Source organism: Amphibalanus amphitrite, unplaced genomic scaffold, assembly GCF_019059575.1.
Source record: "Amphibalanus amphitrite isolate SeventyFive unplaced genomic scaffold, NRLGWU_Aamphi_draft 001260F_arrow, whole genome shotgun sequence".
Classification (NCBI taxonomy): Eukaryota; Metazoa; Arthropoda; class Thecostraca; order Balanomorpha; family Balanidae; genus Amphibalanus; species Amphibalanus amphitrite.
In genome coordinates, this window is record NW_024882753.1 from 1 (window position 1) to 68,707 (window position 68,707).

Here is a 68,707-nt window from a genome sequence, read left to right on the forward strand (position 1 = left end):
ACCGCCGGTGGCCCTTCCCCACATGCACAACTTTCACCCAATCAACAGATTCTACGACGTACATAAAACTGGGAAGCCTTCCTAGAGGTTGTGATATCGGAGTTTCATCCAAACGTGTCTGAAAAGCCACATAGAAAAGTTTGGATCTTGCCAAGTGCCAAAGTACCCAGAAATCCAGCTCCACACGACACTATCTCTATCGGTGCATCAACGATGGTGCTATACCATGAGAGGACAGCTCTTAATCAACGGCACAGCGGCTTTACTGGATCAGGTCGACATGCATCTGTGGATCATATCCGGGGCTTGCCAAAGGTCACTGCAGTAAATGACCGGGCGAGGGATGAGGGCCGTGATATTGCAGTAACGCTTTCGCACTCGCTAGTTATGCACTTGCATGCGTTAGTGAGTTATGATAGAGCTAATATTATTATTTAATTTTTACGTTGCCTACTTAGTATGTAGGCCAATGTGCATTTCAAGAGTTTTGTTTTGTCCTATAGCTACTGACGCTTTGCTAACGCAGACTCGGTTGGTGGGCTCCGTCAGCCTGTTTGCCAGGCAGCCTGCAGGGACAGTGAAGACTGATATCTCCCGCGTGAGATCGGCCCCATGAACTCCCGTGTATTTATACCACTCGTATATACCTACGGCAACAAAAGTTACACGCACCGTCAGGCGTTGGTTGGTCCAATCTTATATCGTAAGCGCTGTACTGTTCTTTTCATGGTATTTGCTAACATCTACAGTGATATCAGTGAACTGGCAAATGCGATCAGTCAGCGAAACGATTCATGAGACCGTCAATATATGTACGGCCCTCCAGGTATTTAGTGGTTGGTTGCCAACATCACAATAAGCGATCTGCATTGATGAATACGTCTAATGGCTGTTGAAAACCATTGCCGAAGTGTGTGCACGAACCCTCCTCTCATTTCTATTGAGTCATTTTACAGGAGCATCTCTGTCATTCAAAGTTATTACACCAAAAACACATAGGCTAACCAACCACTCTTTTGCTGGAGGGCCGTACATACGATGGACTAAAATCCGTAAAAACCATTTTGCATTAAGCAGCTCCGTTTTCTGTAGCTGAACCTTAGCCAGTGCTGCAAATCGATTTTACGGCATTTATAAGATCGGGCCCAGGTGTGGAGCCCTAACGACACTTCTGCTGCAACACTGCCGATCAGGCGAGCCGCAGAATACCAAACAGGGCCCCGGGCTCGAGGGAAGCCGCCTGGCCGTGCCTTCTGTACAGAGAACGGGCTCGGGTCCCCGAGAACTTGGTGCGTTACCTCTTCATTTTAAGCGCGCCGCATATACCACGGCTCGCATATAGACTTACGCAACCCCGGACGTTGGTGCATAATTTATATTGCTGCATACCGTTCGTGATCAAGGCATAAGAGTTCATTGAAGCTTACGTATTTAGCTGTCTTACCTATGAAGATTATTTTAATTACTGATAACTGTGTAGAGCTTTGCGTTTTTTGTGTGTGTAATATTGTTGTTTAATTACAAAAAATACGTTTAGTTTGAACATAGGGGCGAAGGACCGTGCACTTTGTGTCATGTAGTGCCATCTTATGCGCTTTGCAGATAATGTATACAATATCCTTAGCCTTGCCTTTTATCCTTGCACACCAAGCTCACTTCACCGGATTGATTTTAGGAATGCTATACCTATAGTAGGTTAGAGATTGAATGTAAGCATTTAAAACGCAGACGTCTACATTTCAATAAAGAACGTTCGATGGCAATGTAGGGTAGATATTGCAGCATTTTATCTTGGTTTCAGTACAAGCTGCAGTGCATTTGAACTTATTTAGATTTATGTCTATGTTCCAATATCCCATTTCTTGAGGCAGTTTGTAAAATTTTATGGTATGAAACTCCACGAATAGGTCTAAATATTTTTGGCATCCAATGTTAGCATGCCTGTGAACAGGATCCAGTTTCCCTTCTTGTCACTTTTTTAACAACTAGCAGCCTGAAAATATAGGTATTGCATGACATCATTGTTATAGCTGCATTGAATAAATACAGTTTTATTTGCAATATGTGCAGCGTAAGGTATAATTCAAATTGCATATTTCAGCACACATAAAAAGTTTTAATACGGATATTTTCCGAATGGATGAATAAATAGAATAAACAGATGTAATTGTTTAGTTATAAACAATTCGTAGATGCAATCAAAGGTCGATTTTTCATTCTTGACAAATATGGCCTGCGACGTAATGGAGCTAAAACAAACCAAATAGAGCTTTCTGTAGCCGTACCTGAAGTCGCTGAGCTGATACATGTGTTGTGTGCATTTAATCATAGAGATCTTATATAAGATCTCTATGCATTTAATACCGTGTCTGAGGTCGCTGACAGCAGTGCAGCTGAGCCGGTCGCTGACCCCCTGTGCCCGAGGTCGTTGCCGCCCGTCCCGTGCCGGACCCGTCACCCGCTGCCGCCCGTCTCGTGCCGGACGCGTCACCAGATCCTTCCTTCTCTCCGTGGCGTGACTGGTGGTCGGCGTGGGTGAGGTGCCGGCAGCGGCTGCGGCTGACCGGCCACGGAAGGTCAGCCGAGGCCACAGGGCGCGTTGACCGAGGAGCAGCGCCGGGAGGTGGCTGACCTGACGGCAAGGGTGTGTATTCCCGCCACATGTGATCTTAAGACGCTGTTCGTGAACCCTGCGGTTATTTTGTTTTCTGATGGCAATCGAATCTATTGATGCATTGCATACATGATACAAACTGTATCATCGGATATACTTTTACCAATATACCAATATTCCTTTTACCAATACCAATTACCAAGTGCATTTTACGTTTATACCTACTTAAGTATTATCTCAGCATAACACTGGCGACCGGTGCTCTATATAGGTCAATTAAAATCAAGATCTTGCAAAATAATAGAGATTGTGCAGGTATTTATTTTCTTTTGAACAGTGCACTTTATAATCCGTAAACAGCAGAGATGAAGGTAGGTCTCGTTTTAGTCGGGTCACAAGTCTGCGGCAGTCAGCTGGTGTAGCTCCCTCCTGCGGACCCGGGGCAGCAGCCGCAGACCGCTGAGTCGCTCCAGCTCTTCCACAGTGACAGCGCACTCCCGGAGCGCCTCTGCGCCGTTTTCGGGTCCGTTCCGCACCACAAATGCCTCCGAGGTGAGCTGGCCGCCCTTCCCGTGGTACACGAGCAGCTTGAAGAGATGAGTGGGCACCGGCAGCCGGCTGGCGCCCACCAGAGGCACGTGCAGGGCCACGGAGCCGTCCGCCTCCACCCGCGGCACAAACAGTGGACCCGAGGTGACCCACACCGGACCTAAGGCGGCCAGGGCGCGGGCGCGACCTTCCAGGCGCCGCCACACGCCTCCGTTCACCGCCGCCGGCTGCGCCACCACGTTTGACATTAGGAAGCTGAACTGCAGTGAGCGCCGACAGGTGGCGTTGGCCGCCGCCGCCAGGTGGCCACGATTGAAGCCGCTGCCGCGCAGGTCAAACGGTCGGGCGGCTGCCTGCGGGGACAGACGGGGGTCGGCTCGGAACCCGGGCCGGCGGCCGTGGGCTCGGGCAGAGCCGGAACCGTCCTGGACGAGGCGCTCACACACCCAGCGAGCCACCTTCAGCAGCGGGTCGTACCCGAGCACGTGACCCGGTGAGAAGAGCAGGAGAGGGCCGCTGCGAGGGGCGCCCAGACGCAGGATCTCCCTGGTCGAGGAGCGGTAGGATGAGAAGGATGAGCGGCGCGGTAGTCTGACCGTCACGGTCAGCGCAAAGTGACGAAGTCGCGATGATGAAAACATGGAAGTGAACTTAGTCACCGCTTACCAGTGAGATTTAAGATTGAAGCTTGTGCTATTTTTTAACAGTAAAATCACAGTTAGGTACGCATGCAATTATTCGTCGGCGATATCTAAACTTTAATGCACGACTTAAATAAATACATGATAACCTTCTACTGTCTGCCTTTCTAATTACATAATAAGTAGGAAAGTCAGCGCGTTTACCTATATCAAAAGCTTTCGCAACACTTGCTTTGAACAATTCGTGTGTACCTATTTGTGTTAATTTTTCACTCTTTTCATTAAATTCGAATAAAGTCTGTCTTCAATTTTGCACCCCCGTGCACATTTTCTTTTGAGGCCTCTTACAAACAATTACTTGTCTTGACTCCCACTCGACCGATCGAAAAGCGGTGTTCTGCATCAGATACCTACCTCTCCATTCAGCATTCTTTCAATCATTTATTCATGATTCAACTGCTTGTGAATTATTGTGATGTGTAGCTATCGGACATGGGTCATAGGTGAGGGAGACCGCGTCACGTTTCAATTTCCTAATCAGAAGTGCAACAATTAACCTTCGCCTCGCTGGGGGGGGGGGGGGGCAATATGGCCCCCATGTGGTTGTTCCTGAATAGCAAGAAAACGGCGGCGTGCAGCGCTGCCAAATTTTCGGTACCCTCCCGGGAATCAATTTGACACCTTCACACAAAATGTCAAGTCTTAGGTAACCTTTAGGAGTTATTGAGGTCAAACTGAGGTCATGTTCGAGCAAGAATGAGCAAAAAACATTATATCTTGAAACGCTCATAAAAGCTACAATTAACAAGCAATTTCAACGTTCTTTGTGTGGTCGTGTAGAGAAAAGACGGCGCTACAAAACTACTATCCCGAATTTTGAAAATTTAGTTTTTTTGACCCTCAAAAATATTTTTTTTTTAAATAAAAAAACAAAAAAATCCCAAAAGCTTTTCGGATTACGAAAAAACGGAATACCTACATTTTATAGTCTCTGCGCTCTTCTATCTATACATCAAATTTTAGATCGATACTTTTTTTTTGGCCAAATTATAGAAAAAAGTGTTCAAAATTTATGGCTTCAAATTTTCTAACTCATTTTCTAGCGATCCTGGGCCACGTAGCGCAAAACAAAGATCACCATTAGACTCCCCGTGACGAGCTGCATCGAATAAATACCCATTTTATACAAAAATATAAAGTTTCAAATTCGACCTAATTTGACCTGACCTTGACCTAATCTTCACCAGAACACAACCTAAATTGGCCCCAAAGGCTTCCCGACCTACATAATCACATTTGGCATGTAAAATGGACCATAAAACATGCATCACATGATATTTTCATATTATGACCCTCAGTGACCTGACCTCTACATAGAGGTCAGGTCACTGAGGGTCACAATAGAACAGGGCACAGCTGTGCCCTGATCTGGTTTCAGGGACTTCATATAGTAAAATATGTGTTTGCCGAACAATTCCCCATCGAAGCTTTTCAATGGCACGCATTTTACTCGATTTTACAAGTTACAACACATTTCTTGAAATGCCTGTAAACGGTGAAAATTCGACCTTTGACCTGATCTGTGACGTCATGGGTTCGACCGAGGTCAATGAAATCGGGTCATCAGGTATTTACCTGTTGGGGCTATCTAGCATCGTTTGCTGCTTGTCGCTATGTTGCGTGGTTCTCGATATCTTTGGGGGGGGGGGCAAAATGCCCCCCCCAAACGGGGCGCGTAGCTCGGCAGACTCCAACGGGGCGCGGGAAATAGGTAGCTCCGCCAGCAATATGTAATCCCGCATTGACTGATGACTGGGTCGGGATTGCGCGATACTGGTCAATCAGTGGCTGGGCACCCGCTAGCGATGCATGGCCACAGGCCAATGGCCATTGGCCATGCATCATGGACCATGATTTATCACGAAAACGGCTTAGTCGTGCAGGGCTGACTAAAATGTTCTTACTGGCTGAGGTTCTTACTTTCAGTAGCGGTGGAACACCTTCAACGGGGGGGGGGGGCACTGCCGACTTTTGGTCCCATTCTTTCCATGCAACGGCCAACGCCCATAGGGCTAATGTTAAAATGCCAAAATCAAAGGGGGGCACGGTGCCCCGGTGCCCTCCCCGTTCCACCGCCTATGCTTACTTTATCTTAAAAGTAAGGCTAAATACATAAAAAGCAATACAATATCGCTGCCTAGAAAAGTCACGATTCCAACTCAACATTCCTTTACTGCTCCAAATGCCCAGTTTGAGTTCCAAATGCCAGTTGAAGGTTTCCCTTTGATTTGGTAGCACATAATCAAATGACCTTCGAAAGTGTGCTGAATTTGGCTACATAAATTGAACGACCTTGCTGATTCAAATGAAATCAAAAATTATTATTGTTTCAATTTGATTTCAACTCTCAGCTTCGGATCGTGACCGCGGGGTACGAGCGGTCCATTTTGCAGTAAATCCTGATCCTCAAGTCCCTGTAGCTTCAATAGATCTTATTTATCTGGAGAGAGTTAAATTGGCTAAGGTAAGAACCGTAAGAATCTTACGGTTCTTACCTTCTAAATTGGTTCTAAACCAATTTAGTTCTAAACCAAACCAACCGTACCTTCTAATACGGTTCTAAATTGGTCTTATTACATTGTTTTTGGATTGTCATTGACTGTGAGAAAAACGAAATGTCTGACTCTTCTAACCGTAAGAATCATTGAGCATTATTCTAAAAAGATTGAGATGGCAAAATAATTTAAAATTCAATCATCGTGAGAAGAGAATTTTTCAGCTTCATAACATTTCAATTTTCATGAAATTTGGTCATTTAATTTTCCGTGAATTTTGAATTTATCTTGCAGATTGAGATATCTAACAGCATAACTAAAAATTGTCCATCCGTCCGGTGAAAACAGGGCGCCGGAGGGCATATTAGTCACGTGACATTTGGAGCTTCTCCCCCTTTGTGGGCCTTTTACATGCCAAACGTCACGTGTAAATTTCAGGAACCTTGATCAAATCGCCCCAGGCGCCCTGTTTTCACCGTCGTCCCAGATTTTGATATTAACAACAAACACAGCAGGCCCAGAAAGGGACGACGGTGAAAACAGGGCGCCTGGGGTGATTTGATCAAGGTTCGTGAAATTCACACGTGACGTTTAGGATGTATAAGGCCCACAGAGGGGGAGAAGCTCCAAATGTCACGTGACTAATATGCCCTCCGGCGCCCTGTTTTCACTGGCGTCCCCAGAAAGGAGTCATGAATCATTGGGATGAGTGCAGTATACCCAGTGTGAAATGAAAGTGACCTAACATGAACAAGGACCAGGCTTTCATTTTCCAGTCTCCAGACATGTTGCTGTCAGCTGTGTAATTTCACTATCTTAGCTTGAGCTGTTTCTGTCCGTTCATGGTGTTCATAAGAGTTCTCACCAACTTTTCTTTCCCTTCATTTTTTGCAAGTTAGTTGGTAAAGCCATTTTTTAACATTAACAGTAAGCTAGGAGTGTGCTGTTAGCCAACACAAGCTGAGAAGCTGAAGAAGTCAGTGGGTGATCTGGAGCTATGATGGCTTTTAAGATCAAATATCCAGTTGACTGTATTCTCTTTTCAGGATTCACTTCTCTTCTCTGTTCTCCTGCTGGCTGCTTGCTCTCTCCCTCTCTACTATCTCTATTTCTCTCCCGCCCTCTCGTCCCTCTCCCTCCTTATGTCCCTGTCTGTCTTTCCTGTTGCTCTCCCTCTGTTTTCCCCTCCCTCTCTGCCTCCCTCTCCTACCTCTGCTTTCCATCCCTCTCTAATCTCTTTCTCTCACTCTCTGCTCTTCTCCCTCCCACCTTCTGTCCCTGCTCCCTCCCTCCCTCCACCTCTCTCTCTCTCTCTCTCTCTCTCTCTCTCTCTCTCTCTCTCTCTCTCTCTCTCTCTCTCTCTCTCTCTCTCTCTCTCTCTCTCTCTCTCTCTCTCTCTCTCTCTCTCTCCCTCTCCCTCTCTCTCTCTCTCTCTCTCTCTCTCTCTCTCTCTCTCTCTCTCTCTCTCTTTCTTCAATATGGCCCTCATGTCTTTGCCTCTTTGACCCAGCTTTTAGTCTGAGGGTGCAGGCATGGCATAGTAAAGCTGCCCTGAATCACTGGCAAATGCTGACATGTTCTCTCCCCACCTCTTCAGATGGAGGCTAGTAATAACAACAATAACGTGGAGGTGACCCCGGACGCAATGGACGTGGATCAGGCCCCTCGGCCGGAGAAGATGTTCGCGCTGAAGAAGTGGAACGCGGTGGCCATGTGGCGCTGGGACGTCGAGTGCGACACCTGCGCCATCTGCCGAGCTCAAGTGATGGGTGAGTTTCCCGGCTTCGCCGCCAGGTGTTAGAAGTGCCTCGTGCTGCCAGGGTAATTATTGAGTGAAGGGTAGGACGAACTTTGGTAGGAATTTCTAGTATAACTACTAGAAAACCTACTATATGTGGTCGGGACTAGCAAGAAGTTAGTTCTCGTGCTGCAATGCATACGCGTCAGCTCTCTGTAATGCAATGCATGTACCGTTCATTGGCAGAGTCCGTCTTACGGTCTAACCGTCGCATAAATCCGATGTCATTCAGGCAACGTCGTACGGACAATAGTCCTCAAGTTCTGACTCATTTAGCTAAATTATATACCGTGTAGGTCGATGGCAACGCACGAGGCGAGTTTTGACCACATAACTCGGGTCAACACCAGATCAGCTTACCCATAAGACCGATAACAGTGAGCCAATTTTTTCTCCGTTCCGTCGTTTCCATCCTCAGGATACTCAAATCCTTCTCCACACCTCAACCCCCTGTTCCGGGCTGGACGGTCACCTTTGTCCCATGCGGGTGGGTGGCTTCACCCCGGGAGCAGGCCCGTAGCCGGGTGCGGTGACCGTCAGGGGGCTAGGTGGCCTGTCCACATGATGGGCTCAGCCCTGGCGGCGCACCAAGGTGTCCGCTCGGACCAAGGTCTTTCTCTGATTCGTATTATCCTCCCGGGTCTGCAATGATCTCGCTAGACCTAAAGAGTTCAACCCAACAAAACAAACAAGCCAGTTTTACCAGTGGTCTCGTAAAGCCTTTTTTCATATTTCGTCTGCACGGCGCGGTGAATCGTTTCAAATATTATATTCACCCGTCCATTCTGCGAGTTTTGGATAGTTTTGGATAGCTGAAGGATAGCTTACGAGGTATGGCTGATGATAACGGTCAACTGAGACCAGTGGTTACACACCAAGTTGTGAGAACGTTATAATCACTGGACATGCCATTCACTGACTTATTGTTACGTGGTTATAAATGCTCTGAGCCGATATCTCGTAATCGAATTGTTTGGTGCATTTGGAGTAATAGGCAGCCTGAACGCAATGGGCATCAGATGCATTTTAGTCGAAAAATCCAACGAAGGGTAGCAGTGTAGATCATGAATACCTCTTGGTTTCGATTCATTACGGAAATGCACATCTTTTTCTTTTTACTCTCCCATTATGCTATTTTCTATATTTTTTGCTTTATTTAGCGATAAGTGAGTGCTGTGTAGCGATTGTATTTATGATATTGTGAGTCTTTTTTTATAGTTTCCGAATTCCGGGCCATGTCATCGACCGAGCTACGGAAAAGGGTAGATGTGTAAAGCATAAATAACCAACGATAGATTTATTGGCATATAACATTTATGACACTATTTGCAATGTTAACATATTTACATTATTCGTGTCGTCGCTGTATCCATAAATACAATATACAGCATACACATACACAATCGCCACAATACTGGGTCAATATGACATACAGTATACGCGGCGCAGCGGGAGCGATATCGCCGCTTCGGTGACAAACGCGCCACGATTTGTACAATATCGCAAACATTTCGCTTCGTTCGCTCGCTGGACGCGGCAAACAGAGAACACTCGAGCGTCTCTCCTCCATAAAAACATCGCACATCAAGATCATTGGCGGCCGACTCTTAGCATCGGTTGCGCTCGCTCGCGACCTGACTGTAGCGTATCACATGGATCGGAACCAGGGAAGAGGCGGCACCGCGCAGTCGCCGTCGACTCGGACAGTCTACAGCTCAGCCGGTACGGAGGACCGCTTCCGCATGCTGCCCTGCTTGGTGGTGAAGAGGTTCTTCTCGATGTCCTCGAGCGTCTTGCCGCGCGTCTCGGGCATGAATCCTATGGTGAAGAGCAGACCGACTGCCGTACACGCGCCGAACACCCAGAAGGTGCCGTGCGCGCCGATCGAATGGATCATATCGGTGAACGTCTTGGTGACGACGAATGTGCAGGCCCAGTTGAAGGCGGTGGCCACGGAGCCGGCGCTGCCGCGGATGCGGCTGGGCAGGCCCTCGCCGAGGAACAGCCACGGAATGGGCCCCCAGCCGACCGAGAACGCTACCACAAACACCATGAAGGAGACGAGCGGCAGCCAGCCGAGCTCGGCCACCAGCTCCGTCTGGCTCGTCATGTCCTTGAGGTAGAAGAAGCCTCCGAGCACCGCCAGGCTGGCGACCATCAGCGCGCTGCTGATGTAGAGCAGGATCTTCCGACCGAGACGGTCGATCATCACGTTGGCGATGAAGGTGGCGCCGAAGTTGACCAGGCCGACCACCACGCTGCACAGGTTGCCGTCGATGGTGCTGCCGGCGAACTTGAAGATGCTGACCGAGTAGAAGATGACGGCGTTGATGCCCGACATCTGCTGGAAGAACATGAGCGCCAGGGCGATGGCCAGCGCGCGCAGGTAGTGCGGCGAGAGCAGGTCGCGCAGCGAGGTGTGCGTCCTCTGCGCGGTCGTGATGTGCTCGGTGATACTGTTCAGCTCGTCGGTAATGTCCACGTCCTTACCGCGCAGCCAGCGCAGAGACTTGGCCGCCTCCTTCATGTTACCTGCCGCCGAACAAGGAGTGGTCGGTCAACACGAGTCTCAGACATCAACCCATCAACGATACACCCAACACAACACATGTTAAAAACGAGATGAAGAACCCAGAAATACCTACTGCATTATTATTAAAGCGAAGATATCAAACACGTCATTTACAGCACGATTTGATCTTTCAAGCTATCGTTGAGCTGCCATCAAATTCGGACAAAAGTGAACAGCGCGAATAGCTCGGTAGAATTGTCTGCTTTCCCGCACTGTGCCACCGCGCCCCGACCCGTGTCTAGGACTCACCGTGCGTGACGTACCACCGCGGCGTCTCGGGCACGAACCACATCATCACCAGGAACGGCACGGGGATGCAGCCGGCGAACAGCGCCAGGTGGTCCCAGCGCAGGTACGTGCCCACCAGGAAACACACCAAGATACCTGCGGACAGCGAGAACGGAGCGCGTCAGCCAAAAGAACCTTGACCAGACGCCCCACTGCCCACGTCAAAGACGGAGACGGCGCAGAAGGGGCCCGGTGTTTGTGAGATTCTGAGCATGGCTGGTCTGAAGTTTGCTTTCATTACATCATCCTGCGACGTTTTTCACTTGTTATGATGAGTTTGGCAGACATGTGGTCGCAAAGGTCACTGTCCTTAAAAACATGCCTTTTTATATTGGGAATTAAAACCAAGTCAAGGAGTAATCATCGGGACATCGACTGCCGGAGTTGTGATGTCCACTAACCGGTATTTCCGATGGTGGTGGGCAGCAGTCCGAGCGTGCCGCGGATGTCCGGCTGGATGGTCTCGCCCAGGTACACGGGCATCGCCAGCGACAGCGTGCCGATACACAGACCGGCGATCACGCGCGCCACGTAAATCATGTAGACGTCCTGCGCGAAGGCGATGAGCGCGTACGACAGCATGAACGGCAGGCCGGTGCCCATGATGGTGATCTTGCGTCCGAGCTTCTCGATGAGGGTGCCGCTGCCGAGTCCGCCGCAGAGCGCGCTCAGCGGCATCAGACTGCCGATCCACGAGGCCTGCCGGACAGGGGAGACGGTGGGGTCAGAGCCGTGTGAAGTTCGGTCGCTTTTATCATTGTTTAGTTGAGTATTTTGTATTACATCCCTGACATCCGAAGGGACATTTGACTTGGTAGATCGGGACAGGTATCTTTCGACTAATTTGTTACGACACTTCGTTCATGTAATTTGGAGAGCGAAACACATCACTTATACATTGCACAGTTGCGATCGCCAGGCGACAGGTATTTAAAAGCCATGTTTGCTCACCGCTTCTCTAAATAAATTCCCCTTCAGCCTTTAATGGCACAGTGCCGCCCGCTATTTGTTTTCTGAATGATGAATTAGCCAGGGCACTGCACGACCGCTTTAGTGCAAGCCTACGTGTTGGGGTCGATGAGCTCAGCCTAACCTTTTAAACTAACGGTCCTCGAATGCCTTCGATAACAAGCAATTTGTCATCCAGTTGACCCTGGTCCTGCAATTAGAATTGCTGCCATTGGTTAGGGACACTTGGCTCGCCCATTTGTCCTGGCTCCTGCGCTGTCGCCGGACACAAATCTACGCCCAGTCGCCGTGGCCCAATCAAGCCTCGAATTGAATCTGGTGGCGTACTGCGGCGTTTCCTCGTTACCAGCGGCCGGAGGTGCGCCGTGTCGTCAGTTTCCGGACAGCGCGCGGGCCGGTCCGTCGATTCCGACGCGTGTCGGCCGCGTGGCTGGCAGGGCTCCCGGTCCGGGCGCGCACCGACGAACCGGCACCGGATCGAACCGGTTACCAACCGTCGGCCGCCGACCCGACCCGGCCCGGCCCGGATGGGCGCAAAATGACCTTTGCAGTCGACGCGCCCTAAAGCCCCAATAAACAAACAAACAAACCGGCCCGGCCCGGGGTCAATCGATATGCATGGGCGGCGCCGACGCAAAGGGAGAATGGAATTATTTGTTTGGTTTGGTGATCTACTTTCTTTTTGCATCTTTGCGGCTGTAACTGGTGGCGAGTGGCGACTTTGTTGCATTAAAATCCCTCGCCAAATCATAACTGTGGTACAGTTAACAGAACGCCCAAGACTAGTAGCCTTCATGCTCTTACTTTTTAGCTTCTAGACATTGAATTCCTCCCCAGAGTGGGAGTGTGGCTGTGACCAGCAGACTTGTTTTCAAAGTAAACGTAATGTGGCCTCAGTCTCGACAGCGCGCGACGCTGGGCGCGCGTGTGAGAGCGGCGTTTTTATGTCACAGTTAACTGGCCAGTGTCACGCTGTCTGGTCAGAGCTGTCAGAGAAATGGCGGGTCCCGGCAGACGGGTCGGCCCACCCTGTAACGGCGACCCTTGTACACCGCCTGAGATGAAATTGTTTATAGATGAGGTAGCGCAAACGCTGTGGTGTGATGTTTGCGGTTATGTAATTTTCAAGCACACGTGCTTGATTATCACATGACACCCTCTTGGGATGTTTAATCGCGAGATGATTGGACCGAGTGGAACTTGCCGTATTTGGACACCATGAGCGTCCTCATGAGAGAAATGCGTCTGTCATTTTCCATGTGGAATATGGGTTCCGTCCAGACGCTCATGGCATATGGCCAAGGCGGCACCGAGTTATTTGTGCCGAACGCCAGCAGACGTTGGCTGGGCTGAATTGGCATGGGTGTCCTATTTGGCTCCCGAAATGTTGACTCCTGGCGCTGACTCGACCCGCCGGCCGTACCACCCCGTGACCCTGACAGTCACCTAACATTTGGACCCTGAGACCCCGGGCGTCTTATGCAACTGCTCCCTGTTCCTGCTTATGCAATTGGTGTCAATTTTGCGGACTGGCATTGTTCTACCTGGGCTTGGGTTTCGATCTGAACATTCACGTGGTCATTTAGGATGTCGCAAACCGGATGGCCGAGGGTCAGGTAGTGAACATGGTCCATGTCAAAGATCACATTCCGCTTCGTCTCCTGATAGTATCGTATCGTATCGTATCGGCACCTCACCCCGTCACTCTTAACCTTACGTCTCACATCGTAAAGTCGTCTCGTTCTTACCTGTTCGTCTGTGATTTTGAGCCGGCTGTCGGGCAGCTGCATGGACGCCAGCGCCGGAGACGTGTAGGCCGCCGTGAAGCCGACCAGCATCGAGCCGACGGAGACGGCCAGGGCGGCGATCACCTGAGAAGGAAGGTCGCAGACTGTCAGGGAAGTGTCCAAAACACCGGTGGTGAGGCAGACGTTAAAGAGTTGGGCATCGGGTCACAGGCTGGGGTTGAAATGTTGTGGACGTCGACTGTCTGGCTAGAGATTTCAGCGGCAATGAGCGAACATTTTGTGAATCAAAGCGAATAATTTGAGTGTTTGATGTTTGCGGGGGATTGGAATTAAGAAGGCTTCTGTCTGTCCAATGTCCAGCTCCTTTTTTGATCATTGGCTCGTGTTCTCGAGGTTGTTTTGACAATGCTTTTGGAAGCCATGCATTTTTTAGATATTGTGCTAGAATTATCAACTACAACTTTGGCTCTTTTACCGCCTTTCCCATGCCTCTGGGGTCAGACGGTACCGCACCAGTTTGAGTGAAGGTATTGATCGCGCGGTCACCGTGTGACGTCACGGGAGAGATCACGCTCTCGGTGGGTGATCGTCTGGATGGGAGAGACTCCGGATCCGACCTGACCGGGCCCGACCGACAGAGAGGAGCGAGAGGATTATTTGTTCAGCGCTAGATGATGATTGGCTACTCTCGTTATTGTTTCTCACTTTGATGTTTATAGGAGTTGAAATTCAAAATCACACAGTTTTGTGAAATGGAACAGTGATAGGTATACTAAGAAATGTATACTGCCGTGTCTGACATAGTTATTAGTTTAAGGAACCAACGAGTTCGATTGAACTACAGGCAATGCGAAGCAGTTTCACCATCAACAGGAAATGAGTAGTTAAATGCAGGATCATTTGACCAGCTCGACCCAGCGACCTGGCAGTCCTCAAAGTCATCGTGAAACGTTACGATTTGCTACGGTCATGAGCGGCTCTCGGTGCAGGACAAATGTAAATGCATACGGTAGCTGCCAGCCAGTATCTGAGACCATCTATCACGGCCTTGTTATGCATCGCTGCCGTCAGCTGTTCGGCTAGGACGGCGCAGCATAGCGAAGCGGAAACCGTTGTTCACGCTGTTTAGGGGAAAACATTGATGAGATAAAAGAAGCAAATTAAATTAAGCTCTGGATATATTTTTATGAACCCTGAGAGTAATTCGCATTGGTTTGAATGGCAACTGTCCAGTTCATTTTTTCTGTTTTGACTCGAACCCGAATAGCCGGACACGAACACTGAGACCGCTACGACCATTTTGAGTCCCAGCAGCACGAAGACTGTTTGGCGCTGAACTCCAGTTGATCCGACGGGTCTCTCTCTCTCTCTCTCTCTCTCTCTCTCTCTCTCTCTCTCTCTCTCTCTCTCTCTCTCTCTCTCTCCTCTCACCTGTCTGATCGGCAGCTTCCCTCGCCGTCCGCTGACCACCGTCTGTGAGGAGGGGCTCCGTGGAACGCCGGGCGTCTCATCCAGCTTCAGTTCAGAGATGAAGAGCTCGAAGCGCTCCTTGTGCGTTTCGTCGTGCAGCGCTCGCTCGATGTCGGGGTTGGTGGCCACCACGCAGTCGACGACCACGTTCATCTCAGTGTCCTGGCTGGAGTCGGATGGGATGTAGCCGAGCACCGCTGCCGTGGACACCGCCGGTGGCCGAGACGGGAGCGGCGAGGCTTCGGCAGCAGGCCGGCTCATGTCGACTTCCTCCATCGGCGGGCGGTAGTGGTCCTCTTCGCTCGAGCACCGGCCATGCTCCACCTCCGGCTGCACCTCTCCCGGCGGCTGAGTGCGAATCTCGTCCTGCTGACCCATGTCGCTCGGACCTCCCGGCGAGGTGGCTCGTGTGCGCTCCAGGGCAGATCAACCACGCTTCTGACTGTCCGGCCGACGGCGCGCGCCTTAAAGACTCGCCGGGGGCTGCGCGCGCGCGCCGACGCCGCCGGTGATCCGGTTCAAACCGCCCCGGGGGCTGGCGTCTGGCCGCCGACCAGGTCTCGCCGCAGGGAGACTGGACGGCGTGGCCCGCCCGTGTCCAGGGAAGGTGTGACCTCAGCCGGCGAGGAGGGGTGGTGGTCGGAGACAGCGACACGCGTGGGGTGACTGTGGTGACCTGCTGACCGCTCCGTGACAGCCAGGCGCGCTCTTTGTGCTGGAGCACGGCCGGCTGGCTCGGGTGATGGATGGACTCCTTTCGTGGCCTGACCCGAAGTGGCGGTACCGGGGTACATCACGCTACGGTACATCGGGCCAGGGTCCGGTGACGGGACGGGCGCCGAGGTTGGGGATGTTGTAGATCAGTCGCCTGGCTCTACCCTGGAGCCCAAACGCAGAGTGTGGGAGGCAGCCGACGAATTCACGCCAAGTGGAAACTTACATGATCCCTTACGTAAGTGTTGTGTCTGGATGGGTTTGGAACGCTCTTCTTGTTGTATTGATCGGTCGGAACTGGAAGTTTACAATTTTCGCCCGCAGCTTCCTGAGTAGGTACGGATATTAATTTATGATAAGCTGCTCACGCTCACCTCAGTGAAATGTCTCTTGTGTCTTTCGGAGAAGCTACACTTCGTGCTTAAGAATATACTTGCGCTTTTTCCAGAAAACTCAACTTTTCCAACCGATGTGTTTCATGCTCGTAGAAAAAGAAAAAAACGCTGATTTACACACCGAACTAGTTACTTTAGTTGCTTTACGCCTTTTAGCTTTGTTGGGGGCCATATCGCATTGGTGCTCTACTTATTTTGTCCACTACATTTTGTGGAAGTTGAAATGTCCACAATGAGGAATAACTTGCTATGTTTGAAAAGGATCGAACCAATATTCAGTGTTCATGTTTCAGTTGGTTCGTCCAGCTCAATGAAAATTATCTTAAGTGAAGTTTCAACTCTTTAATTAAAAGGTTAAATTGCACCAAACAACCCTGTTTTGCTGGTTGAGATTTGCTGCGATTTCGTTAGCGGTGGTTCTCTGTGCTGAGTGCTCCATGTAGCGTATAATGTTTACCCAAGCGTCTCAACTTCAAACGGATCTTGGTCCATGCTTGTTTTGACAACTTTTATTAAGTTAAAAATTTTCCCCCGCTCTGTGCCTGTAGTAGACATGTCTCGATGTAAACTCGCGTCGAACAAGGCGATGTGGTTTGATGAGAATGCCCATCAATCATATTTGTCTATCTAATGCACTTGACTGTTGAGTGTTGACCAAATAATCATCAGCTCTACGTGGTGGGACGGAGCTTGCGCGCTCAAAACAGCTCTGTTTGCCGGCTCTGAACTTCACATTTATTTAGTCTGGAGCTCTTCTGCAGCACTGAAGCCGGGGTCCGCGAGGAATGTGTTTTTGATTCTGCTGACGATGGTCGATCTTCGTCGATAGGAACATGACCGCCCGACCTGTGCTGCCCCGACCCGACCTCGGCGGGCGCAGAACGAGAGTGGCGGCTGGGGACGCGCTTAGACTGTTCATCGACCGGCCGGATATAGCTCGGTCGTGGGATTGACTGCGTTGCGAGTTTAGCCTGGCAGTCTATCGACCGCCTTTGGGCCTTAGATCGACCGTGTCTCGAGTGTGGAATCGCCCGTTGTTTGGTCATGCTTCGACAGCCTTTTGACTGCGTAACGAATGAATCGATGGTCTTTTCACTGAAGCTCCTATGAATGGGCCGACTTGCTACCATGGCGGGTGCTCTTTTTATGACCACCCAAGTTTCAAAGGATTGTCCGACTTGGAGGCGGAAGGCGCTTCCCTCACGTCTGGTCCGTCTGGTTCGACAGCGTGGCTCCTGCCCCCGGGACTCGGCAGCTGGTTGGCTGACGTCCAATGCTTCCGTCGGCATGCAGTGGCGACGGCTGGGTCGTAGTGCACAGCGCTCCTTGTTTCCTCCGAATGGCGTCTTGCTCGAAGAACTGGCCTAGTTTGGGTTCAAAGTGTGACAGTTGACAGTGTGCTAAGCTCATGATGTTTATCTTTCCTGTGGTTATCGTAAGTTTATGATGTACCTACACTAGCTGCAAGAGTTCGATTCTCACGAATGTTGATGTTATGTTCGTCATTTTTAGTTATCCATCATGACACAATGAAGATAGCTTCATAGTGTGAAGCTTCAACGGGCATTCAACAAGCATTGAACAGTGCATCTATCGAAGAGAGCGGGGCGGCATGGCGAATAAACCAACTAGCATTGCCACGGATCCATGTTTCCATCCAACCCCACGAGCAGCAGTCAGCGACTTATCAACAATATCCCGTGGCTGAACAGAAGGCCTGCACCCTGCAATCCGGGGAGTGCCGCTGGACTATTCGCTGTCTAGCTTCGAGCACCGTAATCCCGCTGGCCAACCTCAGTGGTTTCAGCGAACAATTGTCCGCTGGTTACCGGGGCTCGCAGCTGCCTGGGACTCGCGGCGTATGGCGAAGTACCCGGAACGATCGGACCGCCAAGTGTCGCTCCCCTATTGAGCCGGAGGTTGTCTATTGGAAGGTCAGCTCTATTGGGAAACCGTCTATGAGTTTCGTGGTGACCGGGCGGAGACGTGCCATGGTTTTGAGATCCCATTAACCCGCGCCCCGTTGGGCTCTGCCGAGCAACGCGCCCGGTTGGGGGGGGGGCCATTTTGGCCCCCCCTAAGATCTCGAGAACCACGCAACATAGCGACAAGCGGTAAACGGCGTTGGATAGCCCCAACGGGGAACTACCTTGTGACCCAATTTTATTGACCTAGGTCAAACCGATGACGTCACAGGTCAGGTCAAAGGTCCAATTTTCACCGTTTACAGGCATTTCAAGAAATGCGTTGTACAATCGAGTAAAATGCATTTCATTGAAAATCATCGATGGGGAAATGTTCTTCAAACACATATTTTGCTATTTGAGGTCACTGACACCAGGTCAGGTCACAGAGGTCAGGTCACGGGGGGGTCACAATATGAAAGTGTCGTGTGATACATGTTTTATGGTCCATTTTACATGACAAATGCGATTATGTGGGTCAGGCAGCCTTTGGGGCCAGCTAAGGTCACATTTTGGTCAAGGTCAGGTCAAGGTCAGGTCAAGGTCAGGTCAAATTAGGTCAAATTTCAAAGTTAATATTTTTGCATAAAATGGGTATCGAATCGATGCAGCTCGTCACGGGGAGTTCAATGGTGGTCTTTGTTTTGCCGTACGTGGTCTAGAATCGCTAAAAATTGAGTTCAAAAATTTGACGTCATCATTTTTGAACAGTTTTTTCGCTATAACTTGGCCAAAAAACGAGATATCGATCTGAAATTTGGTATGTATATAGAAGAGCGCCGGGACTATCACATATGTTCCGGTTTTTTCGAAATTCGGAAAAATTTTGGATTTTTTTTAGTTTTTCTAAAAAAATCAGTTTTTTGAATTTTTTTTGGTCAAAAACCAAAAATTTTGAAAATCCGAGATAGCAGTTTTGTAGCGCCGCTTTTTGTCTACTAGACCATATAAAGAACTTTGAAATTGCTTGATAACTGTAGATTTGGTGAGCGATTCAAGATTGCATGTTTTTTGCTCATTTTTGCTCGAACATGACCTCAGTTTGACCTCAATAACTCCTGACCTAAGGTGACCTAAGACTTGAAATTTGGTGTGAAGGTGTCAAATTGATGTCCGGGAAGGTATTGAAAATTTGGCGGCGCTGCGCGCCGCCGTTTTCTTGCTATTCAGGAAAAACCACAGGGGGGGGGGCAAAATGGCCCCCCCCCCCAACGGGGCGAGGGTTAACGGCGTTGATTTATGTTCCGTTACTGGAAATTTCCAGGCATGTCGAGTCTGGATCTTTCTAAAAAGAAACCTAAACCATCTCATACAAGAATCAGGAGCTATATGTAAGTACTTTTCCATGAAGCTTTTCGGAAGCAGAGTGGGGCATATGCAAGGAAAATGAGGAAATAGTTACCATTTCAGGTATATCATATGCCTTTTTATTTTTGTTGAAACGAATTCGTAGGCGCCGGCTGAACGCAATATCGTGTCGCTTAGACTCATTTTTTTCCTGCAACATTGCATATCAGCGCAGCAAATATGTCATTGCATCCCATGCTTGTAATGAGTTCGAAGCCGGGAAATCCATTATCCAGTCTAAATTTATAAAACACCTTGCCTTGGGACTTTTTATACTTGGTATGGAGAATTGACCTGGATGAATGTTTCTTAAAAAAAAGACGAAAAACTTGTCTTTTCACATTCATGATTATTGTAATTGCCCAGAGACAGCGCCTATTTTGAGAACTTGAATGGGTTTCATGCTCATTTCTATTGTGATCGCTCTCCGACAACGTTAATTTGGCTGCGTGGAGCAGCGACATTCGACGCGAAATGGTGTTGAATGCGGATCTGTAGCTTAAGAAAATGTGGGTTGTTGCTATAGTTAGTAGTTGCGTGTGTCCACTGTGATGCCACGAAGGACAATGATTTGTTCATAACTCACTAAGTTTCGGCGTAAAGCTGTAATTCCCTCCATTTTTTTTTGTGCGTTTATGCCTGGTTCCGTCAGCTAACCTGAGTAAAAATAAATCGAGTACTTTATTGGGAATGTAAGGGCACAACCATTGTAATAACCGTTGACCATTAGCTATTACCATCATATAGCCTAACGAATACTAATTTAGTCTACTTCAGCAGTAGCGAACATTGACCTCCGCCCGGGCTCCGCCTAGTCCCTCCTCTTCTTCCGTCTCCTCACCCCGGCCATGCGTTGACGCCGGCGGCACACGCGGTGGCCAGCCGGCGGCCACGCCGTTGCCAGGGGGACGGCCGGCGCCCCGGTGAGTCGGTCACGCGCCCGGGGGCTGTCTCGGCCTGAGCCGCCGGCGGCGCCGACCTGTCTGTGCCGGTGGGGCGCGGCTCGGTCACGCACGGGGTCGTGATTGTTCGTCGGAGCGTCTGCGGTCGGTCGACAGGGGTGTGCCGTGGACGGTGGACGCTGAGTGGACGGTGTGGAAGTGGACACGGCGTCCACGGCGGCCGAGCGTGATCTCCGGGAGGGGTGGCGTGTGCGCGGAGCGCGACATCCGCCTGGAGACGGTCACTGACGTGTTTTATGGTTTTGATGTCATTCTCTCATGCCAGGAGGCATCAAAGTAGATGCTGAAACTTATATCTGTGGCTTGAACATCACGATATATTTAGGTTAAGAATTGTCACCGCTGTACTGCAGTGACGAATCCAAATCAAAGCTAAATTTAAATTAGATGTTGAAATGAGATGTATTTTATTGTGGGACTCCGATGCAAAGTTGCTGTTTTTCATGCAAATCACAGGGATATAAAATATGTCTTTTGGTCAACGAAGTGCTTCTGAAGACAAGCTATGTGGACAGTCGAAGTTGGGAGAATGTGACTGTTGCCAGTTTGCTAATTCAAAATTCTCTGCTGATGAAATAAGGGCTTCTTGAAAGCCATATTCTCACCCATGTTCAATGTTCATTCATCGCCATAAATGTCAATAAAATGGAATGTGTTGCCCTGGAAAAGTCGAACAAATATCCATGAAATCCAAGTCTGATTACAGTAAATCTAACACAAAATTTACGTTGAAATTTTAAACGGTCAATATTGGTTACCTATGCATATTACCTCATTTCTTAATCTTATTTGTAAGGATGAGTAGTGAATGGTAGTGAGCATCTGCGTTTAAACTTTCATTGGCCTGATTTCGTATTATACAGCGGCAATGATTGATTCCCATTCAGCCAGCTAGCGTGGTGGTCCTGCACAAAAACAATAATCCATCGTTTTTTGGCACACCTGTTGCATCTTTCCTGCACATGTTAAAATCTCAGATCCAGTTCGCTCAAGGTCAGGTCACCAGGTCACGTCAACCATGTCACGTTACATCTAATGAAGGAACTCCCCCGCGCGGCTGGCGCGCTTTGTGCGCTATCTGTGGTAAGGTGTGCACCAGATACAATGGTCTGTGGTTCTTGCTATCGTAGGCACAGCGTTGATGTTCTACAGTCACCGGCCTGTCGATAATTTGCAAGTCATCCCGCTATGATTTGGTGATAATGTGTGCGTAGCGGTATATCCAGGCGGTTCCAGACGTGCCATGCCTATGGAAATGTCAGAAGAGCACAACCTCAAAACGACCTTGGTGTTCGATAAACACTATCGGAGCGTTTGCAGGATTGGACATTGGCCGTCGGTATTTGGCCTCAGCCGTCAGCTTCCCCTGGGACTGAATTTCAGTACAGACTTGCGGCAAGCGAATACCACGGGCGGATTTTCAGTTTGTACTTTGTGTTGTGCATTGCAAAACTGCCTCAGTCTGTCTATGACTTTGATTTCGTAATGAGCCGTAGTTGGAAAAGTGAACAAAGCCCGTACGTGACCAAATAGTGTCTTAGAAATTGATATAGCGAGCATTGCGCTATGCATTTGCAAAGAGAGCTGTTCTGCTTCTGGTTTTATTCGATAACGTGCCATTGGAGATGGAAAAGAGGCATTTGTGCGGCTTTAGCATTCTTGAGCTCATTGAGTTATCTGATTTTTTTTCATTCAACTAACAATGAATTCATAGTGTCACATTGTTTTTTTTTAATTACTTCATTTATTTGTGAATGCAAAAACACATTTCTCGTCAACAAGTAAACACTTCTACCTACTACTCATATGTATGTTTCTCATAGCGCCTTGGTTTATTTTTACGTTCGTTGAATTCATTTTATGCATGATGTTCATTTAAATTGTTTATCATCAACTTTACTTGCTGATCGGTCATTGTTCGTGTTTTGCAATCTGTTCAGTCAATAAGTTGCCATAACCGGTTACGACTTCGGAACGACCTTGTGTAGAGTCACTTGGTCACTGGCTCACGACGGCCGCTGAATCGGATGGGACTGCCCGGGGCGTAATTGGGCGGCGAAAGTTAATCATGATCGATTTGGGACGGACCGTTCCGGCTCGAGAGGGTAACGTTACTAGGCTTCGGGATGCGTGTAGCGAAGTCTCCTATTGAAAAGTTGTTTTGAAATTCAAGGATATAAATACTTCTTCAAGTAGCTCACTACGAATATTATACCTATTACCAAATTGTCTTGGCCATCTTATTCAAATAAGAATTTACTTCACTAAACGATAGAGGTATAATGCATGAAAATCAACAGTTTTACTTTTGTGCACATTGATGCGGTGGAATGTATAGCTGGAGAAGCATAGCTTAGATGCATAAAGCTTTCATCACACTAGCCGCTAAGGAAGGATTGTACACCCCGACCAGTCCCAATGTCTGTAATTTTACAGCCTTGAAATGGCTCTGATGGTCATGAGGCCTTTCACAATCGAGGGCTGGACTGGGCGAGCCTCCGGGGCCGAAGTCGCTCATTGGTTGAGCCTCCAATTGGCACCGGTCCAAGATAAGAATGCTGACGAAAGCTGCACCAAAGTGACGTGTGCGCCATGGGCAGACCCCCCGGCCTATTGACATGTTGGTTGGATATTGGTAGCTGAGTAACGAGGAGCTGGAGTTTTGGAAATTGAGACAAGCTGATCAACGCCCGCCTGTTACGGAATGGGCGAGATTGAAGCTAGTTACTTGCTCGTAATGCATTGGTTTGACGTGACTAAACATTTTGCCTTCAACACTGGATTGTCACGGATATTGATTGGTTGATCAACCAATTCATAATCATTGGCATCACTGTCTGAAACGTGTGCGGGGTGAGTTTTTGGTCGCAGTTGCTTCAGGTGCATGCTAGGCCCAATGGTGTGAGACAGTTTATCAGATAAGTACTGGGTATTCGCTCTGGAGAGAACCAATACCGAATTCGATCTTGTTTCAACTTCAGCCTCCCGAAAAACCAAGTCTGCGATATCACTCAACCACCCGACGCGAACTCTTCGAAATGTCCCTGCTCTCTTAAATTATCTATTTCTATCGAACTAATTTTCCTCAGCATATTTTTTTATCATAGATTCAGGAACAAATTGTGGTGAGATGGGTAACTTATCCTTCATTTTTAGGCACAGGGCACAAGACACAAGTAGGTAGACGTGAGTTCAAACCTCTAGGTGCATACTGCCTAGGTGGAACGCTGAACACTGAGGTATCACATGAACAGCATCATTACATCTGACCGCTATGCAGTTTCATGCGCTGGCATACTATCAAATCCGGAAGTGGAGGGAGGGGTGTTCCCAGGCGCCAACCAGCCGTTTCCTTTGACCAGACCTTGGCTAGTACGTCGATTATCGGCAGCCAACTGAGCTGTCGGTCGCGGTACCCCCGGCGGATATTGAATCTAAGCGGGCCGGCGGGCAGTGGGCCGGGGCGGGGTCAGGCGACCTTGGGCGACCGCGCCGACCTCCGCCGGCCCAACCGTATGCCCCGGGGCGGTCTCTGCCGGCCACCGACTCTGGTAGAGGTAATGAATGCCTCAGGGGATGGTGGAAGGTGGGAGATGCTGGACTCAGGGTCGGGCTCATGGTCCGCTGAAGAGAGGGTGGGAGGGAGTCTGGAGCCAGTCGCTCATGGACGCGTTGAGGCTCCATGCCTCCAGGGTCCCTACTGCTAACCCATGGCTGGAATAGCCTTGTGGTATGCACTCGTTTGCCGTTACGTGTTCCTTGCGTGCTTCTATCATCTAATGTATTTTATTTGCCTATTATATTCCAGAAGTTATGCAGGGAGATGGGTGTTGCTAAGCTACATGATTTTTCCTTATATCTTCAATGATAGTCCCGGATATAAAACATTCGAGGACTGATATGAAAGCTACGTTAGGCGCGGCCTCCATGGCCACCTCTCCACCCCTTCCACTCATTGCTGGACTCACCTGCGGTACGAGGGTACTGCGGCGTCTGCGGCTCTTCCTGCGGCCGCGGCTGTGCAGCAGGCTCAGCTGGAAGTCGGGCTGGTCGGGCAGGCCGGCGGCGTGTACCTCTTCGTCATCGGACAGACCGCCGGCCTCGGAGGGGGACGCCGAGAGCGGGCCCAGCGCGCCGAGCGGACCGTCCTCCTCGGAGGAGAGTGACAGGGTGCGGTAGTCGCCGCCGCCCAGACGCCGACGCTCGAGGTCAGCGCGCACCTTGTCCACCATCAGCTGCACGGAGGAGGCACGACGCGAGTCGCGACGGGACGCCGCAGCGGCGGCCTCGTCTCCCAGAGAGTTCTTGGAGTTCTTGGAGGGCGTGAGGGAGAGTCTGGGCGCAGTGGTCGCCGCCATGGCCAGGTTGGAGGCGTAGGTGCTTCGTTCGGGACTTTGCGATCGCGCCGTCTGACTCACCAGCTTTGCCAATCGTGGGTCATCGAAGTAGGGTGGCAGCGGCGCGTCGACGCTTCTCGAGGACTCCCTTGTCGTCTTCGGCGGTGGCAACAGCGTCGGCAGGCTCTGTTCGACGTCGATGAGACTCTCGTCGGAGGTGGTCGACGCTCTGTCGTCGCCGGCGGACGAGGCCAATTTATCGGCTCGGTTCATCTCGACCGCTAATGCGCCGAGGGCGGCGATTGGCTGGACGGCAGCGAGGTGTCTTTTCGCGGCGCTGCAGATGCAGCAAAGCGGGCTCAATGCTGTTGTTCACTGATGAGAGAGGCGCAATGGCGGCTCGGAGAGCGGTGAAAACCGCCGGCACCCACCGGTCTGGTTATATACTCACCTGAGAGATACACCTGCCGGGGCTCTCCACCCGCGCACGCCGCCCATTGGTCCATCTCCAGCGAGCCGCCGTGTGATTGGTGGAGAGGCGGGCTCGGCGGGGGCGCGGCGGCCTTCGCGGAGGGCCGCTGTCTGCTGACACTGCTGCCGTGCGTGCAGCGGGGATTGTCTAATGTCTAGTCACTCCGTTAGCTGTGCCTCGGGGCACGGCGCCGGGGCTGAAGGCTGCGGCCCGACCTCCGGCGCGGCGTCAGGTAATTACCGAGCTGGCCTGGGGCGCGGTAATTTTACCGAGGTCCACCGCGGTCAGCTGACGCGCTGACGAAAGGGGCCTGAATGGGAAAGGATGCTGTTCTGGAGCGTGACGTTCAAGTCCGACATTGCCGACATGCCACATTTTGACGTTGTTCTGAGTTCTGGTGGTTTCACGCATTTCCGTTGGTCCGGCTTCTGACTTGGTATGCAGATTATTCTGGCCTTCAGACCAGCAATGAACCCGTGATGTGTTTTCCACTCTTCATCCGGTAGGTACTGTGTCTTGGTTTAGCCCTGTTTTAGAGTGTTGCTGCCCTCTGCTAAAGAGGAAGTTTCACTGGTCGATTATCATCGTTAATCGAATAGTTAATGTATCCCGTGGTGAGGTTCTGTTTCTTGCGCCTGCTTCGCCTAGTTTTCGGAACGTTGTTTTCCTTTAGTTTTGTTTCGTGGGGAGGATGTAGTCAAGCGTTGCCGATACGTATTACAGCCATGACCAAATGCATCTGTTCATCAAGCTATGTCAGGTGAAATCCTCATTCGGCACTCTGATCACAGTGTTGACGTATTCACTGTTTTTACACGAATCTGTTTTTGCTGTATTGGATCACCATTAACCATTGTCATTATTGTCCCCTCATAACTGTTCTCGCCCGTAACCACCCCTTCCATTCTATCACATCACATGTGAAGGGGATTTGATCAGCGTCCCCTTTTATTAACTCTTTCGTCAGATAAATGATGCAACTCAGTGCCAGTGTGCTGAGTAGTAGCCTCACCTGACTCCCAGAATAGCCAGGTACCGATCGGTCGGTAGTTCCAACATGCGGCCTTCGTTTGTCGTATTTGGATGCCTGTTTGGTGATGCAAAAGGATAATTTTCTTATAGAAATGCTATTCACATTTCCCAATCAATAAATACTCTATGGGTGGTAATTGCGAAGATAATTTTTTAGCCTTCCCCTCGAGGGTAAAGGCCCATGTTTTCTCTCTTCTCTTCGAAGAAAACTGACTGTTTTGTATTCAGCCCACCCTTGGTGCGTTTTTCCTCGTTGCCGGGGCTGGGGACAACCCTGGGAGTCTTGTTCCCTCTCCACCCACGTTGATCGCCCAGCCGGGTGCACACCTGTGGGTGACGTCACGGTGCAATGCTGACGTAATCCCTCTGACAGGCGGTCATTGGCTGCTGAGGTGGGCACGGCCGGCCGGCTGCGCTGGCAGACTGCCAGGAAAGCCTGTCAGTCTCGCCGGATATTGCTGTACTGAGAATGCTCTCTAGACACCTGCCTGCCAGGAGAGGGGTTGTCGGAAGTTTGGTGAATAGAGCACTGGTTTTGCGGCGCTGGTGGCGATTCGGAGGATACAGAGGAAATGCTTGCTGGCTGGTGACTTGTGCTGTAAGACAGGCCCTTTTTGCGATAAATGGGATTTAAAAATTAAAATTATGTGTTAATTTGTATCAAAAGTAAAGATGTTATTATTTTTCGCTAAATTTTCGGTTCGTAATTCGTTTAAGCCAAAATTCTGCCTCTGGCGCTAACAGCATAGAAAGAAAATAAAAGTTAATGTCGGGTGGTGGTTAGACTGATAATCTGCATTTCTCAATTTTCTGCAAATTTCAATTTTCAATTTTTTTGCACTCAATCTGCATTTCTGAGGCGTTGTCTATTATTTCAAATTTGGTTGCTTTTGTTGGTTGGCTGGTTGGTTGGTTGGTTGATTGGTTGGTTGGTTGGTTGGTTGGTGGGTTGGTTGGTTGGTTGCTTGCTTGCTTGCTCCCACTGCACTGAACGACTTGATTGTGTCTTATTTGCATTTTAGTAATGGCGAGGGATGTTGCAATAAAGTTTTGGTAACACAAACATGCTTGTTCGCACAAAGCCTAGCTCCGATTTCTCCGACAGACTGGTCCTTTTAATAAATTTACTTCCTTAAAATTTCATGAGGCTCACCCAAATGGCATCTGACCTGTGACCTGTGGCTGGCTCCAGCGCAGGGTCGAACTAGTAGCAGTCCAGCCATGAAGGGCGACGCGCCGATGGGTCTGATGGCCGCGAATTTATTGACTGAACAAGACACGTTATTGACGTGATTGAATGAGAAAGGCCGAATTGCTTTGATCAGTTTCTGATGAATGAGGTGATGGTGCAGTGGTGGTAAGGCGCTACGTTACATTAAAAAATATGAACTATTTGAACTGTATAATGAGAGATATTTCTGTTGGTAATCTGTGCCTGCGGTCCACACCACAAGGCCGGTAGTGTGCTGAGCGTCCCTTTGCAGTTTGGCACCACACTACACGTCTGATTTTCATTCTCGCCACAAGACAACGCAGTGCTTCATTTCCCTATTCCATGCGTGTTTGGGGCGGGCAACCTCAGGTCAGGGCTCAGGTCAGAAGTTGGCACCGTTTTTATGTAATCGGTCCGCCGAGTCAGTCGACGGCCTTTGATGAGGCCGTCACTGACGTGTCACGCGTACGGGTCACGTTCGCCGGCGCGTGTCACAGCCGCAGGTGTGGGCGTTATCCCCCCCCTGAGGGCATTATTCGAGACAGTTGGCCGGACAGAAAAATAGCTCTGATGAGGGGTTCGGTGGGCAACTGGTGCCATAGGGGGTTTTCTTTCTTTTCTGGGAGCAAGCGGCTTTGTTACCTTGGCCATCCGCCGACTCAAGTGGGACTTTTTCTGTGGCATTGAATGTCCTTTTGTGTGTGAGCTGACTACATCTCCACGTGATCACGTTGTTCTGGGAAGTTTCCTATTTGAGTGATATTGTGATGTGAATACTGACCATATGGTGTCAATGAAAAGGCTATTTTTTGCAAATGGTGAAAAAAGACCTAAAAAAGAAAAAAGAAGAGAGTCAAGAGAAGTGTGTTCGGTGCTGAAGAGAAACTTATATCTTCTATCGGATTTGTTATCGCGTCTTGCTTTGGTCGCTACTCCGTCTTTGCATATATGTTTTGGGAGTTTCTCAGTTTTGTGACTAAAGTTTCTGCCACGCCGGCATCAGATAAGCAGCGATGATCAATTTGTGGATCCCGCACCCTGCAGCGGGACATATTGGCTACGTTTCCATGACACAGGCTAAGCCGATCGTACTAAATGGATTTCCTCCATCATGACATTTAGGCATCATTTGAAAATGTAACTATAGGATTAGGTGCTGGCTTAAACCATATATAGGTAAGCTACGCTCATTTTTTGCATTAGGTGAATAGTTCGTATCCGAGAAAAAACGCACGTGAAATTTCGCTAAATCGATTTGGACCTGTCATGGAAACGTAGTGATTTGACACTCTCCCGCGGATCAGACTCTGCATGTGCCTGTCGGTCTGTGTTCCCCGTTACCTAGCGCCTCAGGCTAGGAGCGGAGCTAGCCGGCGGATTTCGCGGGCCTCTGGGAACCCGTCACAGCCGCCGCCCGCCGTCCGTGGTTGCTTCCTTGCCTAGGACGCAGTGCTGGTTCGAACAGTGCGTGTCACGGTGCGCACCAGGAGAAAAATTGTCGGATGCTGAATCATAACAAAACTGTGGCGATTTGGTAGAAGTGAGGCTTATGCGGAATCTCAATGGTGGATTGGACATAACGTACACTATGTCAACGAATCAACACCTATATTCATTATTCATTGGAATTTCAAAAAAAAAAAATCGAGGATACCGCCATTGTTGTTTGCCCTGATCACGTTAAAGCGCGTACACCAAATCTAACCTGACATGTACGGGAAAATTAGATGCAGAGAACCATAAATGTTCTTATTCGTTCCCGACCCGTTAGCTGAAAACAAATCGGTCAATTTGAATGCATGGCTGGTGGTCTTGGTTGTAATTAGAGGCTAGAGCTATCGCTTATGATAGCTGTAGCGGCCTCAAATACGGGGCCTTTGAGCAATGCACTCGCTATTATTGCATGCGGAGAGCCCCTAAAAGAGCTGGCGGTATCCGTGGATTCACTGCCTCAAGGTGCACGTCGAGGCCATCGAGATGCACGTAACCACCGATAAAAGTGCGTTGTATCTTGGGTACCGATATTGTATCTGTCGGCACACACGAACCCCGCAGCACCCCAAACGACCGTGCCAAGTTTAAACGGCTGAACCTTGCGGCTCCCTCCTCGGCCGTTTGAGCGACTCGTTTGTCTGGTTTAGTCGTCCCGGGCCGGCCGCCGCGCGGGCCACCGCCGAGCCGAGCGTTCCAAGACGGTGCCGTCGGGGCTGGGCGGGGGGGGGGGGGGGGGTCCCGACAGGTCGATGGGGACGAATGCTTGGGTGGGGATCGATCGGACGGACCCCGTGACCCCATGGCCGGCTGACGTTCCGCTGAGTAGGCCCAGCGCTGACTGGTTCAGGAGCGGGGATTGAGTCCATGTCGAGGTCCGGTGCTCTGTGGGGGGATTTGAAGAAGGAAATATTTGATTTAAATGGAATGTCTCGTAATGGATAGGGAAATAATTTTTAAAAGTGATCATCGGCTATGCAAATAAACGACATAATCACATTTGAAATAATATGCACCCACTGGCGGCTCGTAAGCAGCAAAAACCAAGTATTAAGTACCAAGTACCAAATGCACGCGCAGACATAACAGACTGGCGTGAGTGGAATGTGTTATAGGGTGGTTCCATGGGGCCAACTGCTCACTGCTTGCCCTCGCAGACCTATACCAAGTCGCGAAAAGAAATCGAAATATACTTACGGATAAGCTAAGCTGTGACATATGCACAGAGAGGGCCTTCAAAACGCTGCTGGTATCGGTGATGAACCATTGGATATGCTTTGCTAAGTATGCCTGAATATGTTTCTCTCTCTCTCTCTCTTGTACATATATCTTGGCAGAAATCCTGCTATGTAAATTTGAATAGAAAAAAAAAAATGTACCGGCGCGGTAGCCGACCTCAGAGACTTCAGTGACCGAGCTCCGACGCCCATATTCCGTTTAACCAGGCTGCCTTCCATTGGCGGAGAGGTTATGAACAGCTAATGCAGTGGTCCTGGTCCAGCGCGGTTCGTGCGGGGAACGGTCGGGTTATCCGGACCGTCGCTCTTCGACTGCCCAGGTCGCGCTGGCCTCCACCCGCTCACTGCCGTAATGCCTCCACAGCTCGCCGTCCATTCTCTGAACGACGAGTCGTCCACCCTGCCAAAAAGGTTTTATTTAACTAACATGTTAAGATGTTTTGCATTAGGACACTAAGTAGATGGCGTGGCCAGCGATCAGTTCCTGCCATCTTCCGATCGCCCCTAAAGCAACACCGTCGTTCAGCGCCTTATACATACACCCTTCACTCTACCCTCCTGCATTGCAAAATATCTGTATCCGGGTCAGCGGCCGTCCCACTTTCTGCGTGTGCTGAACTCAGTCTCTGCGTCTGCGTGTATATTCTGCCCCACCCTGTCGTCTGTGCAGAGAAGGGTTTGCTTTGTCGGCGGTAACTCAGCGCCACGCCCGTCTGCCAGATGGCCTGTGCGTGTCGCAAAGTCGCGCTCTGGTCAGTCTCGGGGACAGCGCCGCCGCCGCACAGCAGAGAAATGACTGTTGTTCTGTGCCGAAGGACTTCCGCTCACGCTTTGTGAAATGTGGTAAACCTTGCCGCGGGGTGTTTGAATGGATGCACCTGATGACGTTGAAGCGCTAAATCAGAGGTGTTGTGCCACTGCCAGCCAACTTTTGCTGCTGCCTGTTTTGACGTTAACCCGCGCACCGACGGGGGGGGGAGGCGGATATCCGCCCCCCCCCCTGAGGTTTTTCGCGAATAGCGGGAAAACCGCGGGAAATTTGGTACGACTATTCCCTCATCAATTTTACACATGGTGTGCAAGTTTGAACCTCCTACCTTTCAAGGTCAGGTCACCAGGTCACTTTGAATGACCCAACCTCAAGTCACTTTTTTGCAATTTTGTCACCGTGCCAGAGCTACAGTAGATGTCGGAGGCCTTTGAAAGTCGCAGGATGTTATGAGGTCATTAGTAGCTACAATTTGTATATCTCGGAATTTTGATGTCGGTGACCTAAGGTCAGGTCAATTTCGCGACCTCCCCATTATAAGTCAATGGGGGAAAAATCAACTCCCTGTTTTTACCACTAAAACGGGTCGGAATGGCCCTATATACCATACATGACTTCATATACGATCAACCTTCACTACCTTGAGGTCTGTTTTGCTGTTGGGCAGCTGTGAGGTCATGTGACGTCATCAAAGGTCACCAAAGGTGTTTGGCCAATAACTCCGTACAGGAACAAGATACAGACGCGTGGATGGTCGCATTGTGTTCAGCTCGTCAAGACGCATCGAATGATATACATGATGACCTCGAGGTCACGTGACCTGAGGTCAACCTTTGACCTTGACCTTTCGAGGTCAACATATATATCATTCGATGCGGATTGATGAGAGGATCACGATGATGCCCTTAGTTTGTTCCTATCTTGACTAATTCGAAAGTTATTCGAGAAAAACTCTCCATATCTAGCGCCGCCCTTTTGACTTTTTCGACCCCTGTGACGTCATCTTTGACCTGACCTGAAAATGACCTTTGTAAAAATTGTAGATCTTGACCGTGCGTATCCGATGCCGTTTACCGCTTGTCGCTATCTTGCTTAGTTCTCGAGTTCTCAGGGGGGGGCGGTCATCCGCCCCCCCGTCGGTGCGAAGTTGGCGCAGACCCCCGTCGGTGCGCGGGTTAAGTTAGTCTGGGTGATGGTCAGTAAGAATTGACATTGCAACAATCATCTTATTTTCTTGCTTGATTACTCTTTTGTTTTTGTTAACCATGCCTTTTTTCTTTTACTTGCCTTTTCCTTTTCCCATTGTCCTACTTCCCATCTCTTTCCTGTCTTATAAATACGTCTTTCCAACTTGAAGCTCGCTAAGTATAAACTTTTCCAGCTATGGACAGTTCCCAGAAGATTACACTTGAATAATTAAATTATCCATGCTTTGTTTTGGCTCACATGAAGGACAATCGCACACATTAAAGGCTCCGTAGCCCCATGACCCAGTGTTTTTATTCCGGACAAATGTCCTCTTAAAACATGAATCCTCAGCCCGGCTGGACAGCGGACACTGGCCAGGAAGTGCGTCGTGGGTTCAGCACTTGGTGTGTCGCGTGGTTTGCCAACACACCCGACACGACGCGTCGGCCAGCGGCGCAGGGGCGCGGTCGGGCCTCGCGTGTTGCGCGCCTCTGCCGCCGTCATTTCTGACATCCGGCTGTGTCGGCTCGTTCTGATGTCGGCTGTCGTGTCGGTGGCCGTGGTGTCCGCACTAGTGGAGATGACCGTGTGGTGCCGACGTTTGGGGGAAGTAGTGATGGTGACGGGGCACGCTGCCGTCCTCCACTTAGCGCCAACTGTCGGCTTCCGTTTGCGGGCTGAAAGATAGCCGCCGACGCTGCCACCTCCACTCACGGGGCGGATGTGCGGGTCCGCGACCCCCGCGCCGGTCCGGCTGCGTGGTTATGTAACTTGTTGATAGTGCTTTATCCGGCCTGACCATGGGCAACGTCTGCATGACATGCAATCGCAGGCTAATTAATGTTTGTGTGTGCATGGTTGAATCCATCCGTTATCGGTCCTGCGCTTAGTTAACCCGATCTGTTTTTTAATTATCAGTTTCGGCTGAGAAATGAAATAAGTATATTTCATCAGAATTTGAAAGGCCATACGCCCAACAACAATCTGAGATCACCGCTGGGCTGCAGTTTGGATCGGGCGATGCCACGTTCGTTAGTGAGCTGTTTGATTAGATGCAGGGGCACCAGTCTGAGGCCCAATTTCGGCTTTGTGTACCGCCTCTCCTAACACGCCCCCAACACGTATTACACATTACACAAAGCACACCCCCAACGCGCCTCCAGTCACACCTCCCCGAAGTGTAAACTTTCTAAATACAGTATCCCAAACTATCCCTAACTAATCCAGGCCTCCTTCCATACTGCACCAAATAATCAAATAACTCAGCGAAAGGCATCGGTACCTATGTGCAATGTGTATGGAGCAATGTTCATACAAAATGCATCGCAAAATCACTATGCTATACTTAAAACATTTGTCGTAATGTGGAAAGCGCGAGAAGAGCATAGGCGACCGATGATTTATTTTTCAATGTGTAAGAGAGAAGTGCGGCCCCAGTTGAAAATATTTGTGAACTTCTTGTGAACTCGTCATCCCAAATGCTATCATCGGACCCTTCTTTGTCGAAGTTCCACCGGTGACACGCCTCCTCGCGATCTTTTGCGCGTCTGCCGTGCGCCCTGCCAGGCTGCCCCTGTCGTCGCCGTGTCGTCCAGTACCATTGACGTCAGGATGGCGCTGCCCTGAGGTCTCCCTCCTGGGTCGGGGATGCGCCATCAAGGACGCCACGTGTCCCACTCTCGTAAACCCGCGCCGCTGAATCAATATTTGAGTTGGGTGCTGACTGCTGGTCAAGGGTCCTGACCATGGGCAACGTCTGCATGACATGCAATCGCAGGCTAATTAATGTTTGTGTGTGCATGGTTGAATCCATCCGTTATCGGTCCTGCGCTTAGTTAACCCGATCTGTTTTTTAATTATCAGTTTCGGCTGAGAAATGAAATAAGTATATTTCATCAGAATTTGAAAGGCCATACGCCCAACAACAATCTGAGATCACCGCTGGGCTGCAGTTTGGATCGGGCGATGCCACGTTCGTTAGTGAGCTGTTTGATTAGATGCAGGGGCACCAGTCTGAGGCCCAATTTCGGCTTTGTGTACCGCCTCTCCTAACACGCCCCCAACACGTATTACACATTACACAAAGCACACCCCCAACGCGCCTCCAGTCACACCTCCCCGAAGTGTAAACTTTCCATAGGCGGCGGAACGATTTGAGACAAGGGGGGGCACCATGGCTCAAGGAGCCAAACCTAGGGTACCCCCAAATCCTGTTTTCTCATCGGATTTAGGCCACTTATTTTTGTCACAGCCCTGACACGATAATTTTTTTTTGTTTTTTTTTTACTAAACGAAAATGGCAGTTCACCCCCGTATGCAGGGGTGTACCTAATTTTATATCTCTTTGTGGGGGCATATGCACCCACAATCCTGAAGTATGCCCCCACAATGATGAAAAGGCACCCACAAGTCTTTTACAAGGCTGCAAGCGTCCTTTCGAGAGCACGGTGCCCTTCGCATGCTCTAACGGCGTCCTCCTGACCGTCTCGCGTTCATGGATAGCGTTTTGATCACTCGGCGCCCTTCTGGGAGAACGGCGCACTTTTGACAGCACCACGCCATTCTCATGGTCTAACGGCGCCCTCCTGACCGTCGCGCGTCCTTATGGTCTCTGTTCACCGCGCATCCCTCGACTATTCGGCGCCCTTCTGGCCTCTCAGCGCCCCTGAACCACATATAGCGTTTTCAATCACTCGGCACCCTTTTACGAGAATGGCGCCCTTTTCATGATCTCAAGGCGCCCTCGTAACCATCTGGCGCCCCCACGTCCCCACCAACGTAGCACTACTGACTGTGCGGCGCCCTTCTGGCCTCTTAGCGCCCCTGGACCACATAGCGTTTTCAATCACTCGGCGCCCTCCTAAGAGAATGGCGCCCTTTTCATCGTCTCACGGCGCCCTCGTAAGTCGTAACCGTCTGGCGCCTCCACATTTGGTGCCCCTCCTACTGGATGGCGCCTCTCTACATATTTTTTACGTCCTTACGGTCAGTTTCCACTTTTAGGCGTGTATTTGCTTAGTCAGACACGTCACTTGAAGCGCCATTCGGCTAGCAATGTTATCAAATTCGGTGTTAATTTAGGCTCCCACATAAAGAATATCTATCGCGCCCCAAAACGGCCTGGCGCCGGGCGCCCCTACAGCTGGGCACCCACAATCATTTTAGGAAAATTACACCCCTGCCCGTATGTGTGGTTAACTTTAAGCTGATCCTCAAGTACCTATGTGTTTGTCTCTTCCTTATTGTCGTTTGATAAATTCCATTTATCCTACATGTATAATTCCCAAGAAGCCATCGCAGTACTAATCAGTGGCGAATCCCAGGGTGGAGGTCACATGGGTCATGACTTAGGACCTGGGGTCACCACATGCCTGCCAGGAGCACCACAGGCCTGACAGCCGACAGGGGCACCACAGGCCCGCCAGGGGTGCCAAAGGCCTAGCAGGGGCACCACGGGCCTGTCAGTAGCACCACAGGCCTGTCAGGAGCACCATCGGCCTAGCAAAAGCACTACAGGTCTTCCAGGGGCACCACAGACCTGCCAGGGGCACCAGAGGCCTGTCAGGGACACTATCGGCTTCGCAGGGGAACCACCGGCTTCGCAAGGGCACCATGGGCCTGTCAAGGGCACCACAAGCCTGTCGTTGGCAATTTAGGATTGTCAGAGGCACCACAAACCTGTCAAGGGCACCTGCGTTCTAACAGGGGCACCACAAACCTGCCAAGGCCCAGGGACACCACAGGCCTAGCAAGGACACCACAGGCCTGTCAGGGGCACCACGGGCCTGTCAGGGCCCATGGGCACCTAAGTCATGTCAGGGCCCACCGTAGGCTTGTCAGGGGGCAGGGTAGGTAGGTACCACAGTCTTTCCAGGGGCACCAGCGGCTTAGCAGGGGCACCAGTCATCACATGACTAGCCAAAAATAAAGAAAAAAAAACTGAAAATAGGGCACCACCAAAATTAAGTGGCCGAAATCCGTTGAGGTTTTAATTTTGGGCATAGGTAGGGGCACCACTTCGATTCATGAACCTCCCCTTAGAGTTTTCCCGAATCCGCCCCTGGTACTAATACATCAAATTTAAGGGGGGCACCTTGCTATTGGTGCCCCCCTTGCAGAATTCAAGGGGGGGCACGGTGCCCCGGTGCCCCCCCCCCGTTCCGCCGCCTATGATTAACTTTCTAAATACAGTATCCCAAACTATCCCTAACTAATCCAGGCCTCCTTCCATACTGCACCAAATAATCAAATAACTCAGCGAAAGGCATCGGTACCTATGTGCAATGTGTATGGAGCAATGTTCATACAAAATGCATCGCAAAATCACTATGCTATACTTAAAACATTTGTCGTAATGTGGAAAGCGCGAGAAGAGCATAGGCGACCGATGATTTATTTTTCAATGTGTAAGAGAGAAGTGCGGCCCCAGTTGAAAATATTTGTGAACTTCTTGTGAACTCGTCATCCCAAATGCTATCATCGGACCCTTCTTTGTCGAAGTTCCACCGGTGACACGCCTCCTCGCGATCTTTTGCGCGTCTGCCGTGCGCCCTGCCAGGCTGCCCCTGTCGTCGCCGTGTCGTCCAGTACCATTGACGTCAGGATGGCGCTGCCCTGAGGTCTCCCTCCTGGGTCGGGGATGCGCCATCAAGGACGCCACGTGTCCCACTCTCGTAAACCCGCGCCGCTGAATCAATATTTGAGTTGGGTGCTGACTGCTGGTCAAGGGTGATGTGAAAACAGTCACTATCACGTGAAATGAGTCGATTTGCCAGATGCGTCTCAAATGTCGTATGAATGAGCTCTTGACCGTACCATGGGGATGGGTGATGTGCTTCTTCGTTTTCACCTGTTGAGTGAACTTGTATTTGAAACGAGCATTTCTGATTCCTCTTACCCTGTTTATCAGGGGCGCGGGTACTTCTTTCAGCAGGGGCGGATCCAGAAAATCTCCAAGGGAGGGGCCATTAGAAACCAGGAGGCCCCCCCCATAATCCCACCTGTTCCCACTTGTTGGGCCCCCCCCCAAAAAAAAACTGCGTCTATTGAGCTTATCTAGCTGTTCAGGCAACATCTCAACATCTGTGCAGGCTTGGAGGCCCTCTGTGCAGGTTAGGAGGCCCTGTAAAAGTGGTCATCTCTGTGAGTATAAGAGACCTCCAAGTTATGAAAAGCTTTACCAATCTTCTAACAAAGAAGTTTTCTCAGCTAGTCTTCTAAGAAATAACTAAGTGGGTAGGTTAAAAAAAAAACTCATCGGATTTCGGCCACTTTATTTTCAGGAGGCCCCCTTTTCAGCTTTTTAACTTTTTAACTTTTTATTTTATTTTTGAAAAAAATCGGCCAAGGGGGGGCCATGGCCCCCATGGCCCCCCCTTGTATCCGCGCCTGTCTTTCAGACTGGGGGGGGGGGGGCACACCATAATAGAGTAGAGTAGAGATCAACCTAGGGTACCCCCAAATCTAGTTTTCTCACTAGTTTTAGGCCACTTGTTTTTCATCGCTTGGCTTGTTCAACAAAAAAGAAAACATTTGAAAAAAATTGCGATATTCCGTCTCAAAGTTGTGGGGGCACCGCCCCCACGGCCCCGGAGTTGGAAGGGGGGCAAGCTGCCCCCCCCCCGGTTCCCGCGCCTATGCTTTTTATTATACCTTCTGGTTGATTTATATCATTTTTCACGCGTGAGAAGTGGTTCAGATCGCTGCGATTTCCAGCGTGAACTATTTCGCAGTTACTTTCGGGTGATTGTGTCACATTTGCTGACTGATTGCGACCTTTGCTGAGTGTAGTTTGTTTATGTCCCGATATCTGCCAGGCTTTCTATGGACGTCAATATTGACAAATCGATTAACCACAAAGCGTAAACTGAAGCTGACCAGCCATTCTCTCGCGACGTCTGGCTTCATCTGGGACGGGCTGCCGCGCCGTCGCAGTCCGTGATGCAATCTGTATACTTGCTGTATACCTGTACCGGCTGTACCTCCGTGCCACGAGTACCATCTGGACCATGACTCGTGAAGAATGCATACCTGTGGTGGGGAGCAGCCATAGAGATCTCTACCTGATGCAATAATCCCAGTGCATTCCGATATTGTTACTGATTCACAGCGCGATTACTTTTGCTTTGTTTTTGTGTTGCTTTGTTTGGCCCAGGGAAATTCAAAGCAAAGCACGGTCCACCTGGATGGACCAAACGTACATTTAGATCGATCATCTCACAGGCGTGAGATGAGAGGGTGGGGTTGCGTAGCCGTATTCGTTGATAGCGCGAGCTCCCCGACGAATCAGCCCGGAAAACCGAGCTATTGCTCAGTTTCCCGTTGCTTCAAAAACTTCTTCTCTGTGTTATGAATTACATCAGCGTTGACGCATTCCTATCAACATTTCGGTGCATTTCACCATGTTTCAACCGTCACGGATCATGGTACGACTGTCGTGACGCCAAATATTTACACAAAGCTAATCTTCATTGCTGTACGCCACTTTCGTAATCACTCCCAGCGCACAAGCAAGGCTGGCGTACCAACTAGAAACATCCGTCGACCGTTCATCGCAGTGAGTGCAAACACCGAGCTGTAACGTGGGCGTGCTGCGTCTGATGACGTCACAGACGTCCCATTCACGATCTGTGAGGGGGGGGGGGGGGGTAAAGAGAGGTGAAAACACCCGTAAACTCGCGGCGGGCCGGGCTGCGCGGGTATGGGAGGGGGTGGGGGGCGCGGCCTGCGCGGCTGACGACACCGGGGGGAGGGGTTGATGGACGGTGCGTATGTGTGATATTGTGCTGGCCAGTGTGCGAGTACGTGGGACCCAGACATACAGCCGGAACCAGAGACCCCCGGCTGCCGAGACTGGTTGAAATGTGGATAACAAGGGTGTGGCTAGAACTGAAATGACCCTTTACTGAACGCAGCTGCTTAAAGAAACAGACGCACTGGGCACGTCCCCCGATATGCCGAATTTGATGCTTTTTTCTTGAGCCTTTTTAGCTAAGCATATCATAACAATAGACATTTTTAATTTATGATTGTTTCCATGATTGAAATGGTTGTAGACATACTTGTTAGAATTGATGTGAAAATCGTCGATATTGTGCCCAAGAATTATTTCATCGTGCTAGTTTAATTATAAACATATTACTAATAAACAAATGTAATCTAGAATAGTCTTAATAGTTAATGGTTATGTCACGACTCACTACTTAGGGAAAGTCAAAGCACGCATATTATGATGCGCCATATACATAGATGCGCACATAAATATTGCAACCTGGGAAATTTCCACCGCTCCGCAACATTTCGTTATCTGATCCGTCGACGCATTGCTATATTTCTTCTCATTTAGGAGGTCATTGCATTCGTACGTTGCAGGTCGTGCTTGCCCGGGAGACGTCTAGTTAAAATTGTGTGGTTCATACGCCTTACCTAACTACATGGGTAACTGGGGCCTGCGTTTTTTTTCCAGAATTGACCGTTTAACTAGCGATCTGTGGGCCGCTGTGTTCAAATGCACAGACGCACAGCAGGCTCGTCAGTCGTTAATGGCTCATGTCTGCTAATATTCTCTGTTCTCAGAACTTTGCCGGCCGCTTTGTTGTTGCCGAATGGGTCATGAGTTTTAGCCGGCGTCTGGCGAGGTCCTGTTTTCCGAAACTTCGTAATGGAGTCTGGATAAACCTTGGCGATCTACGTACTCATCATGGTATAGGTACGACATATGTAGGCATGTTATTCATTGTGATAAATGATTGCACGAAGTAAAATGCAATTTTGCAAAAAAAAAAACGAAGATCATCCATAGTTGATTCCTTATGAAGATAGAATTATTTACTCCAAAGAAAGATAAACTAAATGTCCAGAGATTTTCGACGCTGCACAATGTATGATTCATTAAGATAATACCTATTCATTATTCAATACTCATAGAGACCCAGGGACGATCTGAATGTGTGATCTGAGTCAGCTTTGACGCTGTTCACTCTTCTATTCTTCTTGCCTACGGTGTTTCTCACGGTTATCTCTGTGGATGACCTGTGGACAGTCGACTGTGGAGCTAACCTCAGCTATGTATGTGGCCTGTGGCACTGTTGCGCATGCTGTCGGCGCTGCATCGCTGCTTTGCGGCCCGTTACCCGGCGTGTTGAAAAGGTGTAATCCACTCAGAGGTCGGTTTGCCTGAGGCCGTGGTCATCGTTAGCCCGACAAGAGGCCGCTCTGGGCTATGCCGGGTCCGGACTGTGTTGTCCGCTTAAGCCGCGTGAGACCGGCAGGCGAAATTTGGTGGATGTTCGCTATTCTTACCAATGCCATCGTATTGTATTGTATTGTATTGTATTGACACTTGAAAACTCATCCATCATAACATGGCTATTCTAGAGTTCGAGTCAGATGAAGGGACATGATGAACAATCATTCAAAAACTACACAGACGTACGAGTACACACACTTCCTAACACTTGTTGTCTAAAAGTGGCCCAGGTGCTTTTTTACATGTACCTTAAAAGCACCCGGTGTCTTTAGTTTAACGGCCGCTGGCAGCTCGTTAAAAGTAGACACAGCCCGGTAGCGAAATCGCCTCCTGCCGGACTCGGATCGTATGCGAGGGAGGGAGAGGTTCGCATCCTGCCGCGTGCTCCGCTCTCTCCTCTGCCCCACCGAGACCAGCCCTTCGGCAATGTCGAGAGGTTCGCCGGTCACCATAATACGCTTGAGAAGGCACAGAGTGTGGTACATTGCCAACTCGCGCGCTGGAAGCCAGGCTAGATCGGTGAGCGCATCACTTATGTGGTTGTGCTTACGCCGTCCCGTAATCACTCTTGCACCGAAATTGATCACCTTTTGCACTCTGGACATATTCGTAGCGGTTGCTGTGCCATACACACTGATACAATATCTAATTGTTGACAGCACCAGTGCGTTGATGATGGTAGACAGTGTCTCATTCGTTAGCCTATGCCTAGCGTGACTCAGGCCTATGAGGAGACCAGTACATCGGCCGACCAGCTGGTCAATATGTAGCTCATAGGAGAGCGTGCGGTCGATTGTCAGACCTAGGTTTTTAACCCGATCGATCTCGTGAATGGTGCATCCGTTCAAGGTGAGTGATATGGGTGGCATGTTGCGTAGCATCTGGCGTGAGCCAAGCGTGATAAGCTGTGTTTTGCCGGAATTTATCTTCATGGAGTTCTGCACGAACCATTGACTAAGGGTGTTGAGTGCAGTCTCCATGCGGCGAATGAGTGATGCCATCTCATTCTTTTTGCCAGTAACAAGTAGCTGGGTGTCATCAGCGTACTGTGTGATTGTCACATCGTTCTCAACGTACAAACTGATATCGTTCGAGACGATCGAGTACATCAGAGGCCCGAGCGATGTGCCCTGATACACGCCTATTGGGTTTCTGGCCGATTGGGAGGTCACCTGTCCGTGTTGCCGCGAGTCCATTCGAACATACTGAAAGTGATCCGAGAGATAACTTTCAAACCAATCGGTGTGCACCCCATAGAGTTTGAGTTTTTGCAGCAGTTTAACATGGCTCACAACATCAAAACACTTACTCAGATCAATTAAGACGAGCAGACTGACTTGACCTTCATCCATGGCCTGTAGGATGCGATCCGTGACCTGAACAAGTGCTGTTTCCGTGGAGTGGTTCTTGCGGAAACCATGTTGTGCCGGAGTGAAAAGGCTGTTGTTGGTAAAGTAGGAGTAAAGTTGGTCGTGTACGAGTCTGTCTGTTATCTTTGAGAGACAGGGTAGCAGTGAAATAGGCCGGAAACTGGTAGGGTCGGTGAGCCGACCGGCAGACTTGTAAATGGGTTGTATGACAGCTAGCTTCCATGGTGTGGGCACTACACTGGTAACGAAACTGGTGTTCACGAGACAAAGAATGACATGCGCCAAAGTATCAAAACAGGACTTCAACCACTGCATCGTGAGCCCGTCTGCGTCGCGGGTTCCGCTGCTGTTCATGCTCATTACGGTCGCGCGCAGTTCCCCCATCGTCACAGGTCTTACACGAAACTGAGCCGTCGAGACACGGGGAAGCCTGACCGGCAGCTCGCGAAAATCAGCGGGACGCGCGGCAGTTACAGATTGGGCCGTCTTCACACCGATCTCAGAGAAGTACGTGTTTAAAGTGTCTGGTGACACATCCGGTAGTTTTTGACCGACAGCCTTTCCACTAATAATACTCCGCACACATCTGAACATCGCCGATCGTCCCGCCTCGGAGATCCGGTGTCTGACGTCCTCCCTCGAGTCTCGCAATATCGCCGCTCGCGCACGCCGGTTCAGCTCGCGGTATGCAGTCTCGTCACCCTGACGTAGCGCGGCTCGCCGATCTGACATTATGCGCCGGGTCGCATCTGACACGGGAGGGGCGTCAGGGTTTCTGATCTTCATGCGGCGGAGGGGTGCGTGATCATCTAGCACTCCCAGTACACGCTGAACGAAATATGCATACTGGCGCGCAACATCATCAGTGTTGAACACAGGTGACCAATCTACCGCACACAGATCAGCATTCAGGGCGTCTCCGTCAATTTGTCGCCAGTTACGGTTCACTATGACCCTGGGGACGGAGCGAGACTTGTAGTTCCTGAGCACCGCGCGGGTGAACAAATGCGGACTGAAATCGCACTGCTTGACTCCTTGGAGTGTCACATCGGTGCAGGCGTTTGTGATAATAACGTCAATAATGGAGCCTGACCTCGGAAATGTGGCAGACGAGATATGCTGCTTCAGACCGTACTTTTCAATAATTCGGGTCAGTTGGGCACCATTGGTTCCTCCCTGGATGCAGCGCATGTCACAATTCATATCACCAGCCAGAATGACAGCTCCATCCATCACTTCCAAGTCCACGTCACGTTATGTTTTCCAGCGGCCGTCGCGTCATTCACCGAGCACTTTGACTCCCAACAGTGACACGTTTATTCCTAAAACTTTCTTTATGCTACCTGAGTGACTGTTCTGACGGAGCGAGTAGTTAGATTAGATGATGAAGAATAGTTCGCTGATCATTGCATGTATGAAACGTCCGCCCCTACCCCGGAGCGGTGCTCGTGCGTTCCATTCACCTGAGCTGCCGGCCTCTGACACACAGAGGCGGTGCGGTGCCAGGGAATGCAGCTACGGGCTCGCCGTCTGGGGGTTCGCGTCATGACGTCATCTGAGAGACAGATGTTTGGCCTCGTGCGAGGTGTTGCAAGGGTTGCGAGTGTTTACGGCGAAGAGCCCGAAATGCGTTCAATGTCGGTCATGGAAATTGTGGCGCATTATATTGGAAGGGTTTAGTTAACCTGATGCAATCGGGCTTTGGAAAGTTGGCAATCTGTCTGGAAATTGGGCAATAAAATAAATCACCCCATTTCAATTTTTAGAAAAATGGCAACGCAGATAGGTATTTCTCGAACAGACCTCGCCCAAAAAAATGGTCTTACGCAAGTACAGACGTAGTTAGTAGAAAGTTCGACATGAATCATGACTACGCATAATGCATAAGATTTAGGTAATCTGAGCTTTTTAGTTTTACGTTTCGTGGCTGCATGGATCAATGATCATCGATATTTTTTATCGCTTGCCTCTATCCCAACAGTTTTCTGAATAGACTCTCCGGCTCTCTCAAATGGATCATTTGACACCAACCCTCTCGAAGTGATCATCTGACACCACACAGACACTATCACACCCACCCTTTTATTTAGACTAGCTGGTCCTCTCGCTGCTCTCTGTGGATTGGTTTCTAATTTCTATACCCTTCTATGGACTCGCTTTTGGTCTTCTGTCCGAGTTCTACGGACTCGCTCTTGATCCCGCCTTCTGTCTATGACCGTAATGCCGGTATCTGCCCCCGCTCTGTGTCTATTCTCTCCGTTTGACGCCATCTCCCCCTGTCTGTTTCAGACGCGTGCTACCGGTGCCAGTCGGAGGCCTCGGGCAGCAAGCAGGACGACTGTGTGGTTATCTGGGGCGAGTGTAACCACTCGTTCCACAACTGCTGCATGTCACAGTGGCTCCAGAAAAACAACCGCTGCCCGCTCTGCCAGAGAGACTGGAGCTTCCAGCGGATCGGAAAGTGATCCGGTGATCACTTTTGTGATTTGTCGCCGGAGCGGAACTGCCTGCGGCCGGCATCAGTAGCGCAACTTGTTCTTCTTGTCGGTAGGTGGCAGCACTTATCGACGGGGTATCGACAAGGACCCATCAGATACCTAACGGGATTTTAACGTGATCTGATGTAAGCCCGACTAGCAGCGGTTCAAGGAAGGGCGACCGGTTGACTCGTGGTTATTTAATTGCCTACTGTTTGCGATGTCAACACTCCGCTGGAAATGATGTCATCGATATTCTCTGAGCTAAGTAGGGTGGGCGTCGCCCATCGGCGGGGCCCGTCGTGCGTGTCACTGTACCACGATCGCACGGCGTATTAGCGCTGTGGCCCATATCAGTTGGATTATGATGCGTCTATATTTTATGTGTTTCTGTTTGAAGATAATTTGCATCCGGTAAACTATATTTAGTTCTACACACTTTGCGCTATGCCGTTTTTTACTGAGCGATTTACGCTATTTTGGCTAGTTGCACGGTAAAACCATGGGTTGCCCACTACCTAGGGTTGTTTCATCCATGATCGAGCTGCACAAATGGCGCTCATTAGATGTTTCGAAAGGAACCAATCACTCTGTAAAATCTACGAACCTCTGATGGCTACCAATAAGTTTCGCGTCGATTTTCGCTTCTGTGGGTGGACATTCGTTAACATGAATTCCAGTTGGGTCGTGAGGATTGATCAGCATGCTTGGTTTTCGAGAAATGATGTATTTACGTGATGAATGTGAAAACCGATGTACTGTTGTTCAATGTCACTTGTTGCTTTTTCCTGTGGTATGTAGGAATGAATAAAAGGTCGGACTGTATTTACTGTATTGACTTTTATCCAAAACTGTAGGGCGTGTTATCGGAGCCCGTTTTTGTGATGGGTCTTTACTCTTTTGTGCACAGAGATTGTCTGAGAAGTATGTCACTGATCTATCTCAAAAGCTTTTTGGTGGATAATTTTATGTCGGAAAGTGTGTTCACAAGCGTCACAATAGCGTAGGCTATGCTACAGCTTCCAGGGTATAACGGACGCTCAGGCTGAGCCGGGTATACGCCCCTCTGCGATAGGCAGTGTGTGGTCGATGGCGGCCGCAGTGGGCGGGCCGGGTCTGTGAACGGGTCACGGAGACTCGGCACGGACAGCACGGGTAGGGAGGCTTCGCTGCCATGCCGGTTCAACTCAGGAGAGGGTGTGCTGTTTATGAGTCGCTGTGCAAATAAGGTGCTTTTTGTGTAAATAAATCTTTTGTGCAGGCAATTTGTGCGGCTTCATCTAATATGAAGCCGCACTACCAAACTCGGCCATGATCTCTGCATTCTGATTCCTAAACAAACTGCGCATCAGACACTCATGTTTACAGAAGCATCGTTTTCAACTAGCTCCTAAGCTCGAATCGCGTACACAGCCTCAACAAGGACTCCCTTTGTTCCAACACCGATGCAAGGACCCTCGTTCACCAGGACCCCCTACTGGCAGTATCGTTCCAGCGTAGCTGTATACTCCCTGGGGTCTGTGTCATGTTTCGCTGACTCCACCGGGCCCTGTATTACCCCCCCCCCCTAAGTGAGCCCTGAGAGGGCTGGGCGATCTTTCGGCGAAGCTCTGCGTCCGCTCAGCTGACCCGCGGCTCCGCTGAGTTCAGCTGTTTGTGAGACTCGGAGCAGTCGGTCAGAGGTCACTCATGTTTTCGTTTCGGCGGACTCGACAAGGTCTTGAATAGATCTTTGCACGGTGTAAGCGCTAGCCATGTATTTTGACGGCAGGCTAAGCATACACACGAAGATAGTTGATCCCTAATGACCAGCCATGCGTTTTGAATGCAGGCTGAGTATACTCAGCCTCGTTAGTATGCAGATATGCAGATTCCTACCGGCAGTCAACATTTCCTTCTCAATCCGTAATTTTCCTACCAAAGTCCAGTGATGTGTTGTCAGGCGAACCGCGACGGCCCCGCCTGGCACGGGCCTCCCTCTGCGCACCCTCACTCGGGAGCCGTCGGAGCCGACGCTGCGGTCGTCGGAGCCGACGTTTGCGTCCGTCGGTACCGGGCACGGCGACGGCCCTACTGCAGCGGCCGTTTCCGGCCGCCCACGGGCCGTCAGTCGCCACAGACGGGGCGGGGGCACGGAACTGGTCGGAGGTGTGGTACATACCAGACGCGGAAACAGCGGGACGAGGTGAGATGAGTTGGAGCTGGTAAAAAGGTGGTCTCGCAGACCTAAGCAGGGCTCTATCTTGGGAGAACGGCAGTGGAATAAGAAGTGGCCATGTGAAATTGAGCGTGTCTTCCTCGCAGCCTGACGAAGGAAGAGGATATTTTCTGTTTGTACAGCTTGTCATTAGCGGTCGACGGCCTGATCAGCCGGTTGACCCGCGTTGCAGCAGCTGCAGCTGGTCGGCTGAACGGTTGCACCGTTAGGACACGTCCGTCAGAGCGCCAGCATGCTGCGCCGGGAGCTGATTATGGTGGAGCCCTACCGGCAGCTCCGCTACCACGGACACCGCAGCAGGGTAAGTGATGTCTCCTCTGCTTGGGTAGTTGTGTCAGACTGTCAGCCTTCGTAGCATTGTTCACGACTCACGTCCGGTCGAGTTTTCTGCCATTGCTTCAGTTTTCTCCCTTCTATAGCAACAGCCAACTCCACTAACGGCCAAGCTACATAGAATATCCAAAGAGGGAACAAGTGCATATTCCTGTGGCTGAGCCTCGCTTTTTCATCAGCACACTGCTCGGGTGTTGGGCTGGAATGATAATTCAAGTTTCCTACTTGTGCAGAGCGGAGCGAGTAGCGGCCCGGCTCTCCGCCACTCCTCCTCCCTGTACCAAAAACCTCGACCCCTCCACAGGCCCCCTACTCCTCCCCCTCCTTTTCAGGTCGCCTCAGCGTCAGCGGTGGTGGACGCCGGCCCTCCGACTCGGCCCCGTCACGTGGTGGAGCCCGGTCGGCGGCAGGCGGCGCGGCGCCAGCTGCAGTGGCGACACCTGGACGCCGACATCCGACTGATGCGCGCCCTCGCTGAGATCATGGACTCGAAACGGCTCGACAACGACAATACCGACTTCGAGAAGTGAGGCGAAACGCGCGATTATAAAGGCAAACTCGTGGAGATCATAACTAGACAGATTCAGACAAATTTGATGTACGTGTGGCGACTGCAAAAAAAAACTCCACACGTAACAAGCGTATGTTGACATGTCTCTTCTCGGAAAATGAGTGCCCTTCACGTATTCTTCGAGTCATCGAGGCTTCTCACTAAGCTTCCACTCCCGTTCCTCTTGGGCAGGTATCGGCGCCTATTACAGGGGAGCCGCACACGCAGCGTGGATCGAAGCACACCTCTACCGCCGCCACCAGATCCGTACCCAGCCACGGACGACACAGGAAAACCGGTACGTTACCGGAAACACCGGCATGTGGCTGAATGGACGGCATTAGTAACAATGGCTCGAAGTCTACCGACATGGTGTCAGGTGCTGTAACATTGGACATATTGTTAGGCTAATAAATATCCGCTCATTTATGCTCACGTTCGCCGACTGAGCGGCACCAAGACAACGTGCCCCCCCAGTCCCATTATGGTGTCTGCTGAACTCAGTGAGGAACTCACGGTCAACTGCCATCACTCACGCCATGGATGAGAGATATATATGGATGAGAGATGAGGTAATCTCTCATCCATGCTCACACTGTGGCTGTGCGGAGTGCTGTTGTTAGTACAGATCCACCATTGTGTACTGTCACTTTCAAGTTACCAGCTCCACCCGCTCTGACCGGGCTGACCCTCCCCCCCCCCCCACAGCTCCGTCTGTGTCAGACGCTGGCTCCGCGGCCGCGGTCTCTCAGCTCACCGGCTCCCTCCCCGCTGGACCAGTGGCCGGATACGTGGCTGCTGGAGTACCGTCACCAGAAACAGCAGCTCCTCCAGCAGCGGGAGCAGCAGCGACGACAGCAGGCGAAACGGCGCAGACCGCGGCGGCGACACCGCAGCGCACAGCCCGGCACGGCTGGGAGGGAGGCACCCAGTTCCGAACGACAGCATTCGCGGCCTCGGCCAGTAACTTCAGTGCAATTAACGAAAACCAAACCTAGTTCGGAAGCGTGGGACGGAGACGAAACGGAAGGCGATGCCGAAGAGTCAGACGGAGACGCCGACGCCGAATCGGCCGCCTCTGGCGCCGACAATCGGTACTTGGGATTGCGTGGAGGCGAGGTCGGGTTCGGTGGGATCTTTGGGGGTCTACCCGACCCTGACGCGCGGGACCGTCTGCGCAAACACGGTATGGTACTGATGAAGGGAATGATCGGATGTCGCTGTGCCGCCAGACAGGCCACTTGATGCTGTGATCCAGCCAGTAGTACATTTTGTAGGCTTAAATCAGGGTATCTTGCACTGCACGCGTCTGCCGTGCACACGTCTTGCTCATTACAGTCTCACGTTCTGCAGCACTTTTTCACATAACTGATTATTATTCACCATAACACCAGTCCTGTAGCACTTGGTCGTCGCATCTGCCAAAGCCTGATCTGCACGAGCTCCTCATCTCAGTATTGTATTGACCTATACGAGGCTGGCTCGTGGGAACCGAACCCTACCCTTCCTCAGTGAGTACACGTGATTCTGACACCGGACGACACCCAATCATACCCACCAACACCCGTCCATCACGGCGGAACATCAGTCACCTTTAACGCACTCGACACACACACACACACGCGGGGAATAAACAGGGTGGTGCTCGCGGAAAATCATTGAATAATACACAATTGTCTCAATCGACCCGGCTTTGTTCAGCCTTCCGGCGGTAACACTCACCGGGAGCGGCATCGTTCGCACGTGCTGCCTACGGGCCGGGGCCCCGCGCGGGGTACCTTACGTCTCTCCAGCTCGGCGCCACACCCGGAGTCTCGGAATGGCGATCACATCAGCCGCCGACGGCCGGCTCGCGATGGCCGGGCGGCTCTGGCGCGCGCGCGCACGTGACTAGCGGAGCGATGGCGGCGGCGGCGGCGGCGGCAGAGGCAGAGGCAGGCGTGTGGGCGGTGGGGAGTCTCCGGGTCGTCAGTCATCCACCACAGCCGGGTAGTGGGCCGTCAGACAGCGGCCCCGGTGGGAGAGCACCATGAACGACGGACGGTGGCCGACCGTGTCCCACGTTCTGCCGGCAGACAGCAAGTGTCACACACTGCAAAACTGCCATGCAAAGGCAAAACCCATTATGTTTGGATGACCTTTAAACTGGTGGGGGCAGAGATGATGCAGATATGTTCCCTCCCAAAAATGCATTTTTTTGGCTTATACCTACTGTAACATCATATTTAAAAAATGAGCAAGATACAACTATCAACTGATTAGCTTTCAGTAAAACTATTAAAAAAAAAAGATGAAATAAGACAATCAGCCATGAGTCTGACACTGAATTGACTCCAAATTATGTGGACCAAAACCTGAGTTGAATGATAATGTATGGCTGATTAACCCGCGCCCGGCTGGGGGTCCTGGATTTCCACGCCCTGCTGGGGGGGTGTTTGAACACCCCCCCTTGTAACTCGGCTCCTGGGCCACGTAGCGATACGCGGAAGGCGGCGTTCGAAAGAGCGTCAAAAATAATGACGAAATCACTTCGGTCAATTTTTTGGTCAGGTCAAAGGTCAGGTCACCAGAGGTCATTGAAGGCAAAATTTCGCCGATTTCCAGGTCGAATGTCGAAAATTTCCAAGAAGCCAACGCATAACTCGGGAACCAATAGAGCTACAGCGCCGCGGAAAAGCGCATTCGATAGCCCTATTAACGCCCTTTCTGAGTGATTCTCTCAGATTTGACCTAACGCCAACGGTTTTGCCTGCAGGGGGCAAAAACTGCACAAATAGCCGATTTTTTCGGAAACAGTTTTTCTGCAATAACTTTTGACCCAAGCCCTGTACGAGCTTACTTTTACCGGCATCGTGTTCCTCTCGTCAAGACGCATCGAATGAACTATAACTTGACCTTGAAAGGTCAACTTGAAAATTTGACCTCAGGTCAAGGTCATGACCTGACCGGAAAGGGTCATGTTGCATATCAGTCGATCCGTATCGTCGAGCTGAACACATCTAAGGCGTTTTCATCGCTCTAGCATGCCTCTATCAAAAGTTATTTGCGAAAAACTGTTAGATACCATTCGTGACCTAAGATGACCTCAGGGCATAAACAAGGGTCACGGACACCATTTTCATGTTCAGTGTGTCTAAACCACTTGTAATTCGGTGTTTGGGAGTGTTTATAATGTCTTTCGACCAAAAGAGGCGCATTTCAATTTTCTCCCATTGACTTATAATGGGGAGGTCGCAAAATTGACCTGACCTTAGGTCATCGATATCAAAATTCTGAGATATACATTTTGTACATGCTATTGCTCTTAGCAATCGCTGAAAGTTTCAAAGCGATCGGTCACTCGGTGTAGCTATGACAGACATTGAAACTTTTTATGAGGTGAGGTCACTTCAAGTGACCTGGTGACCTGACCTTGAATGACCTTGGTCTGAAATTTTCACAACTTGTGTAGAATTGATGTATGATAAGGTGTACCAAAACGGCGGCGCTCCGCGCCGCCGTTTTTGAGATATTCGCGAAAAACCACAAGGGGGGGTGTTCAAACACCCCCCCCCCCCCAGCAGGGCGCGGGTTAAGAAAACATAAGACACAGTAAAATAATTTTGCCACAAAGCCATCCAGCACCAGCTAGCTAAACTTACTTCTCCTGGAGGTCGACATTGGCACGGATCTCCTTGAACTCTCCAGCTATGAAGAGTATTGCATACATGCTGAGTATGAGACTCAGAACTCCCTGGATGATGATGTCAATGGGCAGAGATGTGAACTCCTGCTCAGTCAGCCGCAGGTAGGACCGATCTGAAACCAATCAGTAGTCTTCTGGTGAGATCCTCACATGGTTATGCCACTTAATATTATTTTACACAATAAAAATATCAAAATCAAAACATAGAGCATTATCTTAAAGTAAGATTTGACAAAGGCAAAGGTGAATAATAATCTGGGCCTGCATTAAGTGCACATACCATACATGCAGCCCAAGGTCATTTGAAGTTATCAATTACCATGCTTTAAGCCTAAATTATTCCACTGATACCCTAATATAGCTTAAAACTAATCACTTTCAGCAATATGCATAAGATACAGACACTAAAAATGCATCCATCCACATAAGCAAAAATTTACCCATCCAAACAATGTTCATAGAAATGCAAACTTTGAGAGATACCATAGAAGCTGTAAGAAACAAGCAATAAAGAACAATGTTAAGGAGCTAGCCATCAATGTGGGAAGAAAATGCTAGAAGCCTAGAACCAGGACTTACGCTGGGTCGCGGAATATGCAGTGTGGAGAAGTGATAAGATACCACATGTTAACAAAATTTTGTAAAATAATGAGGCCATGTTCGTTAAAATAGTATCTGTCCTTTGAACTAGGAATAAACTAGATTCAATTGTCTAATATTTTCTTCAGTATCAAAACAATTATGACCGAAATAGCCTCTTGAATCGATCACGATAACCACGGACCGAATCTCTGCACTCGTGTAACAGCAGCAGCACTCGTAATTCCAAACAAATCGATCAGAATTGACCACAATATCATGAACTGCTACGCAGAACTATGTTAACAATGTAGCACGGCCCAACACAAATTTAAATAAATATTTTATCGCCACCTATCTATTTCCAAGCGGCCATCACTTGGCCATCACCATGCGCAATAAATGAATCTGGTGCGTTGCTTTTGCAATCAATGATCATCATTACTTTTTTGATGCTTGCTTTTTTGGATAAGAATTAGAGTCAAAGGTGAATATTCCTAATAAACTCATTAATGAAAATATCAATAAATTATTTATTTGTTGTTAATATTAATTCACTGTTTACATCGAACATATGTATGAGGGAAATTAAAGGATACTTTTATCAGGAACTATTAGAAAACTACCTGCGCTGGTTTCGTCGCAGGCGGTTCCGCAAGGGAGGTGTGTGTTGTGTTTACGTGTTGAAAAAGCTTTGGATTTATTGAGATGTTAGATGCTGTGGTTTTTATGTTGTACGATTTCTGTTTAAGTGGCTATCCTCAAGTGTTTTTAGTTTTTTAGCTTTCTCTTTCATGAATAAACGTATAAACTAAACAGTATTTCAAGGCAACCTTGCTTTAGGCGTTACAGCATCGTATGTCAATGAACTCAGGTTTTTCAGCATGCTTCTATCTCGATCTGTTTTTTTTTCTGAGTGCTGAGGCTGAATATTAATTCTGATGATTTGACAAATTATGATGCAAGATTCGTCATCCATTATGAAATATACATAGGTACATGTTTGCAAAATGAATGTAGTTAACTGGATGTTAGGGTGCGTGTGCACCTGAGCGGTGGTTTCGGTATTAGTAAGCCTGGCGTCCCAGGAAGATGCCAGATTGGGATGACAGAGATATATAGACCTAAACAAACCTGACTTGACCTAACCTTACCTACCACCTACAAACCTACAAATCTACAAACCTACAACCTACAATGGTATCTGGCATATTCCTGTTACGCCAGGCCTTAATTATACCGTGGTTTCTACTTTCTGTCGACTGTCATGGCTGTTGGTACCTACCACTGGTTCAGGTTAGTTTGAAGATGCTCCTACCCTTTGCCATTGTCAAAGAAGATTTGTTTTGTGCTTCTTCAGTATGATATTATGAAACAGGAACATTAGAGCTGCTTTTGCTTTCATTGTTAGATTATCATATTGATTAAAGAAAAATGCATGTTTTGGGTTAACTAATAATAAGATTTTACAGCTATGCAATTTGAGTAACCACTGCATAAGTTAATCTGCCTGAAAATTTTAAAAAATTGAAATAAGTAAAGATGGATCATACAATGGCAAGGGTAGAGCCTAGTTTATCTTACATTTTAGCTGTGTGATGAATTTTCAAAATTGTTTAACATGGTTTATTTCCATAGCTACTCTAATGCTGGTGCTTTGGGTATTAATATTTGCCTTAACCAACTAATTCTATTTTTCAGATTATCCAGCAAAAACTGAGCTAAGATCTTTATCACATTCTACCAGAATCCTGCTCTGCAGTTGGAGCACCAAATATATGTGAGTTTTTTTCTGAAAGGCTGATATTTCAATTTTATGTTGTGCTAGTTTATCATTTTTATTGGCTAAATTACACCAAAATTTATATTTAACCCTCGCCCGTAAACGGCGATCTGCCACCTTCGCCCATGCAGGGGGGGGGGTTGGTGCGACCCCCCCCTTGGCGTTTGAAAACGGAGCGTCGTAGAGCTTAGCGGAAAAGACCAACGGATTGCTCTCGCCGAGATCTCGCGATTGGTGGTATATTTTTTGGTCCTAGGTCAACATTTGACCTACTTTTGACCGGTCAAAGGTCAAATTTCCGGAAAAATAGACTTTTTTTCAACTTTCCGCGGCTATTGCGGCAAAACGGTGGGAGATATCGACTTGAAACCTTCACTATCGTGTTCCTTGATCAATTCTCTATCGTTTGGTATGTATTTCGTTTCCCTAGCTCTAAAAATGGCGCGTTGGGAGCGCCGGAAGTCGGAAAGGTCACAGTCGGCGGCAGAAATTCGAAAAATCAAAATTTAAATTTTTGAAATCTGATTGTATTTTTGGATTTGGAAGGTCCATTTGCTCCCTATAGAAGCTAATATTGCTGCATATTCCCATTGAGGTGACAAGAATTAGCAAAATAGTGGTTCGGGCGCTTTTCAAAAATAGTACCGGACGCTGTTCCTCTTGTGACGTCATAGCTCCGTGACCTGACCTGACCCGGTCAAGTTTCTTATACCATATGATAGCCAATACTTGCCCCAACATGCATGGGAAGTTTCATCACGATCCATCAACCGATGTCCGTACCACCGGCAGGAAACCTCGGACGTTGGCACCCAGTTTGTGAAAATCCGGCCGGAGGCTGTTCCCTTTGTGACGTCATAACTCCGTGACCTGACATGACCCGGTCAAATTTTTTTTATCAAAAGATGCGCAAGGTTTGCCCCATAAGGTACCCAAAATTTGGCGGCGCTGCGCGCCGCCGTTTTTGCACTATTTCCGAAAAACCTCAGGGGGGGGGTTGCACCAACCCCCCCCCTACATGGGCGAGGGTTAAGCAATGTAGGTGTAAAAATTGATGCAACAAAAATAATTTGTTTTGCATTATTTATTTGCTATGAGAAACAATGCATTGGCATACCATAAAGTGTATTGGTGTGATGTGAACAAGATAAGTGAATGAGGTATTCTGGCATAACATCACAGCTCTCAATCTGATACCAACAGACATAAACCTATGAGTGATCAAATACACATTCTGATCCATCTTTTTTAGGGATCAATATGGCTGACAAGCCAAAACTGAAGAACAACAGGGATGTTGCTTGTTTCTTCCTCACCAAACACTCATGGAAAGGAAAGTAAGTAACAATTTTTAAGCTGGTCTGCATTTCAGCATTGAAGATTCTTATGATGGCATAACAAATGAAATTAAATCTTTGCATCATAAGTGTGATTTCTGTAATATGGCTGTATGTGTAATATCTTGTATTTCCCATGCATTTACTTTTGTTTGCAAGAACATTGCAAGATGCAGAATTCGATTCTGTTTGCTCACACTTTTTGCCAAAGTTTAGATGGTAGTTAACAAGTTTGAGCAAAACCAAAGGAAGACTTTCTATTTGAAATGGTCCATTAGCTCCCCCTAGTGAGCACTGAGCTCTTCAGCAATTTGATAAAAAGGATTTCCAATGCCTATGATGTCTTGTGAGAGGTGATTTTGAAACCATTAAAATTTTTACTCTTGCATTTGAATATCAATGTCAATATTCTTATTTTATTTTACCCGCCCTCTTCCCACCTCCGCGCGTATCGCCTACGCCCGCCTACGCCAGCTCCGACCCGACCTTCATTCGCGCCGTGTGCTTCGCCAGGTTCCGTCGCATTTTCTCCATCGGCACCATGGGCGTATCCACGTACAACCCGAGCTCGATGGAGGCCACCAACCAGTGGCTCTACGAGGACTTCCTGGGAATCGTGCCGGCGGCGCGCGGCGGCTCCCCACACGAGTTTACCATCCTCGTGCGCAAGGGCAAAAAGAGCGAGACGATGCGGTTTTCGAGCGAGCACCGCGCTGAGCTGATCACCGAGGCGCTGCGGTACCGGGCCGGCTTCGGCGAGCCCCAGGAGGAGACCTTCGTGAGTAGCGGAGCGGTGGGGTAGGGCGAGAGGACGGGAGCTGAGGGTGTTGAAAGGGCGCTCCGTGCTAGAGGGTGGTGCAGCATTTTAGGTGGTTGGGAAATTGGACCGTTTTACTTTTCTTATTGATTGCCCGCGCTAGTTACTCCTTACCCTTGATAAAGTTCCTGTCAGTCAGTCTATGATTGTAGTTGTGTAGACGTGTAAGTAACTGTTTCTTATATCGTACATATGTCTCCTACGAGTATACTCGTCTCAGAGATCTGAACCGCTCCCTGCGCGTCTCCGGCAGCGCTGTAACGGCTTCAAGCACCACTGGTCCGAGCAGCGTGTGCCGGTGGTGCTGGAGGCCGGTCCGTGCTCGCTGGACCAGCGGCACCCGGCCACCGGCGCCCTGGTCGCCTCCTACGCCTACAAGGACGTGGAGGCCGTGGTGCCCGTCTCCGACTACCCCGGAGGGTTCATTGTCATCTGCGGACGATTCGGCAGGATGGTGAGTCGGGATATGGTGGGTGAAGTGGGATTGTGGACTATGAGGGCTTTGGTGTCATAAATTAGTGTTACATTGGGGCCTGCGGTACTCCGTTTAGGTTGGAAGCTGGTGTACTGTAGTTAGTGCATGAGGGAAGCTGAGATTGTTGCTAATAATGGTGCGGGGAATGGCTCTGTTCGTTAAATTTGTATTATCGTCATTGCGTACAATCACCATGACACTACATTCCAAACAACGCTACCACGATCATTGATCGTCCGTACCATAACAACCCGGTCATGGATTTTGGTGGCACATGTGCATTGTGCTGAAACTTGGCTCGTATTATTGAGACGAGGGTGTGCTGCCCAATGACGCCTAACGTGCACTCATTGCGTTGTCGCTAATATAAATATTTGGCGCTGAATGAGCGGCCAACAAAACTGAGCTCCAAAGGGCGCTTCAACAGACCATGTGCTAACCCAAAGTACTCCGATGGACTAAACTTCCTCGTTCTTTGTTAGTGGAGTTCGGCGTCGTGCTGAGTTTGTCTTCCTTTATGCATAAAGTCAACGCCGTTGACGTGTTCTTGTCATGATCGATCAGTGTATGGTTATTAACCCGCGCCCTGGTGGGGTCTGTTTATAACGCGACCTGGTGGGGGGGGGGGGGCTATTTTTTGCCCCCCCTCGTATCTCCGAAACTACTGGACGGATCCGCAAAATTCAAACGGCGTTCGAAAGGCCTGTCAAATTTGTCGAAGGGAACCAAATTTCATTGACCTCGGGGTCACCGATGACGTCACAGGTCAGGTCAAAGATGAAATGTTTCACCGTTCACGGGTCTTCTAGGAAATGCGCTATAACACCGAGGAAAACGTATTTTGTCGAGAATCAGCGGTAGGGCGTCAGTTGCCTAGTAGATATGTTGCTATTAGAGGTCACTGGCAATACCAGGTCAGGTCACGGGTCAGGTCACCAAGGGTCACAGGTCAGGTCACATGAGCCCAACTTTACTAAGGTTGTGTGATACATGTTTTATGGCCAATTTTTCATTTCCAACTCAATGGTGTTGGTTATAAGACTATCAGGTACGGCTTAGGTCACTTTCTGGTGAAGTTCAGGTCAAGGTCAGGTCAAGGTCAGGCTAAAAAAGGTCAAATTTTAAAGTTGATAGTTTTGCATAAACTGGGTATTGATTCGATGCAGCTCGTCACGGGGAGTCTAATGGTGGTCTTTGTTTTGCGCTACGGGGTCTAGAATTGCTAAAAATGGAGTTTGAAAAATTTGACGTCATCAATTTTGAACAGTGTTTTCGCTATAACTTCGCCAAAAAAAGAGGTATCAATCTCAAATTTGGTATGTGGATGGAAGGCGGTAAGGACTATCACATATATTCCGGTTTTTGCGAAATTCAAAAAACTTTTTGGATTTTTTGATTATTATATCCAAAAAATCTATTTTTTGATTTTTGGGGGTCAAAATCCAAAAATTTCAATAATCCGAGATAGCAGTTTTGTAGCCCTGTTCAATCTACAGCTTTTATGTCTTTATCATTTTTCTGTATTTGCAAAGCTATAGGCCTGACAGCTCTTCCCGCGAAACCCTTTTTTGGGTCGAAAACGGCAGAACATGACGTCACTCTGACGTCATTTCCGGCCAACCTATCATAGCCTTTGGAAAAATTTGTGGTCACAATGTGTAAAATTGATGTTCGGGAGGGTACTGAAAGTTTGGTGATGATCGGCGCAGCGGTTCTGGAGATATATCGAAAAGTCTGGAGGGGGGGGGGGGGCAAAAAATAGCCCCCCCCCCCACCAGGTCGCGGGTTAACCACTTTGGCGAATATAAGCGACGCTTTGGTCCTTTCTGGATGATCGGAGAGTCAGGCAGCATCGTTTGATTTTGTATCGCGGTGAATCCGATGTTTTATGGCTTAAATTATAATATTTTCCTCTGTATTTTATGGGCGTGTTATTCACTATGTTCGTTTTTTCGAGATATATCAATCATGATAGTATTTAAGTTGAGAAGCGCTGCTTGCTTGTCTGTCCTATCTAGGACCTATTACGCATTTTTTTTTTTTTTTTTTTTTGGTCAGCCATTGTGAAATTGACTAACATTATGCCCTATATTAGGGCGACGTATTGCCGACGACTTCCCACTACGATACCTTACGGCTTACCGCCCCCCCCCGCCCTTCCCTCCTCTTCACAGCACCTGTTTGCCTCTGAGAAGCGTGACACTGTGCTGCGGCTGATGGTGGACAAGGCGGCCCGCTGTGTGGGCGTCAACGTCACCTCCAGGAAGGAGGCCGTCTCCCTGGGCTACTTCACCGAACACCGGCTGGGACACTACAGGTAGGGAGCTGAGGGATGACTGGGACACTACTTAACAGGTAGGGAGCTGGGTGCTGTGTGGGGTAGGTACTTCGCTGAAGACCGGCTGGGGCACTACAGGTAACTAGGTGCTTACTGGGAAACTAGGTCGGTAGTAGTGAGCTGGCTGAGACATTACTTTAATGCACGGCTGGGACACTAACGGGCAGGCACTAGCACTAGACGTGTGCTGATTCCAATATAACTGGTAGGCGCGGAACTGAGTTTAAGAGCACTTAAAGAGAGGCACGTTTTGGGACCGTGGCGTCAGACTGTATGTGCGAGGAACACGTCAATTAGTTGATTGGATGAGGTCTGTGCCATGTCGAGGCGTGCATGTCACACGTCAGCTAAAGGTCTAGGAATTTATTTTGAATGTGCAAGTTAGTGTGCGATTGGGGACAGGCGTAAGTACGATTAAATGAGAGGGGATTGAGTATGGTAAGTATTGAGGTCGGAACACGACGTCTGGGCGATAGCGCTGTTCCGCGGCTCCGGTAGCGGCGGTGGTGTCTGTGGTTACTGCCAGCTGGAGCGAGACGACGGCCAGTTACCCGGCGGGCCCAGCTGCTGTGGCGAGGTGCCACGGGCGGCCGGGTCGTATGATTGGGAGGAGAGACTACCTGTGGTTCATGGTCCATGACCCGTGTGCAGGTGGTGAAGCAGACCGTCAAAATGCCGGTTGGAATTATTTTGTGTCTTCCTTATCGTTGTTTATTTTGTGTCTCTTCTTATCCGTCGCTGGCTGATAATCGCAAGTATTTTGAAACTTCATGAAAATTCACGAAGCGCAAATTTCGCTTGTTCGTGTTTTTTTTTTTTTTTAATTAAAATTCAAACATTTTCTTACATCGCCAAACCACGTATACACATTTTTCTCAATATACTGGCTACAATGCATAGGTAGTGAAATCGATCAGGTCCAGTAAAAATAGTGCACGCTTTCTCTCTACACCCCTGATTCCCCTCGCTCTCCGGCAGTACGGACGAGCACCTCACCTCTCTGGCCGAGTTCACCGTGCAGAAGCAGTCGGCGCGGCACCCGGACCCAGTGCGCCGCACGCTCTGTCTCACGGAGACGTGTCTGCTGGAGCGCGACCCGGCCAGCTACTCCGTCTGCACCCTGCGGCCGCTCAGCCATGTGTTCGCGCTGGTGCGACATCAGGAGAGCGCGCAGACCTTCAGCGTGGAGTACAACGACGGCCAGGTCCGCAGCTACCTCTCCACAGACAGGTGGGTTGGATGTCTACCTCTTTACAGACAGGTGGGTTGGATTTCTACCTCTCCACAGACAGGTGGGTGTGTGGGGTTGGGTTTCTACCTCTCCACAGACAGATGGGTGCACGCCTACTGCAGCATGATAACCTCTCCGCAATCAGGGAGGTGGGGAATGATGTGCATTCCTGTGACAAACGTCTAAGCTTTCGAACTATGGAAACGTAGCATTTTGCGCCTTGGATAGGACGGTGATTCTGCCGGTATCCCGGGTGCTCACCGTTGGCCTCCATCTACCACAGGCCCCTCTAACCCACTGCTACCCTGCATCCCGCAGGGACTCGCTGCTGGCCTCGCTACTGGACAGTGTGCGGGCCGCCGGGAACGTGGACGTGCACGTGCGGTCGACGCCGACACCGCGCGGCCACCGGCTCGGGCCGCTGTTCACACCGGTCGAGGAGGAGGTCGAGTCGATGCACCTCAAGTGAGTACAGGGGCGGCTAATTTGGGCAATAAGGCGGCGTTGTTTGCCCCTTTCCCCCAAACTCTGTTGTCAGCAAGGTGATTGTCTGGGGTTCTGGTTAAAGTGAGCATGATTTTACTGGGATTTCATGAAAACCGAGAGTTTGCCATGGTTTAGAGATATTTTAGCGACTTGGTTGGGTTTTATCAGACAATGTGAATTACGGTCGGCACCGTCCATTTATCAAAGAGGCCATGATTCCTAACCGTCAGTAGCAAAACGAAAAATATGGGTTTGAAAGTATTTGAAGAGATTATGCGGCGACGGAGTAGACCAACCGACGATCATGTTTGTTTTACCCGTGGATAGTTTGACAGTTTTGGCTCTGGCTGCGTACACTGAAGCCATATAAGAGGTGAAGCGAAATCCCACCTCCACGTAAACACGAGCGTACCCCAGTCGCGGATAGTAATTGGATGCGGCTTATGGAGGGATGCTGGATAGTGCATCCAGCCAGTTCAACTTGATTGTGCTCAGCCGGCAGGATGTTACTCAGCCTATGTAATAGGACGCGCTGCGCGTCCGATTACAGGAGACGATCAGATACTCGGGGTTTCGATTTGGTCTGAGTACCAATTAAGTTACCGTCTACTGTTTGGAAGAGTGCAGCATTTTTACTCGATCCGCTCGAATTTTAATTCGTTTGATCGGGCCGTGCTATCGCGTTCACCGTGGTATTTGCTGCCAGTATCGCGGAATGCCTCACGCTGTTATCTGCAGTGTGTATATGATAGGACACAGGAACGTAGCCGCTAATCAACTACCTACCGGTGACAGGAAGTTAGTACTCGTCGGTCAGATACCAGCTGAGTCACTACTCTGTGCGTCAGTTGGGTGGCAACTAGCTGGATGATATTTATCGACAACGGGTCTGTTGACAAATAACAACACCCACAGTGTATTGAACCCAGAAGCTGCTAAATCGCATTCACCACATGGAAGGTCCACTTGATAAACCCAACCTTCGGATACCACCATATAGCGTGGTAAACATCACTAAAAAGCACGACAGACACGCCCCGACGGACGAATGGCCTCTGAGCGCTGTGCTGGCGGGTCTTCCATCACGGCTGAAATTTCCCCGGGCTATTACATTGACCGGCTGCCGACCCCCAAGGCCCAAACAGCCCAGCTGAGTCGGCTGCTGCTCTGCTCGTTTTGTGTTGCCGTCGCCCGCGGCGCTAAAGGTCACAGCTCGGGTCGGGTTGGTGGGCGGGACGTAAAGGCCGCGCGACTCGTCTCTCGGACCGGCTGTGCCCGCGGCTGGTGTCCCTAGGGTGTAATAAACGCGTGTCGCTAGTTAATTGGTCATGATGGGGAGGGTTCTGAAAGGCTGGTAGGGTGGTAGCATAAAGCATTTGAGGAGATATACCCCAAGATATACCCCATTAAAGAGGGATTGCTTCGTTTATTCCATTTTAGAAGGCTACTGGCAGTGTGTAAGACTTGGCGCACCTGGGGGCAAGGCGAACAGGTGACTGACTGCCTTCTCGAAAATGACCGCGGGTTAAGATGTATCTGTGGGAATATAGTCTAATCTATCTAATCCAAAACTGATCGCGCGTCGGAATCGTGGCTACGTCACGGTGGAGGGTTCAGGCTTGGAGCTGATTCATTCTTTGTTACAAGAAATCAGCGCAGAATATTTATTCACTTTCGATGACAACACAAAAACAAATATTCTAAATAGCCACAAAAATCTAAATTGTATTGTCATCGAAAGTGAATAAATATCACAATGTCTGACACGATACATACATCAGCGCAGAAGTCTCCATCTCCCGCATGGTCTAGTGGCTAGGATACACGGCTCTCACCCGTGAGGCCCGGGTTCGATTCCCGGTGCGGGAACACGTTTTGCCAGGTCATGTAGCCAGTTTTGCAAGGAAACACAAATAAGAGATGGAGAAGTTTGCGCTCGGCACGATCCTGTCTATCCACCACTCAAATCTCCATAAAAGAATGACCGTTTCTTCTCTTTGATATGAGGGCTCAGCGTGATTGGCTAATCGGCATCACATGATCGCTGACCGTGTCGGTGTCAGGTCTGCGGCCTGAGGGTTAGGCTGCACCGCCATGTGATCCCGGGGGGCGGGAGGAGAGAGGTGGTCGCTCTCTGCTCGGCTGGCAACATGACGCCTGGATCGATGGCGGAGTGTCATATGTCGGCGTTCGATCCAGCTCTCGAGGGGAGAGGGGGCTGACTGTCACTGCGGCAGAGCACTGGAGTGGGACAAGTGGAGTGCCTTTTGCTGTATCACCAAACCAATGGTCACAGTAGCTTCCTGACCAAATCGATCTCCATGGCTCCATTGTTCGTTGTTACTGGATGTTAGCCATATTATGACACAAAGGCTTCACGTGCCCATTTTATCTGAACCGATGAATGCAGCTAGCTTGACAGAAGTTTTGTATCGCTCGTAGCTGTTTTATTTGGCTTCTAACCAATTAGAGGGTACATAAAAGCTAATTGATTTGTGTCAGCCAGGCAAGCTACATACACGTAACCGCCATAACATCTCTTTAACTCCATAAAGCCATCTCCTCCCCGGCCTGCTGCCAGGGGATTCAGCTGTGCCGTAAACTACTTACATATTAGTACCCTCCAATTCCCTGCGCTCCGCCAATCAGACCCACAGCCTCCTCTGTCGGTAGCTTGTTGCGCGGTGTCGGGTGTCCCGCCGCACCGCGCCGCGGCGGCGGCTGGGACGGGTCGGCTGGCTGAGGGTGGGTGGCGGGGCTGGGGGGGGGGGGGGGGGAGTGCGGTCGTTATACGACACCAAAGCCGCGTGGCTGGTGTCGCGCTTTCATCCTCGCCTCAGGCTAGCCTGCCGGGAGAGGAGGGGGCGAATGATGAGGTGTCCGGTCGCGTCCTGCGTTGGTTGGGAATATTGGGCTCACGCTGCCCTGGGGACTCTTGTTTTGAGGGCCAGTTGGGACTTTCCGTCAATATTGTCCCACCATCCACACTCCACTGACTGGTTCGTCTCTGCTGTGTGCCAGACAGCAGCAAACGCTGTCACCCTTGCCCACTGACTGCTTCGTCTCCCTGCCTTGTGTCATACTGTTCCAACAGCAGTGTCTGTGTCACCCATCCCTGACTGTTTCGTCTGTGTCAGGCTGTTGCAGCAGGAGTGTCTGTGTCACCCACCCCTGACCTGGCTGTCCGTGTCAGGCTGTTGCAGCAGCAGCCGCCGTCCTGGACGGCCGCCGATGCAGTGGCTAGGTTCAACGCCAACGTCTCCTACAGCGGACTCCTGCACGCCGTCACCGGAGATGTGAGTTATTTCGAACCTTATTTAGTCTAACGATGTTGTATTCGCATACCTGGCCATATCTCGCTGAGCATCCTCAGTGGCTCGACCCTCGCATCGCCCCAAAAACTCACATCCTCTGATACACAATGTGCACAGTTTGCCACAGCTCACAGTGTCACACTTCTTCTCACAGAGTCTGTTTGCCGAGAACAAGGAGCGTCTGATCAACGCGGCGCTGACATCACTACTGCAGCGCGAGGGGGACCAGGGCGCCCTGCCGGCCACGGTGGTGGAGGCCCAGTTCCACGCGCTGCGCCGACTGGTGGCCAGCAAGGCGGGGTTCGCCGCGTTCACCCAGCTGCCCGGGTAAGTTCGCCATCCTGGCCAGACTTAGAGACCAGATGCGGGTGGTTGGGAAAGGGCTCCATAGTGTCGAGTTCTAGCTACCTTTTAGGTCTCGTGGTCTAAGCCGGTATTTTAGAGGCGAAAAGACTAGCTAGCGCGCTATCATTCACCTCGCACAGATCTAACCCGACCAGTGACCTGACCTGACTCGACCCTGCAGGTTCCGAGAGCAGATCGGTCTGAAGGTGGTACGGGCGCTGAAGCGGGACTGCGACGCCATCACACACGCCGCGCTGGACATGCTGGCCGCCCTGCTGCAACCCATGCACGCCGACTACGACCTCAAGCAGGAGCAGCTCAACAAGACCAGCCTGCTCAGCTCGAAGGTCTTCCTGGAGAAGCTGCTCGACGTCTGGTCTGCACACGTGGTAAGGGAACAGGAGGGGGTTTCCACTGATGGCGGTGTAGCTGTTAAAGGTTTGATCGAGTTACTAGATGACAGCTCATTTCATACACGATATTATTTGGTTTATGTCTACGTGTATTCGACCATGAGATTCTTGATAAGTTAATCAACAAAAGTGTGGTAGTGATACATGATTCATTAGTAGACAGTTTGGCAATTTGGCATTCATGTTTGATTTCTATTCTGCTTAGCTTCTTGTTTGTTATTCACGTGTTGGTAATCTGTCGCTGAGCCGTTCCGTCACCGCCATCCGTTTCGTCTCTGCGCGTTCTCCAGCGTCAGGGCACTGGCGCGTTGGTGGTGTCGGCGTTCCTCGACTTCCTCACCTACGGCCTGTGCGCGCCGTACAGCGAGACCACGGACGGCGCTCAGTTCGACAGCCTGCTGGAGCTGGTGGCCGCTCGCGGACGCTCACTCTTCAAACTGTTCCTGGTAGGTGGCGTCCCTGTGGAGTAGATCAATTTGCGATCTGGACCAAGTGAATCCGTTGACCATTCAAATATTTGTGCGCAAGCCTTCTGGAAATATAGTCAACGAGTTTCAGGAAAGAAGCGTACTTTGGCGTCAGGTTTGCGTTGCGATAACCTATGCTTTATTAGCTATGACGTGGTTCGAGCCAAACGAATGCTCTCACGATTGCCATTAGTCTCTCGGAACTCCTGCAAAGACTTTAAGTAACCTTGCTTCAAAAACTTTTTGTTTAACTTTTAGCGCCTCGAAAATCATTTACGCTTGAGTCCGGCATTATGTACCCGTCCCCACAGTTGTATCTCGCCATTTACGCCCTGTTTCTTCCCCGTCGCAGCACCCGTCCCTGGCGATCGTGAAGGGCGCCGGACTGGTGATGAGGGCCATCATCGGAGAGGGCGACGCCGCCACCGCCGAGCGGATGCAGGTACGAGACGCGTAACTTTGTGTGGGATAGGGGAGAGCGCTCATATTTTGATATGGGTTGGGGCGGGAGGTAGTGTGGAGAGGCTGGGGAAGTGGAGAGTGTGTGGATTTAACGACGTGGGGTGGGTAAGTTGTTCCTGAGGCCGACTTTCTTTGAGGCTGGTCCGGACCTCTCGCCTTTCTTGACGATAGTCGTGAATGGGCTTGGAGTTGAGGAAGCCAGCTTGCACTAACTAATAACGATTGAATAAGCACGAACTGGAGCCGCTTCAACCATCTTGTAAGACCGCGCACAACCGCGTATTACCACATCTACACTCCTACCCGATGACTTCCACGCTCACACGCCTTCTTCGTCCCCTTCAGGACCTGGCGCTGGCGGAGGGCGCCCTGCCGCGTCACCTACACACGGCGCTCTTCACCCAGTCGGCCGACGGACGGCTGCTCACTCACCGCCAGCTGAGCCGGCAGCTCATCACCCTGTGGTGCACCGGCCACCAGACCGCCACCGACCTCCTCGCGCGCACCGTGGTGAGTGGATACGGGAGGTATTTTCCTTGACCATTTTTGCGGACGCTAGAAGGCCTGGCAAACGTTTCTATGACATAATTGAAGTTTTGTAGGGAGCATAAGAGCGTTTGAAGATCCAAGAGAAAAGGGACTGCGCGTGATGACTCGGTTGCTTCAGTTTCATGTGCTCAAAGTGAAAAGTTTGGAGCTGCGGGGTATCGATCCCCGTACCTCTCACATGCTAAGCGAGCGCTCTACCACTTGAGCTACAGCCCCTCTTGTTAAGGGGTCTGCCACTGGTCGGTCTGATGGCGACCATTGGAGTCATTGACCACTTTCACTGACGTAAGACACGCCCAGTTGTCAGATATAACCTCTGTTAAGCCGCCGGCCCGCGCCGCACAGGCCTCGGCAGTCGGTCAGCTGTTTCCGTGGTGTAGTGGTTATCACATCCGCCTAACACGCGGAAGGTCCCCGGTTCGATCCCGGGCGGAAACAGTCGTTTTGACCTTTCGCTGCCCATTTGACCTGTTGTGATTCTCCTCTGTCTGCAATAGGGGCTCTTGGTGTCGGAGGCAGCCACTGCTCCGCTGTTTTGCTGGTATGCGTGCAGGATAACGTCCTCATGTTGTCGTAAGGCGGGGTTCCTGCACTTGCTCTGGTGCTTTCGCTAAGCACGGGCACTGTCGCATGCATGCGTGGGAGAGGCGAAATCCATTTCTCTTAGAGTGTCTTCACTCTTCAGTGTCCTGCACAAAGCTGGTGGTCGTTCATTGCCTCGTCACGGGACTTCGAGAGAACTGGCATCGGCATCCGATCTTCCATGAATTTTGAACGAATAATGTTGAGTCAGCTGCGACCTTGTTCTCAGGGTTGTCTGCCGAGTCTCCCTCCAGCTGTTACGCCGTCTCCAGGGTAGCGGGATCGCCTCCAGCTTGGCACGGCTGCTGCTGCAGATCTTGCGAACAGGGACTCAGAGCTTGTGCTCTTATTCCGTCGGGAGGATGATAAGCTCTCCGCTCCCTCTGGTAAACTCCTCCCTCGAGGCCGAGCCGTCGTTCCGGAGTCCATACCCATACCCACGCGGCGGCGTCGCTAGGACAGTCCAGTGCTCCTCGGCGGCCGTCCGTCGGTCTAAATCAGGAGTTGTACGGAATATTTCCTGGTTGATGTTCATCTGAAATTGGTCCCAGAAGCAGTCGATTCACGACAGAATGGTGACCGGCAGTCGCTCGTCCACCGGCGCATCTCGTATCCCGCTCTCGCTATTGCTCAGCCTTCATGTCACTGCCTTGGGACTGCCGTCTTGGCTATCGCGTCAGTTTTTCTGAACCCAAAACGTGACTCACAACTTCAAATAGCCTTCGTTCAGCGACTGAGGCGCCGTCCCGCGCCGCACGGGCCTCGTTATGCGGTCAGCTGTTTCCGTGGTGTAGTGGTTATCACATCCGCCTAACACGCGGAAGGTCCCCGGTTCGATCCCGGGCGGAAACAGTCGTTTTGACCTCTTGCTGTTGGCTTGACCCCGTGTTGTTTCATCGGAATCGTTAGCGGTTGGATGTCCTGCGTTTATGACAGTTGTACTCCGTGAGGACCGAATTTCTGGGTCGAACCTTTATCTGTTTCAGACCCGAAGCCAGCTGCACCCCGGCCTCACATTGGATAACTTGAGCTGTGCTGCTCCGCTCCACGCTGATAATGACCTCTTCAGCATTGGGGCACGAGACTGTCTTCCGACACCGCGTCAGACGGCGTCACGGCAGGCCCGCGATGGTGGTCACTGGTCACTTGTATTTTTCCACTGGTCACCGACATAACCACATGTCCAAAACTATCTTCAAGTGCCCAAGGACATCGTAGTAGGCCGGTATCCCAGCAATACAACTGGCCTCGAACCACTGCAGAGTCTTAAGTCCTAAATTCTGCATACGTTTGACCAAGTGAGAACATAGTTCATCGGTGTTGCCATTGGTCATTGCCCTGACAATAGGCATTAGCTGGTCGCTGGTGTGCAGTGTTCGATCCTTCTCCCTTCTTATCTCTCAAATGCAGCTATCACCTTACCTGGACCACCCGAGTCCTGAGCTATGACCCCTAACGAGCAGAGTATTGAGATTCTGGTTGTTCTTGAACGTGGACCGGTTAGGTCACTGACCTGGCCCCCTCGGGCCCTCGAGACTGGCACGCCTTAGCCCAGCCGCCGTCCCGCGCCGCACAGGCTTCGTGAAATGGTCAGCTGTTTCCGTGGTGTAGTGGTTATCACATCCGCCTAACACGCGGAAGGTCCCCGGTTCGATCCCGGGCGGAAACAGTCGTTTTGACATCACGTCATTGACCTGACCTCGCTGGGTCACACCGCCTCGGCGCCCGGCGGCCACTCGGCTATGGTGCGTTTTCTGCAGTTAAGTCTGAATATGCTATGCTCAGCGGGGATGAGGCGAAGCCATGTTTCACTCCATCAGCCTGGCATATGAGCTTCATTGCCTTGAAGCTCTCGCAGCAGTCCAATGACCCCTCTGCTATCACCTTGAGGAACACAACACTGCTGTGACACCACTGTAAGGGCAGCAGTTCCGCGATGATAGTCACTTCCACTTTTCACTGATGCCATCACTCCACTCACCATAAGCTAACACACAGCTGATTTGTAGACTGTAGTGGCCGTAAACCCTGTATATTCCTCCCTCCTTGTTACGTCCTCACGCCTCGACGGCTCCTCTCCGACTGCATCGTCTTGTGTGTCTCCGAGCTCTCCGAGTCCGATCCGATTCCCTACCCCGCCCCCGCCCCCGCCGCCACCCCTGCCAGCGGCCCGTAATACGAGCCGAGTCGTCTCATATTCGGCGACGGCTGGCGGCGGACGGCGCTGTGGGTCAAAGTTCAGTGCAACGAGAACGATCGAATGAAAATGCTTTTTTTCGCTGGACGCTGATTCATGCAGGTGCTGTTTATTGTGCATCACCG

The 68,707-nt window shown here is 50.2% G+C and overlaps 6 protein-coding genes and 5 non-coding genes across 13 annotated transcripts in view; 7 read left to right on the top strand and 4 right to left on the bottom strand.

Annotated features, from left to right (window-relative positions):
- Positions 1-3,006: 3,006 nt before the first annotated feature.
- Positions 3,007-3,804, bottom strand: LOC122371572 (endonuclease G, mitochondrial-like). Its single transcript, XM_043347993.1, has one exon. It carries the CDS (start codon positions 3,802-3,804, stop codon positions 3,007-3,009), a length of 798 nt encoding a protein of 265 aa, XP_043203928.1.
- A 2,330-nt stretch (positions 3,805-6,134) lies between these two features.
- Positions 6,135-45,686, top strand: LOC122371574 (RING-box protein 2-like). 3 transcript variants are annotated; one of them, XM_043347996.1, is made up of 3 exons: positions 6,135-6,235; positions 7,957-8,128; positions 44,234-45,686. In XM_043347996.1, exons 2-3 carry the CDS (start codon positions 7,957-7,959, stop codon positions 44,407-44,409), a joined length of 348 nt encoding a protein of 115 aa, XP_043203931.1. In that variant the 5' UTR covers positions 6,135-6,235; the 3' UTR covers positions 44,410-45,686. The 3 variants fall into 3 exon arrangements, with proteins under 3 accessions (XP_043203931.1, XP_043203932.1, XP_043203930.1); XM_043347997.1 differs by having other exon boundaries at positions 6,207-6,328; XM_043347995.1 differs by lacking the exon at positions 6,135-6,235 and adding an exon at positions 6,391-6,498.
- LOC122371573 (facilitated trehalose transporter Tret1-like) lies at positions 9,440-15,666 on the bottom strand. The gene is made up of 5 exons (XM_043347994.1): positions 15,166-15,666; positions 13,735-13,857; positions 11,419-11,716; positions 10,979-11,113; positions 9,440-10,689 (listed from the first exon to the last, which is right to left on the bottom strand). The coding sequence occupies exons 1-5, from the start codon at positions 15,580-15,582 to the stop codon at positions 9,866-9,868; spliced, it is 1,797 nt and encodes a 598-aa protein (XP_043203929.1). The 5' UTR covers positions 15,583-15,666; the 3' UTR covers positions 9,440-9,865.
- A 917-nt stretch (positions 45,687-46,603) lies between the features above and the next one.
- Positions 46,604-48,806, top strand: LOC122371575. The gene is made up of 4 exons (XM_043347998.1): positions 46,604-46,940; positions 47,305-47,498; positions 47,715-47,820; positions 48,231-48,806. The coding sequence occupies exons 1-4, from the start codon at positions 46,872-46,874 to the stop codon at positions 48,765-48,767; spliced, it is 906 nt and encodes a 301-aa protein (XP_043203933.1). The 5' UTR covers positions 46,604-46,871; the 3' UTR covers positions 48,768-48,806.
- A 150-nt stretch (positions 48,807-48,956) lies between these two features.
- LOC122371576 (ER membrane protein complex subunit 5-like) lies at positions 48,957-52,170 on the bottom strand. The gene is made up of 3 exons (XM_043347999.1): positions 51,787-52,170; positions 51,164-51,320; positions 48,957-49,587 (listed from the first exon to the last, which is right to left on the bottom strand). The coding sequence occupies exons 1-3, from the start codon at positions 51,863-51,865 to the stop codon at positions 49,491-49,493; spliced, it is 333 nt and encodes a 110-aa protein (XP_043203934.1). The 5' UTR covers positions 51,866-52,170; the 3' UTR covers positions 48,957-49,490.
- A 1,316-nt stretch (positions 52,171-53,486) lies between these two features.
- LOC122371578 (dnaJ homolog subfamily C member 13-like) overlaps positions 53,487-68,707 on the top strand; it is a 33,521-nt gene continuing 18,300 nt past the window's right edge. Inside the window, exons 1-13 of the mRNA XM_043348000.1 lie at positions 53,487-53,566; positions 54,822-54,906; positions 55,420-55,684; positions 55,977-56,177; positions 58,373-58,515; positions 59,515-59,766; positions 60,086-60,232; positions 63,447-63,549; positions 63,722-63,894; positions 64,094-64,301; positions 64,616-64,771; positions 65,145-65,234; positions 65,600-65,764. Coding sequence (XP_043203935.1) covers positions 54,830-54,906; positions 55,420-55,684; positions 55,977-56,177; positions 58,373-58,515; positions 59,515-59,766; positions 60,086-60,232; positions 63,447-63,549; positions 63,722-63,894; positions 64,094-64,301; positions 64,616-64,771; positions 65,145-65,234; positions 65,600-65,764 — 1,980 coding nt within the window. The 5' untranslated portion in view covers positions 53,487-53,566; positions 54,822-54,829. The remainder of the gene's footprint in view (positions 53,567-54,821; positions 54,907-55,419; positions 55,685-55,976; positions 56,178-58,372; positions 58,516-59,514; positions 59,767-60,085; positions 60,233-63,446; positions 63,550-63,721; positions 63,895-64,093; positions 64,302-64,615; positions 64,772-65,144; positions 65,235-65,599; positions 65,765-68,707) is intronic.
- On the top strand, positions 62,051-62,122 carry Trnae-cuc. The gene has a single exon. It is a non-coding gene; the product is annotated as a tRNA-Glu (tRNA).
- Positions 65,947-66,019, bottom strand: Trnaa-agc. The gene has a single exon. It is a non-coding gene; the product is annotated as a tRNA-Ala (tRNA).
- On the top strand, positions 66,169-66,241 carry Trnav-aac. Its single transcript has one exon. It is a non-coding gene; the product is annotated as a tRNA-Val (tRNA).
- Trnav-aac lies at positions 67,165-67,237 on the top strand. Its single transcript has one exon. It is a non-coding gene; the product is annotated as a tRNA-Val (tRNA).
- Trnav-aac lies at positions 67,982-68,054 on the top strand. The gene has a single exon. It is a non-coding gene; the product is annotated as a tRNA-Val (tRNA).

What these genes read in the sequence shown, in the direction of transcription:
- LOC122371575 (XM_043347998.1), top strand. Translation starts at nt 46,872, where the DNA reads ATGCTGCGCCGGGAGCTGATTATGGTGGAGCCCTACCGGCAGCTCCGC. An exon ending in ACCACGGACACCGCAGCAGG is followed by an intron (nt 46,941 to 47,304) that starts GTAAGTGATGTC and finishes CCTCCTTTTCAG; the next exon opens with GTCGCCTCAGCGTCAGCGGT. An exon ending in GACAATACCGACTTCGAGAA is followed by an intron (nt 47,499 to 47,714) that starts GTGAGGCGAAAC and finishes CCTCTTGGGCAG; the next exon opens with GTATCGGCGCCTATTACAGG.
- LOC122371573 (XM_043347994.1), bottom strand. Translation starts at nt 15,582, where the DNA reads ATGGGTCAGCAGGACGAGATTCGCACTCAGCCGCCGGGAGAGGTGCAG. An exon ending in TCAAAATCACAGACGAACAG is followed by an intron (nt 11,717 to 13,734) that starts GTAAGAACGAGA and finishes CCTGTCCGGCAG; the next exon opens with GCCTCGTGGATCGGCAGTCT. An exon ending in CACCACCATCGGAAATACCG is followed by an intron (nt 11,114 to 11,418) that starts GTTAGTGGACAT and finishes CGCTGTCCGCAG; the next exon opens with GTATCTTGGTGTGTTTCCTG.
- LOC122371572 (XM_043347993.1), bottom strand. Translation starts at nt 3,804, where the DNA reads ATGTTTTCATCATCGCGACTTCGTCACTTTGCGCTGACCGTGACGGTC.
- LOC122371576 (XM_043347999.1), bottom strand. Translation starts at nt 51,865, where the DNA reads ATGGCCTCATTATTTTACAAAATTTTGTTAACATGTGGTATCTTATCA. An exon ending in TGCATATTCCGCGACCCAGC is followed by an intron (nt 51,321 to 51,786) that starts GTAAGTCCTGGT and finishes GATTGGTTTCAG; the next exon opens with ATCGGTCCTACCTGCGGCTG. An exon ending in AATGTCGACCTCCAGGAGAA is followed by an intron (nt 49,588 to 51,163) that starts GTAAGTTTAGCT and finishes GTCTGCCGGCAG; the next exon opens with AACGTGGGACACGGTCGGCC.
- LOC122371574 (XM_043347996.1), top strand. Translation starts at nt 7,957, where the DNA reads ATGGAGGCTAGTAATAACAACAATAACGTGGAGGTGACCCCGGACGCA. An exon ending in CTGCCGAGCTCAAGTGATGG is followed by an intron (nt 8,129 to 44,233) that starts GTGAGTTTCCCG and finishes TGTCTGTTTCAG; the next exon opens with ACGCGTGCTACCGGTGCCAG.